Source organism: Myotis yumanensis, unplaced genomic scaffold, assembly GCF_028538775.1.
Source record: "Myotis yumanensis isolate MYYU_CA2020_CCGP unplaced genomic scaffold, mMyoYum1.0.hap1 SCAF_2, whole genome shotgun sequence".
NCBI lineage: Eukaryota > Metazoa > Chordata > Mammalia > Chiroptera > Vespertilionidae > Myotis > Myotis yumanensis.
This window is the reverse complement of record NW_027223753.1, coordinates 85892032-85963505: the sequence shown is the minus strand read 5'-3', so window position 1 is coordinate 85963505 and position 71474 is coordinate 85892032. Positions and strand designations below refer to the sequence as shown.

Below are 71474 nucleotides of genomic sequence, written 5' to 3'. Positions count from 1 at the left end.
GTGATGCAAGGGCAATTCCACAGCAAACAGCCTTGGAAGACAGAGATAGTGTCTCCCTCTGGAGAAAAAGGAGGGCGGACTTACTGACATTATAAAAGGTTCAGGTTCCCATGTTTAGTATAATGCATGCCATTTCTGTGGGACTTGGGGGCACTGGTAACTACTGGCACAAATATACTGATGCATGCCACTTGCTATAGCATAATCATAAAGTCCATTTTTTTTCTGACCCAGGAATCTTGTATCTTCTGCTAGCACCCATGAAACTGTGGCCAGCTAAGTTGTTAGTTTGCAAGACAGGTGAAATCTTAGGCCTTTCATAGGTTCTACATTGACTCTCATGTAAACATACAGTGAGCACATATCAAAGACTGATTTAACTCACTAATGAAGGAACCAATAAGATGGTAAAGGTAATTCTGAAAGCATCTAAAAATGGACATTCATTTACCCCTTCAGGAAAGAAATGCTGCAAAAATTAGTTAAATTAGATACAAAATTGACCTACTGGTCAATAAAACCACAACCTTTGAGATTATCTTTTGTAATAGAAAGAATTCATTTGTATCTCTACTGGACAAAAATAAGTTGTAATGATTTTACTTATATATGGAATCTTATAAATGAAACAAACAAAACAAAACAGAAACGACTCATAGATCCAGAGAACAAACTGATGGGGGAAGGAGCTGGTGAAGGAACTAGGCAAAGGGGATTAAGAGGTACAAATTGCCAGCTGTACAATAAATAAGCCATAGGGTTGTAATATACAACATGGGGAGTATAGTTGATAATACTGTAATACCTTTGTATAGTGACAGATGGTAACTAGACTTAGAATGGGGATTACTTTGTAATGTATGATTCACTATGATGTACATCTGAAACTAATAAGACATTGTAGTCAACTATACATCAACTAAAAAAGGTTGTAATTTAGCAACCTACAAATTAATAAATTGGACTCCGTAACTTCACCGAGTTGGGCCCTAATCCTATAAAATAGTCAATCAAAGTAAATCAAAGATACCTTTCTCTAAGAATTAAATCATCTTTAGGTGGGCTTGTTAGACAATGCTTCCAATGAAACTGAAAACACACAGGGATTCATTCTTTTGCTTATTTCCAAGTTTCAGATTATTTTTTCTTCCCACCTTGAAGAAGTTATCTGAGTACTCTAGAGTGCAGTGTCTTCATCTGTAAAATCCTATATAATAAAGAGGTAATATGCAAATTGACCACCACACCCTCACACAAGATGGCCACTCCCATCTGGTCACAAGATGGCCACCCCCATGTCATCACAAGAAGGCCACCACAAGATGGCTGGCAGGGGATGGCAGTTGTGGGCGATCAGGGCAGCAGGGGAGGGCAGTTGGGGGCAACTGGGCCTGCAGGGGAGGGCGGGCAGTTGGGGGCAACTGGGCCTGCAGGGGAGGGAGGGCAGTTGGGGGTGACCTGGCCAGCAGGGGAGGACAGTTAGGGGTGACCAGGCTGGCAGGGGAGTGGTTAGGGGTGATCAGGCTTGCAGGCAGAAGCAGTTAGGGGCAATCACGCAGGCAGGTAGGCGAGCAGTTGGGAGCCAGCAGTCCAGGATTGTGAGAGGGATGTCCGACTGCCAGTTTATGGCATTCGGACATCCCCTGAGGGGTCCCAGATTGGAGAGGGTGCAGGCTGGGCTGAGGTACACCTCCTCCATACACGAATTTCATGCACCGGGCCTCTAGTGGAAGTAATAATACCCATAAGGGCAGTGATATGAGGAGAAATGGTACATTCGAAGTACCTGGCACAGAGTGGGTATGAAATTAAAAGTAATCATTAGAAATAATAATCATAAACACTAGATTTTTCTAAATCTTTCTTCCCCAGCCTGCCACAAATAATTTATTACTTGTGTTCTGAGTGGAGGTGGGTGGGGAAGGGGAAGCATATGTGTCATAACTTTGAAAAGTTGACTGGCAATAAGGGGTTGGTAAGAAGTAGCAAATTCATTTATATAAAGACTAGAGGCCCATTGCATGAAGAGATTCGTGCAATAGGCCTTCCCTTCCCCTGGCTGCCCGCACTGGTTTTCCTCTGGCTCCCGGGACCCAGGCCTTTGCTCCAGCCGGAGCCTTCAGTCTTCGCTCTGCCACTTCACCCCTACATATGCAAATTAACCGCCATCTTTGTTGGGTTAATTTGCATACTCTCCTGATTGGCTGGTGAGCGTTACAGAGGGATGGTTAATTTACATGTTTGTCTATTATTAGGTAAGATGTCATCTTTGCCCCAACCAGTGTGGCTCAATTGGTTGGAGCAACTTCCTGTACACCAAGAAGTAGCAACTTGATTCCTGGTCAGGGCACAAACCCTCGTTGGGACATGTGCTGGAGGCAAACAATTGATGTTACTCTCTCACATTGAGTTTCTTTCTCTCTCTTTCTCTCCCTACCTCTCTCTAAAAAATTAATTTTAAAATGTTATTTAAAAAAAAATGATGTCATCTTTAACCTCCAGGTTTCCTTTTCCTCATTCCACCACCCAGCAGCCTGCCATGATCCAGGTGGTAGCAAAAGAAGACCTCATAACTCCCAGTTCCCAGCAGAAAGTCCCCACCCACACAGGGAAAGCCAACCCCTAGTAGTAACCTAGTATTATTCCTTGCCTGGTGAGAAATGTTTGTTTTTCCATTACAGTTACATGCATAGTTCCCATGGGTGCTAATGGGACTTCCCCACAGACACATAAAAGAGAATAGCACCTTGAATGTAGACAGATAGAACCTTCTACTGAATCAGACATTATCTCATTAACAGCCTTTACATTGCTTTGAGGTGATTAGAGGCCAACATTATTATGTTTAGTATCCAGATAAAGAAATTGAGAAGCTTGTCATTATGTGTGACATAAAACTCGCCATTTTACAAAGGAAACTGAGTTAAAATCTCCTGCTCTCCAAAAATTTGCAACTGTGCTGTCAACCTGGTGGTCACTGATGAAGTATGGTTATCACGCACTGGACATGTGGTTTGTCCAAGTGAGATGTGCTTTAACTGCAAAATACACATCAGATTTTGAAGACTTAGTATGAAAAAGGAAAGTATCTCATTAATAATTTTATATTGATTACATGTTGAAATGTAATGCTATTTTTTTTATATACTGGTTTAAATAAAATAGATTATTAATTTTACCTTTTTTAACGATTTTATATAGCCACTAAAAATAACACATCTGTAGCTTGTCAGAGCTGACTTAGAATCCAGTGGACCCCTTTTTGACCTTTATAAATAATCCCTATTACATAAGAAAAATGTAATCAAGGGCCCCTCTACCACTAACTAGCAAGCTATGTGGCCTTGGTTAAACCACTCTCCTCATTTCTATGAGTTTTGATCTCCTTTTTGATAAAATTAAACTTTTGGGTGATTGATTTCCAGTAATCCCTTCTAGATCTAAAAACTAATAAATTTAAAATTACTCTGGCTTCTGGATCCTGACCAAATTCCAGGCAAGTCTCAGATTTTTACTTCTAGAACAAGATGAGGAGGTCTGCTCTTGTTTGGGGATCAGTATCTATTCTATTCTGCATAGACGAGAGGACTGCTGGATGTTTTTGGAGTGTGTTAGATTAGCATCCTAACAGGGGTAATGCAAGAAAGTTTGGTTGCATAACATTCTATGATTGTCATAGGTCATTGATCTATCCTTCAATCACTCACTGTGATCAGGCTTCTGTATCAATCAGGAGAGATTGGGTTATGCTGCATAACAAACAACTACAAAATCTCTATAAATGACTAAAACAAATGTAGTCCTTAATCATGGCATATGTCCATTTCTGGTCATCAGGAGGGCTCTTTTTGTTGTGATCATTGGTTAATTCAGGCAAATAGTGCCAGTTGCTATTCCAGAGGAAACGCAAACACTGGAGGACATCACACGGATGATTATATGGTCCAGCTCACAAGTGGCTCAGGTCATTTTCACTCCATCTCATTGGCCAGAATTGGTCACATGGCCTCATCCAACTTAAAGGAGGCCAAGAGCTACAATCCTACTATGTGTCTAGAAGGTGAAGAGCCAAAACTGTTTGACGCGCAGACCTATTATCATCAGTTGTTCCAAGATTGATCCCAACTGTACTAAGTCTCCATAAGTATGACCCAGGGTAATATGTGGCCACCAGGGCCATACAGACTGGAAGGAACCCCTTAAACCACAATCAGATACTTGAGTAGTGTCAGGCCAGCCTCTGGGCTATAAGGAGGTGGGAAACTGGAATATAAAGCAAACATCTAGTTGACTTATTTCCCCTTTTTCCATCAAAAAAGGATTTCCCACTAATTATCATTCCGTTGTTTTTTTTTAATTTACTGGGCATATATGCTTTTTAAGACATTTGGGAAAGAGAGCAAATAATTTGTATCTACACTTCTCATTTTTGCCAAGTTAATTTCTATTATGTAAAACCATCTCCAAAAACTGTTGCCCCATCCATTCCCTTCCCAGGGATCAACAGCCTCACCGATTCTATATTCAGGCAACCTTAAACAAACATCACCACCATCAAAAACTACTACAAACCCTTCCAGGGTTGTGCTAATCACGCAGCACATACTCAGGGGAAGCACTGAGCTGCTTCCTTAGATGTCCCCCCTGAGGAAGGTTCTATTCCAACAAAATCTCTGACTCTGCACACATGCACACCTGGGGCCTGCCCAGAGGGGCACCTCCCCCAGGAATGGCACAGCACTGCATATTATAGGCTGGACACTGGGCTTTTTCATTCAGCTAATTTACACCATACAGACCTTTCTGTGCACTCCAGACATATACACAAACAAATGCAGTAAGATTGCCAACTAAAAATGCTAAATGGCTCAACACAGCACATAATATAGATGGGTACCTCTGTAAAGCAGTTCATTTTTGCCAAGGAACCATTATTGGTGAGTAACCTTAATGTATTCTGAGCCTGGTGCTGTTCAGAGCACCACATCTTGCTTCCTGGGGTAGAATGTTTGTTTTTAATGTTTGGGACATACTTATGCTTCATTATAAGAATGTTTAGTCCCTTTTACCTTTTTAATATTATTGATTTCAGAAAAGAAGGGAGAGGGAGAGAGAGAGAAACATCAATGATGAGAGAATCATTGACTAGCTGCCTCCTGCACATTCCCTACTGGGGGTTAAGCCTGCAACCCAGGCATGTGCCTTGGCTAAGACTCGAACTGTGACCTCCTCATTCATAGGTCGATGCTCAACCACTGAGTTACACCCATGGGGTCCCTTTTTCTTTTTTTAATATATATTTTTATTGATTTGAGAGAGAGAGGAAAGGAAAGGGAGAGAGAAAAAAAATCTATCAACTGCCTCCTGCATGCCCCCTACTGAGGGATCAAGCCCAAAACCCAGGCATGTGCATGACTGGGAATCAAACCGGTGACCTCTTGGTGTACGGGACGACGCTCAACCAACTGAGCCACACTGATTAGGGCATGGGGTACAGTATTTTGATTCAAACAGAACCCCAGTGTGTATCCTGAGTCCTGAGTCACTGCAGTGATCTATCTGGGGTTACTGCTCCCCAGTGAGTGTCATGTCCAGACTCTGCTTCCCAGAATTATTTCCTTAACCTATTTGGGGGTGACCACTTTGCTGTTTAAGTAGCAGCTTCAGAACAATCCTCTGCCTGTTCATATGGAGGATAGAAAGTGCTGGGTCACATGTAGTTCTTTAAAAGCAAGCATGATGCTTTTCCCCCAGAAAATCTCAAACAAATTAACTTGAGGCAAAAAATAAAAAGTTTAAAACTAGAATGGGAAAATAAGAGACTGAGCCTTTAATTTATGCTAGGCACTTTGCTTTAGATCTATTCACTCATTTAATCCTCTCAACAACCCTATGAAGGAATTACTATCATTATCTCTTTGCATGTGTAGAGACTAATATGTTGGCAAGTCAAGTAATTTGTCTAAAGCCATACAGCTACAAAGTATGGGAGTTATAATTCAAACATAGGCTTCAACCCTGGTGTATCAGCCAGGGTTCTCCAGAGAAACGGGACCAATAAGATTAGATAGATGATGATAGGTAGGTAAGGAGCTAGGTAGGTTATGATAGATAGATGATAGATGATAGATGATAGATAGATAGATAGATAGATAGATAAATAGATAGATAGATAGATAGATAGATAGATAGATAGATAGATAGATAGATAGATTTTAAGGAATTGTGGGGGCTGACAAGTCTGAAATCTGGCTGGCAGGCTAGAAAGTCAGGCACCAGTTGATGCTACAGACTAGAGGCAGAATTTCTTCTTCCCTGGGAAACCCCGGTATAAACCCCACCCACATTGCCCAGGGTAATCTCTTTTACTTCAAGTCAACCGATTATAGATGTTAACCACATCAACAAAACACCTTCACAGCAGCACCCAGATTACTGTTTGATTACATAACTGGGTACCATGACCTACCCAAGTTGACACATAAAACTAACCATCACAGTTGGTCATTAGACTAATAAACTGCATCCTTAACTCCTGTCCTATGCTGCCTAGTAATGGTATTGGTCTGCAAGCTGGTGAAATTTACTATCTTTTCTGCATCTGGAAAAAAACTGCAAAAGATTGGTTGCTTCACACAAGTTGTATAATTTAATGTCTTCTATCACTGGCAAGCTACATTTAAACTTTCAAAACCCAATTCACTTCCTCCTTTTCTAGCCCCAGCAATAAGATAGGTTCAAAAAGAGAATCCAGAAATTAAATTAAGATGGATGTCCAATAAGGAAGGATGTTTTATCTTAAGCCATGGCAGTACTTTACTAGTGTTCCTATTGAAGCATTACAATGACACCCCTCTCAAACCATGATCTTGTCTCCCCATGATCCTTGTCTCTCATGTTTCTTGTCTCTCCATGATCCAGCAAAATGCTTAAAGTAGCACGTAATCATAAATGTATGCCAAGTCATTAGAAGGATGAATAAAAGCTCTAATGTAGCAGGATTTCTGGCAAAAAGTAAATGACAGACTTCCCAAGTCAGAAATTTTTAGCCTTTGGTCCCTCTCTCTAATACAACTGGGTCCCTGGATTGGCTTTAGGGGGTCTCCATAAAACCTTAAAACTTACATGCACAATATTGACAATATGTGCATGTACCAGTATGAGTTGCTATTTAGAGAAAGTTCAGAACTTTCAAATTTCATACTTTCTGGGACAGTCCCAGTTTGCTCCTATTGTAGTTCAATACATTTTTAAAAATTGTTTTTACTAGCTCCTTTCACTATCAAAAGCATTCTGGTTTGTACAAGATTAAAAACCATTGTATAAAGCTTTATTCACCTGTGTACTTTCATGGCCAGGTGAATTCAAGACTTGTGAAGCAAGAAGAGAAGCTTTCCTGGCCTGTTCCTGCATTGTCATGTGCAGCCAGCATCTCTGCTTTGCACAGAGGCTGCTGCAAATTAGGTCAAAGTTACAGCTGGGTAGTAAAGACCTCAGTTTCTCACCCAAAGTTTCAGACCCCAGACTTGGGCTGTACCCTTGATAGTCGTGGGCCATTGATCATAAATGAAACCAGATCAGCAAAAGAACCGACAACATTCCTGGGAACAACTGAAAATACATGTCTTGCTGACAGGGCATCAGTAAAAACCAATGTGGTATCACATTCTTTTAAGGGAGGTGACCTCAGGCTTTTCTTGATGGAAACTTACCTTGATAGATGATGATGATAATGCAATCTGCTGACTAGGAGAGGAGGGACCAGCATAACCATTGTGTATGCTTCTCCCATGGGAGAAGGTTATTAGCTATTACGACTGACTTGGAAATTGCTCAGTGATCAACCCCTTGATAAAGATTGATATATTGGAGAAATTACTCTAATGAGGTACCATGCTCATATTTTCTGAATTAAAAACTAGGATTCATGTGCTAAGAAGCACTCATGGAAGAAAGCTGGGACTGATTCAGATCAACAAGAACCTAGAATTTCCAGGGATGCCACATAGAAAAATCAAACATCTATTCTTCCATTCATTCATAATTTGTGAAAGGCACTAAAAGGAAAACAAAACAAGCAAAAATAAATTAAAACATAATCCCTACTACTAGATACTACTGGTGAACTGGCTAGGGAAGATGAGGCATAGAGAGAGACAAACTAGACAAATAGCCAAGGTAGAGAGTATCACAAGAATTAGTTTTAAAGATCAAACCATGGGAAGAGCAATGGATATTAAAATATTCAGAAAAGAAAGGATGCAATCGGGGGTACTTTAGAAATAAGCACAATTTGCACAAAGAGGGGCAAAAGGCACACCAGGCAGAGGCACTGTGGAGTTCCACCTTGGTGTACTTCGTATATAACAGCCATATCACAGCCCCCCATGTTATACAAGCAGCTAAAGATGCTATACGTGCACTTAAGTATCAGTGAAATGAGGAGGAGAGACATTTTCCCCATTGTCAGAACAAGCTGAAACAGCCCAACTGCCCTCCGCCTGAGGCGGGGAAATTGGGCTCATCGTCTATCTATGTTTCCCAAGGCTCTGAGTAGTTCATCCATCAAGATCCTAAACTCCTCCAACAGGTCTTGGGGCATGTGATTCATGTCATTTCTGATTCACCCAGGGATGACGTCTATCGTTTCCATTGCTCCTGTGGTATTGAGCCCCATACAACACATTGAAAAGCTTTCTTCTTTAGAGCCCAGAAGAGAGTGACACATCCCACCAATGAAGATTTAAGTTTAGCATAAACGTCTTTGTTGATTGCTGTGACCTGGCAATAAGCCTTGAGAGTACCTCAAGGCTTATTGTTCAGAAATTCAGTGTTTTATTTTAATCTTCTGCATGTTAAAGACTTGATGTCTTTTACAACATAAGGGCATGATGCCAGAAAATGTCTGCTATTTCAGTAGCTCACATCCACACTAAAGAAAATCTGGTCCATTTTACTGATTCCTCCATCCCATCTTTTTAGAAATTTTTAGGTCAAGGCTGTTGACTCCAAAGATAATGGTTTCTTGGAAGACCTTGAAACCTTCTTATCTGATGGTTTTCCAAAGTAGTTACTGCTGTCATACCCTAGAGAGTGACCTTTGTGATCAAAAGTGTTCTTTATATGGAAAACATTGAGATCTGTTTTGTGTTAAAAACAACAACAACAACAAAGAAATTCAACTTTGAGGATTGAAACAGTAATGCAACAAATTTCCATGAGAGGATCAGTGGTAGCCTTTGAAGAGTGTTGAAATCAGATGAGACTCTGGAAATTCGGATCAAATATAGTTTAGGTTTTTACAAAAAAAAAAAAAAGATATTCTGCAAATTTTAGATCAGTGAATCCAATATGTTTTACTGGTAAACTCCAGAAAAGTAAACACAAGGAGAAGAAACTTGTGAACACAAGAAAAAGAAGGTAAGATCACAGCAAATCAGAAAGAAATCAGTAAGAACATCCAACAGAGTTCATTTCCTTTTCCTATAAGATTAGCAATCTGAAGAATATTTTCAATAGTGATACAACTTTTTTAAAGTTTTAGATAAAATGTCTTTTACCCCTGTGTTGTTGATGGAGAAATGTAAGCTAGATGCTAATATAGTTCTACTCAGTTGAACAACATTAGCCAAGAATACTTGCTTCCTGTGAGTGGATTGTCCTTAGATGCACTTGAGACTGGGGGCTGCTACCCAGCCTTAATTTCTTCTGGGCTCAATATTATTGTCCAAGAGGAAGCTTCTTGGCTCAAGTCTTGTGCAGATTGTCTCTACTATCCCATTTATGAATGCTCTCACCTCATGAGATAAACTTGACATAAAAATTCCTCCATTACTATAAGGCTTAAGACCTAAGGTGTTAACTATGACCCTGTAATGGGACAGAAGCATATTATACTGAGACCATAAAATATTGATTAGCATAAAAGTATACTTATTTTAACAATATATTATATAAATACATTATATTTATCAGAGATGTAAGTAGCTTTCCTCATATAGCTATCATTCTTGAGAGGTCTAGCACTGATTGAATGAACAGACAAATGATGTTGCTCATTCTACTATAGTTCTTTCCTTGAGTTGATTTTCCCAAATATGTGAAGTAAGAGGGCTCTTATCCTAAAAGACATCCAAGGAGAAGCTGTATAAGGATTATTGAGGGTTTGAACTCCAATTACACTTAACTTTAATGGGGATTGTGCATTAAAACGTAAAGTGATGCTTTTGAAAATCTCTAAGGATACACATTGTGAATACAATAGCTGCCAGTCACTTGGCTGGTGTGATGTTAAAAGGCAGCATTTTTTTTTAAGCTTTGTTTCGTTTTTTTGTTAAAAAAGATATATTTCTATTGATATCAGAGAGGAAGGGAGAGGGAGAGAGATAGAAACATCAATGATGAGAGAGAATCATTGATTGGCTGCCTCCTGCAATTCCCCCCACGGGGGATAGAGCCGGCAACCCGGTATGTGCCCTGCAGGCCAACGCCTCATCCACTGAGCCAAACCAGCTAGGGCAACATTTTTATGAACTTATGAAGTGCTACATTACCAGTTCTAGATAATAAGGAAGTTTGCAAAGATGTGAACAAAGAATAAAATAAAGACAATCACTGCAATTGACAAAGCTGTCAGTGGATGGTGGGTACAAAATGGATTGGAGGTGATGAGACATCAAAGATCAAGTGACCCAGCATAATGTAGATGCCATGGTTATAAAAGTGACAACAATCATGACAGAAAATAATTGGTACTTACTTGCATATGATTTCGTACATGTTTTATAAGTTAACTGAGGTCAAAATGAACACAAATTCCCCTTAGCCAATGTATTTTCACCTTATACATCCCCAGTTCCCTCCTGCCTCTGCTGAAGGAAGTGAGGCTAACCCATTCAGATTTGAAAAAATAAAACCCTCTCATTGGTCCAACATAAGCCAGTAGCTCTCTCAGTTTTCATCCTGCAGCATTGTTAATATCTTGCTCCACCAGCTCTGGCCTCACTGTCATCTCCTCATCACCATTTTGACATTAAAGTGTTAGACAGAGTACTAACACTCAAGCCAATGAACACCTTTACTCCTCATAATAATCTTCATTTTACAGATGATGAATCTGAAATAGATTTTAGTAATTAAGCCAAGTCACTCAGCTGGTAACAGAAATTCTAATGTAAGCATCTGATTCCAAAGTAAATGTTTTTAACTAACCCCCATACTTTATTGTCCTCTTCCTCCTCAAACCAAAAATCTGAAACCCACCATAATTGTATGTCAGAGATGTAGATGTCTGACTACCTCTGAATATCCCACCTGACCATGAAGATTCCCAGGAGACAATAGAGACACAGAGGGCCAATTCATGCACCTGGAAGCTTGGGTCTCACGCTACACTGATTTCCCTAAACCTAAAACTTCCAATGTGAGGAGCAGTGCTCTAGGCATTCCAACTTTGACTGACATATTTTTTCTACAACTTAGGAGCCCAGAAGTGCAGACACTAGAAAGTCAGCCCAGTTTGGATGTTGAAATGGAAGGTGACCCTAATGAAGTCCATGCTTTCCCTCTCTCTTTAACCATGAAACAGTAACAATAATACCAGGGAAATTTTAATTGAAAAATGATTGGAAAGTACTTTTCTCATCAGAAAAAAAGACAAAGTGAAGAACAATGGCATAATAGATTCTCATTATGTAAGGGGAAAATAAAAATCTATAATAGGTATGTGTATAAATTAACTAATAACATGAATGTGCATGGTGGATAGACAGGGTAAGGCATGATGGGAAATGAGTAGATGAAGAATGGAATAAGAGAGAGACTTTCTTCACTTTATAACTTTCTGTGTATTTTTTGACCCAAGTGAATGTACTATCTATTCAAAAATCAAACACATCGATTTTTTAAATATCTTTATTGATTTCAGAGAGGAAGGGAGAGGGAAAGAGAGATAGAAACATCAATGATGAGAATCATTGATTGGCTGCCTCCTGCACGTCCCCCACTGGGGATCAAGCCCGCCGTAATCGAACCTGGGACCCTTCAGTCCACAGGCTGATGCTCTATCCACTGAGCCAAACCAGTTAGGGCCAAACACATTGATTTTTAAATTTAAATTAAACATTACCATCAGAAGTGTTAACATTGATCGCCTCTGGACAGAGAAACTAAAAGGCAGGAAAGTGGCATGTTGGTTTCCTGAGACTGCCATAACAAAGTATCACAAACTGAATGGCTTAAAAACAACAAATTTATTCTTTTACAGTTCTGGAGGCCAGAAGTCAAAACCCAAGGTGTCAGCAGGTCCTTGCTCCCTCTAGAACTCAGGGTAGGTCCTTCCTTGCTTCTTCCTAGCTTCTAGTGGTAGCTGCCAATCATTGGTGTTCCTTGGTCTGCAGCTACATCCCTCCAATCTCTGCCTCTGTCGTCACATGGCACTCCCCCTCCCTTTCTGCTTCCAGATTTTCTTTCTTCTGTAAGGACACCAATCAAATTGCATTGAGGTCCCACCCTACTCCAGTATTACCTCAGTTTAATCACATTTGCAATGACATCTCCAAATAAAAACTTTCTGAGGTACTGGGATCAAGACTTCAACATATCTTTTGGGGGACACCATATCACCCATAAAAACATAGGATGAAGAGAAATTTTCATAATGTTTCTTTTCTTTTCTTTTTTAATCCTCGCTGGAGGATATGTTTTTATTTATTGATTCTTAGAGAGTGAGGAAGGGGGAGAGAGAGAGAGAAACATCAATGTGAGAGAGAAACATCTATTGGTTGCCTCCTGCTCTGGCCCCAACCAGGGATGGAACCCACAACCTAGGCATGCACTCCAACCTGTAATTGAACCCTCAATCTTTTTTGGTGTAGGGAATGATGCTCCAAACAACTTAGCCACCCAGCCAGGGCTCATAGTGTCTCTTTTCACATTATTTTATTTTTTCATGTGCAAAAGAGAAATGTACAGCATTAAAAAATTTAAAAGACTGGTGTCCCACTGCTGGAAAAGAGGTGTTCTCCATTTGGGCTGCATTCTGAAACCTCACTGTATGAGAGTTCTCCCTGCACTTGTGCTTGCTTAGGGGTTGGTTTGTTTTGAGGTGTTTTCCCCCAGTATGCTAAAAAATAAAGTTATTTTTTTAAAAAAACTTACTAGGAAAGTGTGTGTGTGTGTGTGTGTGTGTGTGTGTGTGTGTGTGTATTTATACAAAAGCCCTCCAAAGCCCCACTCTCTTCATTACCACTGGCCCAGACTCACTTTAGTGTAGTTGGCCCAAAGCATCCTTCTTTTTTGGTTTATGTTCCTCTCCTGTAAATACAGAAAGAAGCGAATATGTATCACCAGGATCCCCCTCCCCACCATTTATTAATTACCCTGCAAAATTGAGTGGCCTCACCATTAATTCAGATGACTCCCACTCACCCAGAAGGCCATGGGAAATTTCAGTGGATAAAAGGCCATGGGCCACACAGATATTTCAACTGCAATATCCTAGAGAAGTTCGTTTGTCAAAATGAAAAAGCAGTTAAATTGTTGGCTGGAAACAATTCAGAGTTGCAGGAGGTTTCAGGGAGATAGGAAGGCTCACTCTGAGTACTCTGCTCCCAGAAAACCCACATGGAAACTTAGCTGCTGGGAGCCGGTCCATCCTTGCTGCTTGACACAGTCGCTGCAGGAAAGAAACATCTGCACAGCATATGTTTCAAGGGACCTGGCGTATATAGCATACTGTTCCTGATATGTTTGCTCCCCTTCTTGGTGCTACGTGTTTTAACCAAGGTCACCACTCCGAGAAAGGTTGTTTCCCCAGGTAGGGATTTTTCCCTGAAATTAGGGAGGGAATAAAACCTCTTAACTAAATGCCAGGTGGGTAGTTAATCACTTTAACTACAAACAATCACCCTTAAGCTACATAATCTTTACTCCCTGGAATGGAGATAAGAAACGCCCTAACCTTTGCAATAGAAATTGACAGGATTAAAATCAACTGGTATAAATACAGATGTAACAAGACAACAGAAGACAGAACCTAGAAACAGAACATAGTGAGAGAACCTGGCTAAAGAACCTAGAGTCAGAACCTAGACACAGAACCTAGAGACAGGACTTGGCTGGAGATCCTAGACAGAACCTAGAGACAGAACCTAGAGAGAAAACATAGCAAGAAAACATGGCAAAAGATCCTGGACAGAACCTGGCAACAGAACATGGCTGGAGAACCTAGACAGAACATGGCAGGAGAACCTGGCTAGAGAACCTTGCAACAGAACCTGACTACAGAACCTAGAGACAGAACCTAGTGAGAGAACATGGACACAGAACTTGGCTAGAGATTCTGGACAGAACTTGGCTAGAGATCCTGGCTAGGCTGCTGATCAACTGAACGCTGTCTCCATGTCATTCCTTCTTCGCCGACTCCGTCCACACCTTTGGGGACCGAACAGGGACCCTTAGGTAAGCCCCCCATCCCCCTAGGTAAGTCCCACTCTCGGGACAGATAGGACTCCACTGTAGAAAGAGGATGGATAGTCTTCGCCAACTCCGTCCACACCTTTGGGAACCCCTGGAACAGGATTCCCCTAGGTAAGCCCCCCCCCCCCCATTGAGAACACCCATACTCTGGACAGATAGGACTCCATCAGGGTGCTACAGACCCCCCTATAGAGGATAAGTAGGGTAAGAAGGTGGATAGTATACAGAACTTAGATTGAGAAGATGTGCCATACTGAGTCCAAAGAAAGAAGACTCTGTATTGATCTTTTAACACATATGCTTGCTAGCAGAGGAGTTAAGGTTACTCCCAGTCAGACGGAATGTTTAATACAAGAAGTATGTCCATGCTTTTCTGAGGAAGGAAAGGTGCCGGAAAGGTAAATGTAGAGGCATGGGAGAAGGTAGGCCCAAGGAGCCTTATCCTTAACCCCACTGCAGCCTTTCCACCCGGAAAAGTGCAGGATTGGAAAGCTCTCCCTGGGGTGATAGATCAGGACTCAGGTAATAGCGGAAAGTGCCAATCCTACTCTTAAAATGGATACAAGAGAGCATTTGGGGTTTTTCTTCTTAATGCCTGCTTTGGATTAAGTAAATGCATTATGTGCATCACCACAATGGACCCAGAGAAGCTCCTTGTCTCATCGTTCCAAAGACTTAGAGTTGCCCCGATGACAGAAAAACAGAAAAAAGAAGAAAAGGAAGGCAATGCAAGGGACTGAGATGCCAACATGGGGTCAGCTGAAGAAGTTAACAACTGAGGCCCAACAGATGGTAGAAAAGCAAGAAGTGGAAGCTACTCTCTCAGCCAAGTCCGAGGACTCTGAGTAAATCAGCAAAAGAAACTTTCATTTAGCTGAAACTCACTTATTTCTTGTCAGTCTTCTTCCTTGACTAAAAAGGCCAGCAACCTTCTACAGGAACAAGGCTCCTTGTGCGCTTCATCCACTATGTTTATAGCTATGCTTATTGTCATTGCTTGCCAGTCTTCTTTCGAGTCTTAAAGAACCCAATCCGAGAGGTGGCCGCTGATTTACTTGCGCTATCATTTAAAAAAATAAAAAAAGGGGAATTGATTTACTCCTGTTACAAAAAATTACAAGAAAATGAATTTAAATATTCCTCTCCTCATCATGTTCTACAACATACTCTATTTGTAGTTAATATACTAAATATAGATGCTAAGGGAAATTCCCCGATGTACAGACATTGGAACTCTGATCTAACTAAACCTAAAGTCCTCGTCAAATGCAGAGACTTGCTTACAAGAGCTTGGAAGGGACCTGATGTACTTTTAACCTGGGGGAGAGGATTTGCTTGTATATTTCCACAGGACGCACACTCACCTGTGTGGATTCCAGACCGTCTAGTCCGACCTTATGTCTCACCACCCTCCGTCTCCACCTCACCCTAGCACACCTGACCAGTGCCCGTCTGCAGCAGATGTGCAGCCCTGAGCTGGAACAATCTGTCCATTGGGAGGATCACATGTGCCTCCATATGTCCCAGCTTTGCCCCACATCTTCTTTCCTTTTTCCTTTTTTTAAAATCTAACTACTTGTTTGCTGGTTCTTTGGCCTTTCTCCTTCTCTCCTGAACACAGCCTTTTCTAGAATCTCCCTACCCTACTGTTCCAGGAAGGGCACCTCCCTTTTATGCCGTGACTAGGGGTGTTTGGTATATGCCCCATACGTGAAGTTGTCTTGTGCCAAGAGCCTGACATCCTGGGCTGAGAAAGCCCTGTCCCAGGACTCTCCTTTGTCCTGTATTGGCCCCTCTTAACCTCATGTCAAGAGGGACCCTCTTCTTACAATCCAATTGACTATAGCTATTGCCTGAGCTCTCTGTTCATGCTGAGGTTGAAGCCTCATGGTGGCTGGTACCATGGATCTGTCTCTAGCCCAATGGCGTGAGCTGGGCCCTCCCTGGAGAAGAAACCTGGGTTCCCCAAGATATGTGATTAATGCCAGGGCCCCACCAGCAGGCGAGGGGATCCCAAGGCAGTTGCTGGGTGTGGAGGCCACAGGGGCGTAGGCTACCAAGGAGACAGAACTGAACCTCACATCACCCTGCTTGGCCCCGGAGGATGGCTGGTTAGTCAAAGACGGGTAAGATTCCTCAGGGAGGACCGACCTAAGACAGGCACAGTCGAAGAGGGGCTGGCAGGAGAGAACTTGGGGGTCAACAAAGGTGGGGCACAGATCCTCACCCCCCCAACTATGCAGGGGCTTGAACACTCGCTCCTTCTGAGAGAGGTCTCCTGCCCCCATGGCTGCTTCCCGCTTCCCACACCCAGCTCAGATCGGGACCCAGATAACAGAAAGAGACTTGGCCCAGCTCAGATCAGGACCCAGGTAAAGACAGAGACTGGCTGACAGCAGCTGCCCTCTCACTGCAACAGGACTTGTTTCCCATTTCTACCTTGGACCACAGGGAAAGGGGCAGATGAAGGAAAGGGCTGTGTCAGGATGCTGCCTTCTTCCCTTTCTTCTTCTTTTTTCTAAACACTTCTATGCCTTGTAGTTCTTTTGCTTTCTTTTCTTTTTCTCTCTACTACCCTCCATCCTCTATAACAGCTGACCCCGAGGACACAGCTTACTCCTCCTTGGACACCGACACCACCATCAAGCACGGCCCTGATGGACCCTTTGATGCAGCCCTTCAACTCGCTGACACTTCGGGAAGCCCATCGCCAGTGACGCCGCCCGCTAGCCAGACCAACAAAAACAATCAAACCAACAACTTGAGGACAGCTGAAATCTCTTGACTGAAGAGGCTGGCAACCTTCTAAGGAACAGGGCTCCTTGTGCGCTTCATCCACTATGTTTATAGCTATGCTGATTGTCATTGCTTGCCAGTCTTCTTCCGAGTCTTAAACAGCCCAATCTGAGATGTGGCCACTGACTTGCATGCGCTATCATTTAAAAAATAAAAAAGGGGGAATTTGCCGGAAGCCAGTCCATCCTTGCTGCTTTACACAGTCGCTGCAGGAAAGAAACATCTGCACAGCATATGTTTCAAAGGACCTGGCATATATAGCATATTGTTCTTAATATGTTTGCTCTCCTTAGTGCCATGTGTTTTAACCAAGGTCACCTCTCCAGGAAAGGTTGTTTCCCCAGGTGGGGATCTTTCCCTGAGGTTAGGGAGGGGATACAACCCCTTAATTAAGTGCCAGGCGGGTAGTTAAGCTACATAATCTTTACTCCCTGGAATGGAGATAAGAAACGCCCTAACCTTTGTAATAGAAATTGACAGGATTAAAATCGGCTGGTATAAATACGGATGTAACAAGACAATAAACATCAGATCCTCATCAGCTCCTAACCAGAACTCCGACCAGAACTTTGGCTGGAGATCCTGGCTAGAGGTCCTGACTAAGCTGCTGATCAACTGAAGGCTGTCTTCGTGTCATTCCTTCTTCGCCGACTCCGTCCACACCTTTGGGACCCCTGGACCCATTGGGATTGGACTCCAGCACTTAGCACAGGCTTCACTTTCAGAAGAAGAAGTCAACACAGGATTTTTTTTAAAAGATCTCTTAAATTGAAAAATCAGAGCCAGTTTTCATATGCAAAAATAAAATCTGATTTTGTCCTGCCAGTGTTGCTCAGTGGTTGAGTGTTGACCTATGAACAAGGAGGTCATGATTTGATTCCTGGTCAGGGCCCGGGTTTTGGCTCAATCCCCAGTAGAGAACAAGGAGGAGGCAGCCTATGGATGACTCTCTCTCATCATTGATGTTTCTATTTCTCTCTCCCTCTCCCTTCCTCCCTGAAATCAATAAAAGTATATATTTTTTAAAAATCCAATTTAGTATTTTCAAAAACATGTTTTCTCTCAAAGTATACTCACTCATTTCTAAATTAGGTTTGATTATTGCCCTTTGTTTAACATTTTTCACAGCAAAAGATCTAAACCTTCATAAACCTAACATTTTCTGTTACTAATACATGCAAGGCTCTTTGCCAATCCCTATAAAGAACACAGATATCAATAAAGCGTAAGGCCTGCCCTCAATATACTTGTCATCTGGTGAAGAAAATAGACATAAAGAACTAACCAGGCCCTAACTGGTTTGGCTCAGTGGATAGAGCGTTGGTCTGCAGACTGAAGGGTACCAGGTTCAATTCCGTTCAAGGGCATGTACCTTGGTTTCGGGCACATCCCCAGTAGAGGGTGTGCAGGAGGCAGCTGATCAATGTTTCTCTCTCATTGATGTTTCTAACTCTCTATCCCTCTCCCTTCCTCTCTGTAGAAAAATCAATAACATATATTGAGAAAATAAAAGAACTAACCAGCCTGGCCAGCATAGCTCAGTGGTTGAGTGTCAACCTATGAACCGGGAGCTTACGGTTTGATTCCCGGTCGGGGCACATGCCCAGGTTGCAGGCTCAATCCCCAGCCGATCAATGATTCTCTCCCATCATTGATGTTTCTATCTCTCTCTCCCTCTTCCTTCCTCTCTGAAATCAATAAAAATATTTTTAAAAAAGAACTAACCAAACACAAAGTAGAGTAATTGTATTCCCATGCTTTACCAAAAGGGCCTCACTGCACCTGAAGCATGCACAGCATTACATTATAGACTTTACTATAAAGATATAGATGCTCAATAAGTAATGATGATCATAGATTCACAGCAAGGGGGTTTAAACAGAATTAAAACAGGGTCAAGTAAAGTTATAAGAATTATGCTATAAGAAATCAGGAGAAGAGACAATTGTTTCTGACTAGGGAGATTAAAGAAGCTTTATGAGGTGAGTTTGTAATCTGGGATTTAAAGGATAAGATTGCTTCTTTTCTTTTTTTTCCTTTCTTTTTTTTTTAAATATATTTTATTGATTTTTTACAGAGAGGAAGGGAGAGAGATAGAGAGTTAGAAACATCAATGAGAGAGAAACATCGATCAGCTGCCTCCTGCACACCCCCCATTGGGGATGTGCCCGCAACCCAGGTACATGCCCTTGACCGGAATCGAACCTGGGACCTTTCAGTCCGCAGGCCGATGCTCTATCCACTGAGCCAAACCGGTTTCGGCTCCTTTCTTTTTTTTTTTTTTTTCTGAGTGAAAGGAATGGCATTCTAGGCTGAGCAAAGGCCAGGAGGAGTCCTGTTAGTCCCTTGTGTAATCATGGCAAGGCAAAAAGATTGGAGCAGGGTCACTTTAGTATAGTTCATGTTAGCAGGGGTGTTCACTTAGTGAACAAACATCTGGAAAAGTAGTTTGGGGTTGGATCAAGGAAGACCTTACCTTCCAGGCTAAGAGTTTTAGAAGTTAATCTGTATGAAAAGGAAGCTGCTGCATTTTTGTAGAGAGGACATTGATATCATTAGACCTAAATTTAGGAACATAAATCTAGGCTACAATAAAATACTCAACATTAATCCAGTGTGGCAGATGAACCAGGTTGGAGGGGAGCATGGTGGGGGGGAGGAGCGCTGTATATGAGGATCTTGGGGAGGAAGTCTTGGGTTTAGCTCATTCCAAGAATTATAAAGCCACTTCACATTTTCAAAACACTATCGTTTTTATAGTATCCATTATTTCATCTAATTCACCCAATATTCCTATGAGATATATATTATTGTGTCCATTTTGCAGATGAGGAAATGAAAATGCATCCATATTGTTATTTGCTCACAGCTGAAAACTCTCTTTCCACTAAACCAAATTTGTCCATCTTTATTTTACAGTGAAGATTATTTTCTCAAATGTACTTATGTTGTATATAAAAAATGGGCATATTTGGGAATTTAAAAACTGGTTTCCTTCTTCGGTCATCCTTGTGTCTGAACACACACACACACACACACACACACTCCCCAAAACTTTAACACGAAGATTTAAAATGAAACAAATGTTAGCAGTCAACTTTTAAACTTTTGAAAATGGTGTCATTAAAGGAATAACAGCCACAATAACAGAGCTACAATAAAACAGTCAATACTAATATGGTGTGAATGAGAAGAATTGTTTGCTGCGTTCCCTTAGGAATGTGGGTCAACCTTCTCATGCCTCCCCTTCAGCCTCGTCTGAAACATTAACAAGTGGCTTTTGTGTCCCTGTCTGTGTGACTATGGTATGTGACTGGACAAGCAGCTACTTCATACAAGAAGGGTTTATATATAAAGGTTTATATCTACAGTAGCCCCTCTGACCCACATGGATTGAAATGCTGTTTGAGAGGCACTGTGCAGTCCCACCCCCCTCCCTGCTTGGCCTTGTTTAGGGAAGTCTCTAACTCCAGCTGATTACTCCGTCCTCTGTTGACAATGAGTCCTAAGCCAGGTTTTCCACTGCATCCCCTCATGTGTGCATTGACTCTTTAGGACTACCCAGAATGTTTGTAGGTGGTCAGGGCTTTTTATTTTTTAAACTTTGATGGAAGGGGGAAGGGAGTTATTTTATTCTTTTTAAATGAGTTCACTTCAGGTAAAGCTATTTTGGTTACTGGTTTCATCCTCCTTTCCTCCTGCAAGACATCATTTTTCCTCCCCTTTTACTAAAGTTGCTCAATGACTATCATCATTTCTCCTTTCTTGATTGGCCAGCTATTAGTACACTTCCCAACTTGTCTTATGTTCTACAACTTAAATGTCTTTATATAGTGGAAATTTTCTTCCAAAACTGTCTCCCAAAATCTCAGATACTGGGTTCAGCAAATTCTTAGGTTAAACTTTGGACAAGATATAAGAGAGGTAATTACAGTTAGTAAAAACTGCAAACCAAAAGAATAAATTATTTACAACCTTGCAAAGGGATTTTATTGCTTTCTCTATGTATTAAAAGTTGATATCTTAACCTCTGCATGAACAAGAGGAAACATGTCTACAAATTCAACAACCATCTTTATGTAATTAATAATATGGAATATCATCTTTCCAAACCCTCTTTCTTCTAGAGGGGTCAACATATTTTCTAGGCAACTTCATTTTGCAGCAGGAGAATGGAGGCCAAAAGTTGGTTTTCTGTGCTTCTCCATAATTAACTAATTTTTGAGGTAACGAGGTATATTTGAGAGTTCACTTTCTTATTTTCTGAGGCGTGGGGGGGGGGGGGTCCTCTCTATATCAAGCCATAAATCAGGAGTATTTTTATCAGTAAAATGATGACAATTTTTTGGACAAGTTAAGCATATTAATGTTTGTTTTTTAACTAACTGCACAAGGCCGCCGCAAAAGCCAACCTGGTAGTCTTGCTATCAGTGGGGAGCTCTCCCTGTCCCCCACCTGTTGGGTTTCTCCCAATGTCAAGAGAAAAGGAATTTTCTAAGACTAGCATCAGAAAACTAGTGGCATTTATTTGAGTGAAATTAAATCCCAGAGTTTCCAAGGTCCCCTCTTCCTCCGTTCACCACGCAAGAAGCCCAGCTGTGTCTTCAGTCGAGCGAGGATGAAAGCCGTTGCCCAGAGTTTCCACTCCATGTTAGAGCACAGTCCGGCCCAGCATCAGGCCAGCTTAATTTATGTTCCAAGCTGTAGTTCATGGTGTGTGGGGTCAGCATGGCCATGGGCCACGCGACTTCTAGGACCACATAACTATGGAGGCGTACAGGCAAGTGCAAGGAAGCAGAGCAAAGCCAGAGGAACAGAGAGCAACCAGAGAGAGAGAATATTCCTTTGTTTGTGTATTCCCAAATTTTGCAGGCTTGCATTGGCTCCACCTCTCTAGCAAATATTAATCTTTGTTCTCAGATTTGATTGACAGGCAAGTGCCTTCCCGATTTTACTGCACATACATGCTCCATCTTTTCCTTCCCAGAGTGATCTGCAGAGAATGGACTGGTGGTTCCCCGGGGAGTGTAAAGTTGCAGCTTCCTGCCCAGCCTGTGTTGCTCAATGGTTAAACATCTACCTATGAACCAGGAGGTCAAGGTTCAATTCGTGGTCATGGCACATGCCTGGGTTGTGGGCTCAATCCCCAGTAGGGGGTGTGCAGGAGGCAGCTGATCGATTATTCTCTCTCATCATTGATGTTTCTATCTCTTCCTCTCCCTTCCTCTCTGAAATCAATAAAAATATATATTATTAATAACTAGCTAATTAGAACAGTAACAGTCTGAGACCGACAGTCTGACTTACTGAGGCAAATTTATCTATCTAGCCTAGTGGTTATCAGCCTTTTTTTCATTATTACTCCCTCTAAGGAGAAAAATTAATTTAATTTAAAGACTATCTAACCAGAAAAATTAAGTACCAAGGAATAAGATTTTGTCAAATAAGGTTGAGCTTGGAGGGCCACAGACCATTGTCACGTCTAAGATAGGTTTGGCCTCCAAGAACCAATATTTGCCCCTTTCAGGGCAATATCACTCCAGGTAGACTACATGCTCTGACATGCCTGATTTCATATATCCAAATGATTAACTGATCCAACCTCAAAGTATCTATAAATTTATATTAGAACTTACCTCCCTGTTCTGTGATTACATTTTTACTCATCTGCCTCCCCATCAGCTTGGAAGCTTCTCAAGAAAATTTTTGAAGTGCAAAAAAAAAAACTTAAAAGTGTTGACTAAATTAATGAACATCTGAATGAATGAATGAATGAAATATAAAGCTGATTACTAAAACAATTATGAAGCCAGTGTTTCCTTAATAGCTCTGCCTCTTTATTCCTTGACTCACTAACCCGAGTTTCAAACATTAAAGACATCTCTGTTGGGGTCCAACCCCAGCAGGTCCAGGGGTCCCCAAAGGTGTGGACGGAATCGGCGAAGAAGGAATGACACGGAGACAGCCTTCAGTTGATCAGCAGCCTAGTCAGGACCTCTAGCCAGGAACTCCAGCCAAGTTCTGGTCAGGATCTCCAGCGAAGTTCTGGCTAGGATCTCCAGCCAGGTTCTATCCAGGTTCTTTTGCCATGTTCTGTCTAGGTTCTCCAGTGAAGTTCTATAGCCAGGTTCTGTCCAGGATCTTTTGCCATGTTCTCTCACTAGGTTCTCTCTCTAGGTTCTGTCTCTAGGTTCTGTCTTCTGCTGTCTTGTTACATCTGCATTTATCCCAGTTGATTTTAATCTTATCAATTTCTATTCCAAAAGTTAGGGCATTTCTTATCTCCATTCCAGGAAGTAAAGATTATGTAGCTCAAGCATGCTTGTTTGTAGTTAAAGTGATTAACTACCCACCTGGCACTTAGTTAAGGAGTTTTATCCCCTCCCTAACTTCAGGGGAAAATCCCTACCTGGGAAAACCACCTTTCTCGGAGAGGTGACCTTGGTTAAAACACATAGCGCCAAGAAGGTGAGCAAACATATTAAGAACAGTATGCCATATATGCCAGGTCCCTTGAAACAGCAAGGATGGACCGGCTCCCCTCACATCTCCAGATGCTACCCCAGACAAGTGACTAGTGTGAAAAAGTATCCAAGATTTCCTAATACACACAAGGTTTTGCCCACTTTTTTTGGAGGATGACAGGTGCAGTAGGTGGTGACAGAGACTTGATGCTTGTTTGATGTCTTTTTTTTTTTTTTTTAAATATACTTCATTGACCTTCCACAGAGAAGAAGGGAGAGGGACAGAGAGCCAGAAACATTGATGAGAGAGATCGATCAGCTGCCTCCTGCACGCCCCCCACTGGGGACGCGCCCGCAACCAGGGCACATGCCCCCCGACCGGAATCGAACCCGGGACCCCCCCCCCCCCCCCCCCCCCCCCCCCCCCCCCCCCCCGGCCAACGCTCCATCCACTGAGCCAAACCCGTCCGGCTTGTTTGATGTCTTTGTGACCACTTCTCCACCAGACACAATATGGAATGGGAAGTAGTAATTATGTTGTCTCAAAGTGGCATTGCAAATTTACTTACAAAAATTAACACTTTAACCTTTCTCACTGTTGTGCCAGGCAGGACTTGTTGCTAACAGTGATGGCCAACAGCAGGGCTAATGGCCCAGGCAAGGCAGAGCAGAGCTCTGTGCAATTAGAAGGGAGGATATCTAAGGAAGACTGGGGGGAGAGGAGGGGAGGAGAGGGGAGGGGAGGGGAGGGGAGGGGTGGGGAGGTGGGGGGGGGGGCGGGGACTTCAGAAGGCCGCTCCTGGCAGACCCTGAAATCCCACAGGATGCAGGGAGACTCATCAGGAAAAACCCAATCATCTCCAATGATTCAACCATCACAGTCCCTCTACCTCATGCTCACCAGATCTATCACTAACTACCCACATCCCAAAATAATCACTCAGCTAAAGTTCAATCAATTTTAGTGATTACTGCTAGAGAGTTATTTGGTTATAGGAGCTATTAATATGAATAAGAAACAGCATACTACAACAAAAACTGCCATATTCTTGCAGCATTTTAACATTCATATGTTTTCATAAGTGGACCAAATTTTATCTTCACCACACTGTGAACAATATAGACTAGGCAGTTATTAGCTGCATTTTATAGATAAGAAAGCTGAGGGCAATGGCTTGCCCTTGATCACAATGACTGAAAGTCCTAAGGCAGGGCATTCTCCATTCTAGTGTCCCATGTTCCAGATCAGGCATTGCCAGTAACTCACCAGTGACCTAACGTATGTTAATTACCCTCTCTCAGCCTTGGTTCCTTTATTTAATAAATAAAGATACCAACAATGGAACCTATCCCAAAGGATTGTTGTGAGTTTAAAGGGAGTAAAGTCCATAAGGCACTGAACATAGTAAATGACAAAAGATAAGAGCTAAAAAATGATAATTATTAGTATTAGGACCCAAATTTAGATATGAAATATTAAGCATTGTATGCAAAGCCAAAATGACATTACTTTAGCAATTCTCAAGGGAACAGGACAATATTCTCCTTAGAGATAAAGTCATAAGACAAAATAATCCCATTAAAGGAATATAAAACATCTTCCTTTGAAACATTCTAATGGACTATTATTCAGCCTTAAAAAAAAAAAAAAAGGTGGGGGGAATCTTGCCATTTGCAACAACATGGATGAACTGGAGGACATTATGCTAAGTGAAATAAGCTAGAGACAGAAAAACAAATACTGCATGAGCTCACTCATATGTGCAATCTAATATTGATTCACAGAAGCAAAAGGCAGGATGGTAGGTTGCCAGGGGCTGGGAGGAGGAGAAAATGGGGAAGTATTAGTCAAAAGCTACAAAGTTTCAGTTACACAAGATGAATACCTTCTTGAGATCTAACGCACAGCATGGTGACTGCAGTTAACAATACTGTATTGTATATTTGAATTTGCTAAGAGGGTAGATCTTACCTATTTCCACAAAAAAAAAAAAAAAAAAATCAAGGTGCCCGGCCAGCATGGCTCAGTGGTAGAGCATCAACCTATGAATCAGGAGGTCAGAGTTTGAGTCTCTGTCAGGTTACATGCCTGGGTTGCAGACTCAATCCCCAGTGTGGGGTGTGCAGGAGGCAGCCGATTGGTGATTCTCTCTCATCATTTATGTTTCTAGCTCTCTTTCCATCTCCTTTACTCTCTGAAATCAATAAAAATATTTTTTTTAAATTAAGGTAACTATGTGAGGTGATGGATATGTTAATTAGCTTGAGTGTGCTAATTATTGCACTATATACATAACATCAAGTCATACAACTTGAATATATACAATTCCTATTTGTCAATTATCTATATATATAAAGGCCAAGCAACCAGAATGACCAGAACTACAGGTCACTATGAAGCACACTGCAGCCAGCCAACTGGCCCTATGGGGGCGGGACCAGCGGGCCAAACTCCCCCCCCCCCCCTGCCCTAGCCGGCTGTACCCTACCCATGCACGAATTTGTGCTGGAAGAAGAAAAGAGCATATTCTTTATACAATGACTTTCACCAGTAGGCCTCACATCTCTTCTCCTAAACTCCATTAATAATGAAGAATCTGGAAGGTGAAAAATTAAAACATTTTCCAAAATTTGATAGGAAGCCATTTGCCCAGCCATGTAAAACAAGACATTTACACACACACACACACACACACACACACACACACATCAAGATGTAAGCTTCATTTTATCTGTTTTGTTTGTTTGCTTTGTCCCCATTGCCGAGAACAGTTACTGTACATAGCAAGTTCCCAAACAATATTTGTTGGATATTGAAAATATGGAGGACATGGGCTTCTCAGTTCATTTCCAGATGTGTTCAAGTAGTTTGTCCATTGAGTTATTTAACTTTGTGTTATTGGCCATTTAATCATTCACTTATTCAACACACACACCTATTAAGCACCTACTATGTGCCAGGCGTTAGGCTGGGTGCTGAGCATAGAAATGATGCTTGAAATAGAATAAGCTCTCTTGCTTTAAGAGTTCACAGTCTGACGCATGGAGAGGAAGGAAAAAGCAATCACATCTTGCAGGTTGTGAAGGACAATGAACTTGCTGTCTCCCTTGTTCTTCTAGGCACTTTCATTGGGTTCCTTTCTCTGTATGAATTCTGAGGACATTGAAGTCAGTAACAAGCATTCTGTTGTGAAAGAAAAGAAGCAAGGGGGCATTTCGTCTTTATTTTCACTCTGATACACCCGTTTCTACACCTGTACGTTTTTTTTGGTTGGGCTGTTGCTGCTGTGGCTAAACTGTAGTTGTTCTGTCCGGTGAAACAACCAGTAGCCAACCCGGTTCGGACATAATGGTGCCACGCTGGACTGGGCCTCCAACCACATTAGCCATAGGCCGCATTGTTGCTGCCGCTGCTGTTATTTTAATTATGATTGTACCTTAACCACCACCTTCCTTCTTCTGCCTCCCTTCAGCTGCAGTGATGTATGTTACTTTTTGGTAACTGGATTTCATTAACATTTATGAACTCTCATAAAGTAGTAGAAAAAGCAATTTGTGTGGAAGAATTTTCCACCTCATTAAACAGTGTTCTTTTGGGGGTCAAGCTGATATTTTTTTGTTGGATTTTTTATAGGTCCTTTGTCCTTCTCTGAGCCCTGGGGGATGAAAGGAGAGCGGTCCGCACTTGGCGGGACTCGTGAGCCCTGTAGAGGGCGCTAGACCGAGCGCGGGCCTCTCCATAGCTTCCTACAGGCTTTATCCGCCAACTTTTGGACTCTCCAAGTCCCGGGTATCCGCTCTGAGTTGCTCAGGCCTTCTCCCTCCTTGACCAAGTCTGCCTTAGCACCTGCGGACAGTGTCTCCTGGCTAAGGAGAGCGTGCGGCCCGTCCCCGGGTCTGCATGCAGCTCACACCTGGGGCCCTCGCGGGTGCTCCGGGCCCTCTCCTAGGCGAGGGCACCCCCTGCGCCTGGGGAGGGCGGTACCTGGGTCGCCCTTCCACGCCCCCGTGGCGCGAGCGCACTGGCGCCCCCCCACGAGCCTTGGCCTCTGAGGCAGACAGGCTCCAGCCCAGGGCGAAAGGCCTGGGGGAGGTGGGAGGAGAGACCTGAATGGCGAGGCCCGGCTCGGTCTTTTGAAGCTTAGTTGCATCTTCCAGCCACGTCTCCGGGCCCCAGCAGATAGGGATCATTTTCACTTCGGGACCCAGCCACGGCGGCCTCCGTCTCGCTGCGGGAGACGCCTCTCCTCCTCCCCAGCCGCCTCCCAGATCCCGCATCCACCCTCCACCCTCCAGGCTTGGGCCCGGGACGAACCCGAGGACGCGCTGGAGCCCCTGACGAGGCCGAGGGGGAGCGACGCCGCAGAGCAGCCTCCCGGCTGTCCTAGGGCACTGGGGGGTGTGGCCGCGAGGGCGCTGGGCCCCGGTTAGAGACCCGCTCCGTCCCCAGCTGCCCAGCACCCCCTCCGGCTCCTGGGGAAGAAGGGAACGGGCCTGGGGGACTTGACACTTGGGGGAGTAAAGCCGAAACCCGAAGAGGCCACAGAAACCAGGTGGCAGGTGCTGGGGAACTAACATTAAGGACCGCCTTTCTCCATTCTGCATGTAAACCTGCAAAACTAGAGCTCAGCCCCAGGAACCTACCTTGGTTAGAAAACTAAACTTGACTCTCCAAGAAACCGGTCATTCGGTCCCTGTGATACGTTTTTCTGCCAGACAACTCCCACATCAGCCGAGCGTAAGGCAGGGACGCTAAGGCCTGCTAGCAGGTGGCCCGGCGGGAGCAGAGCCGAGCCGCGCCGTCCGGCCGCGGAGAGGCGGTTCACCGCGGGTGCGCACGGTCCCCGGCGCTTCCGATTTGCTGAGTCAGCGCGGGTGCCGCGGGCTCGGCGGTTCCCGACTCCACTGCGCTTCGCTGGCTGGTGTGTCGACTGGGTGGTGTAATTATTGTTTTGTTTTCTAATATGTAATTACTCTTTGTCGTCGCTACTATGAATCCGCCGAGCCTGACTGGAGCAGCAAGATGGATTCAAGTTTGGGGTTAGGATTCCGCGCGTGGGAAACAGTCGCCCCGTGCGCAGGACAGCAGCCCGCGTGTCTGTCTCCCCGCGGCCTCGCCAGGAAGAGGGCCTGCGGCTCCCTCGCTGGCCAGAGGCCCTTGAGCCTGTTCCCTTGCGGCAGACCCACCCTCAGCCATTGCTGGGGCTCGCTCTTCCCTTAGCATATTTGTAAAGAGGGTGGACGAGGGAGGGGGAAGGGATGGAGTGGGGGAGAGATCCCTTCTTGTTTTCAAATGCTTCCTTCTAGTATTTAAAATGAGATACTGGAAGTTCCCTCCATTTCCCACTTTATTTTACCTCTCCCTGCTTTCGCAAATCCCCCCACCCCACCCCAAGGGGCCGCCTAGTTCCCACACGAGCCCCCTGCTCAGAGCCGGGCGCTCACAGTAGAATCTGCCCCCGACGGAGCGACCCGTCGCGCCTCCCCGGCGGTGCCACACTTGGAGGCCCAGGCAGGGCCAGAACAAAGAACTGACGCCGCCAGCGGCCCCGGGGGTGGCGGAGCTCCCTGGGCCCCGCCCGCACAGTCCGACCCCAGGGCTGAGCTACTCCGCGAAATCCCCCCCCCCCACCCCCCACCTTCGCCGGCGGAAGTTCAGGACTGGGATGGGCACCCCGGGACCCTCCCGGCTGCAGCTCGCCCCGGCCGGCCCGGCGCCCCCTGAGGCCTGCGGGCATTGGAGCGGTCTGCGGAGGGACCGGCTGCCCGCGGCGGGGAGGTGGGGTCCCTGGCCGAGGAAAGCGATCCATTTTCTCTAACCATTTGCCCGAGAGCTGTCAGGTTAGCGCTGCCTCCTCGGCCGCCTAGAGAAGGACGCGTTAACATTCTCCGCACGGGCGTCTCCCCAGACCCAAGTACCGCCCCGTGGCGTTCGCGGTGCCCACTGCCCGTCCCTAACCCCGGCCACCTTCTCCCGCTGAAATATGCACATCGCTCTTCAATAATTTAGACACCTGGGAGACTGGACACGTATCATTTTTTTTCCAAACACGGGAGCATCCGGGTTGCCATCAATCATGCTTTTGTTTTATGTGAGATGGGCTTTGTGTGTTTAGCTGCCCGGCTCCCTCCTATTTGCATGCGGCTATTTAATGGGCATTTATTTTGGCTTTGAAGATCTGCTCAAAAATCTAAACCCAGAAAAGGGGGAGGGCGCCCCCCTCGTGGTTCGGACGGGTTTGTGGGGGAGGGTGGGGCTTCCTTTGAGGAGCTGGGCCCCGCGAGTCTCGATTACAGATGAATTTTGATTCCGAGGTGGGACCCGTCATGGAACGGAAAGGATATGTTCTTTCTCCGAAATCTCAGGGTTTCTTTCTAGCAAACAATGCTCCCGTCAGTATTTGTGTATGAGACAAGTAATTGTGCTCCAAATGCTTAAATAAATCATTGATGGGTGAAATTACACATGCTCACTTAAAGTGTAATGTGATTAAGAGATTATGAGATTGAAGCTAATATCTTGTCTCCCAGCTCCTGGCCCCAAATCTTGACACCAGAAATTTATCAACAGCAACTGTCCTGAAATGTACAGATACAAAAGATTTCTATTGAAGACGAATCAAAGACAGGCTCTAAAAGACAAAAATGTGTATGTGTGTGTCTGTACTGTACTGGTCGCAATGTTATTATAAAAGAACATGAGAAGGGAAGAGAAAAAGACTGAGACGATAAGGAGAGGGTATTGGTTTTATCTTTTATTTTTTAAAAAGTCAGCGGCAAGGGGCGGGGGACCGTGGCGGGAGCTACGTCTGCGAGCTGATTACTCCGCGTCTGCAACCCGCTCCATTCCCCGCACCGTGGGTAAATCCTTTATCGGGGGAAGCCCCGGCCTCGCCCGCAGCCATCCTTCGCCTCGAGGCGCGCGCTGGGCCGGGGCGCGGGAGCCGCTCGGCGGCTCCGTAATGACCCGGGTTCGCCGCAGCTGCGCCCTGACCCTTTGTGATGGCGCCGATAGCGCTCGGATGAAATTATGTCCTTCTCCGGGTGTGAAATTACCATGTTTATTAATTGAGCCAGACATTAGCTTTACCTTTTCTTTTTTAGCCGTGAAAATTTGTGATTCAGGGCAAATGATTCTCCGACAGACGCTTCGCTTCGCATCACCCCCCCCCCCTCCCCTCCAGACCGCCCCCCTCCCCTCCCCGCGCTCCCCTTCCCCCACGGCCCAGGCAGCTCTGGAAAGCTTTCTAGGTTTCGGTGCTGGAGAGCCCTCGGAGGGAGCAGAGCGAGCGGGCCTCTGAGGGTGCGAGCGCGCGTGTGTGCCAGTGCGCACGCGGGGTTTTCCTCCTCGGCAACTGTTGTCAAACAATGTAACAACCCCCGGCGCTGAATTACAGCCTTTCCCCCAGAATTCTTGATCAGTAAACCCCAAATCGTTTTCAAGACAAAGAAGCATCCATCAGCCACAAAGACAGATTTAACGTATTAAATCTTTATTGAAGTGAAGTCATTCTTATTGAAATGATGTATTGGGTGTGCAGAAAGATTGGGGGTTTTTTGTTGCTGTGTTTTATGATGCTTAAGATGGAGATGGTGGCGGAGAACCCGCGCTGCGCCTCGCCCTTATTGTTCTGAGCAGGGGGTGGATTACTGGGGCTCTGCCCAGGCTCCCGCGTCAGGGAACACGCCTTGGACTGCGAAGAGAGGCTGAGCCCCTCCCTCCTGATGGCCCCCACTTTGATTTCCCGAAGAACAAGCGTCCCAGGCCTTCTCAGCAACTTCCCGCCTTAGTCTCTGCAGTAGGGAAACTGATGCGCAAGTAAGGCTACCCACCAAGTCGCGAAGTCAGCCACTCCGGGAGCCTAGAGAGAGAAAGGATGCCCAGGGTGTCTCCTGGTTTTCAGGAACAACATGAGTTCTCTTGATAGTTTAAAGAAAATCCTTGTGCCCCAGGTTTGAAGGAGAAGGGGAGCGTGTGTTTGCTCCCCGCTGTCTCCCCAATCCGCCTTCCTCCTGGCAGGACTGGAGGCAGGAGCTGACCGCCTTCAGGCTTGGGATGAGCTTTCAATGAAATTGGCCCTTCGGACCTCGAGTCCTGTCAACTTGGGGGAACCAGGACCAGAGGGGAGGGTTCAGAGACGAGTTCTCAGTCCCAGGGAGAGGCTGCCCAGAGTTTTCAGCATCGCGTTCTTAAAAGGCTCAAATTCTTATCTCCTCTGAAATGGGGGGGGGGGGGGGGGGGGGTCTAAAACCTTTGGCTGCTTCCAAGAATGGCAGCCACACTTTAACAAGATGCATTTGTTTCTCCACCTTCAGACACACAGACATCCACACCGACTGAAAGTGAACTGTTGGAATCAATTTCCTTGGAATACTCAACTTTTTTTTTTCTATCATATTTCAGCAATGGAACGCTCTAGCCAGTTGATTCAATTTAGTATTTGCATAACCAGGAGAAGAAGGTGGCTCTGCAGCCTCCATGAATAGGTCTCTTGTTTGTCGTGGGGTTGGACTTTTAAATTCGCAGTGGTGGAGGAGGGCAATGGGAAGGCACCTCCAGGGCTGGGTTGCTGCCCAGGAGTCAAAAACAGAGAAGTCGCTGCAGGGATGGTGACAGGGTATTGTTCCCTCACTCCTCCAGTTTCTTGCATCCATCCATAGCCTCTACTTTGGAATATTCACTAATTGGATCCTTCTTTCATTTGTTCCAGGCAGTCCTGCTTCTAAAGATAAATTCCTTTGGTAGATGGTTTGAATTCAGTGTCAGGAGAGATGGCAATGTTGTTTTATAGTCTGTACATAGGAAAGGAATGAGCTGATTTTCAGGGCAGTCTTCAGAAATAGAGCCAGTTTTAATAGGATCCCAACTAGTGCACTAATTAAATATTTCACAGCTCCCAAAGTTGACATGCTAACATTGGGATTTTTTTTCCCCACCAAATCATACAAATTGGCCTTCTGTAACCCCATCCCCCACTTCAACCACCCCTTCCCAGACCCACCCACACACATACACACTCCCTGCCACAAACTCCTACCGACCATTTTCTGAATGGCATTACAAAGAATTTTGTTAAAGAAAAGTCAGACTAATTGCTGCCAGAAGACCCCGTCTCTCAGAGAAGTCTGGTTTTCATAAGTCAGATTCAGTAAGGGTTGTGGTTAAATCTAAGCCTAGTGGAAGGTTCTTAAGGTTTTTCTCGGCAAAGGAGGAAAGTACAAAGCAACACTAAGTTCAGCCAAAATACTCGGTGGGGAGGGAAGGGAAGAAGATGGAGTAGAAGGGAAATGCAAGTTCTCTGAACTCTTGTTTCCTTCTTGATTCCTTTCCTTGGATTCCTCGATTCCTTCTCCAAACTTACACTCACTGAGAGACTTTTCCTAAGCAGCTCTGGCTTCACAGAGTCCCAGACCAGTAACTTGATTCTCTTGACCTGGCACTAACTTCCAAGGGCTGGGACTTATACTAGAGGGTATAGCAAGAGATTTTTTTAGCCCCAAGGTTCTCTGAGGCAACTCCCTGCTCCAGCCTTCCCCTCAGACCTCCTGGTTGAGTTAGTGGCAAAAGTCCCCTTCACAAACGCACAGGTGGATTCGCCCCTTTCTAAGCCATGTCACTGCAGAACACAAGGCTTTCTGAGAGCTCGAAGGAGCAGTGCCAATGCAAGCTTCGCAGCCTTGTAACAGAGTTAGATATCAGTGGTCTGCGTTGAGTTTGGAGATATCAATATCTGTTTGAGTATTAATTTTTAAAAACCATCTAAGAATGGTCTCATTATTAATGGGCTAGTTTAATTTTAGGCTTTCCTCTTCAATGCTTTCCTCTATTCTGTTGTTCCTGGAATGACAAGGATGGTTAGAAGCCTCCTGGAATTCATCAACTCCTCACAATGGGTCTCCCCACCCCCACCTTGTGTCAGGCAGCTCAAGAAGCTGAGCCACCTGCTTATGTCTCCTGATGCCAGAGGAGAAACCCACTCAGTTCCCAGCCTTCCAACTTCATGGGTATCTTCAAGACCATTTTGGCTTGGTGCTATATCCTCAAGGTCAGGATTCATCACTCCCATGCTCCTTGTTATTCCAGAAAACATTTTCCCTACTTGGAACCCATTATCTTGAATCCTTCCATTCAACTGGCTATGGAGAGTGTGGGTGAGAAATAAGAGAATATTCCAGACTATGTTTATTGAGTGTGGTCTTTCCCACTAGAGGGTTCTCACAGTCCTTGCCATCCTGGTGTGTAGTATTTAACTTCTTCCCAAGATGACTGAATTCTCACCCCCGTCTTACTGCAAGGATGAAAAAAGGATCGGAGATTTTACTGTGTCTTTCTTTTGCTCTATAATTGCAAGAAAAGATCATAATATAAGCAAATGAATACAATTTCAAAATCACTCTCTCCTTCTCTTGACAATCCCCTGATGAGGTTTAGGTTTTGGAGGATTTCATCCATTCTTTACTGTTTCATGATCATAACAAAGTGACTTCTTGTTCTCAAGCGATAAAGCTCATATGTGTCTCATTTTCCAGTTTCCAGGATGAGTCAAGGCAGCCTTCTTCCAAAATTCCTATCACTTCAGATCCCACCTCCCAAGATTCCTACCACTTCTGATCCCACAACCTGAACATTTTAGAAGACTAAGGCAGCCCTTATCCAATCACCTGTTAAAACTGTGGTTGAAGAAAATCTGGCTTAAATACCTGGACCCCAACATTAACAGCAAACTTGGCTCATCTACTTGCTTAATCCAGGAGACCTCAACAATTTCATCTGACTCTGGTAGTGGACCAAGGATGGTGGGATTGGCATTGAAGGGCCCATGTGAGTGGGAGGAATTTATCAAGCACTTCTAATCTGCCTTAGCATAGACATCTAAAGGATAAGGGGAAATGCCAAAATGCCCCATGGAGCTTCGTGCCATAAAGGCCTACTGTATTCTAAGGCTGTAGAACAAGTGCCATTTATGTTGACTTTCTCCTCCTTGATCATCATGAAATAAATGATTGCAGAAGGAAAACTACCTAAGTCCCTAAGATCAGTCTTAATCTGAGGTGATTTGAGATTTGAAGAAAATTCTGACGTTCTCATTTTATAAACAAGCAGAAAAGCTATGTTCCTATAATAGAACTATAATCTCTTCTGTTTGTATTTACATAATAATTGCTCCATCTTTTGCATTTGGCTTCATTACTTTTTTCTACCACATCAAAAATATTTTTTATATCAGCTCCTAAGGGATTTTCCAGAGTTTGTCTTTCACTCTGACAGTCCTCCTTTTCTTCTCCTAATCAATAAAAGCCTTTTCTCCTGAAGCTAGGAATCCAGTCAAAATATTACATAGGGAGTGCGCAAGACTTCCATGTTTACCAAGGGATTGTTATCATAAGGCAGAGATCTTCAGATTCAACTTTTATTTATGCCAGTCACAGGCATATGGGAATCAATGATGGGGATTTTTCCGCCAGAGCTTTTTGCTAGACTACCAACGCTCCCCTTTCCACAGGATCCTTCCCTGTTCTCTGCCCATTTCGCTGAGCTTGTTTCTGCCTGCTTTTTTATCCCACCGGACTGCCCAAACACTCACAGAGGCAGTCGATTCTGTAATTTCAAAGGGGGAAAAAAATAACTGAGATGAAACATGTTTTCTCTTTAAGGGTGACCTTTGACCTTTCCTTTCCATACACCTGACCACCTGACACCAAAGGCTTTAGAGAAAGACTTGCTGGAGATGGGATGCGAATGTTGTTTCTCTCTCTTTCCTCTCTCTCTCTTTCCCCCCCCCCCTCCGCCCCCCACCCCCCACCCCTTCTCAGAGGCTGAACTGAATGAAAAGTTGTTGCAATAATCGCAGCTCCCTGCTCCGCCAGGGCTGAGGGAGGCGGGCGGCGGAACATGGAGGGTGTTTTGTTAAATGCTCCCGTCGTTTGCAAGGGCTGGGACTTGATAAAAGGAGGCCGTTTTCTGAATAGATTTGATTGAAATGGCGTGTGCCTGGGCTGATGGGAGCCAGCAAGGGACAAAGCGCCGCGAATCCATGGACACTCGAGCAATTATGCCTCCACGCTGAAGGTGGATTAGCGCGCTGGAAAGAAGCATATGTTTGGCCCGGGGCGACACTTCCCCCCGGCTGAGCTTAGAGAAAGGGAGCGCAGGGAGCGGCTGGACCCGGAATATCAACTATCTGCGAAGCCCCCCTCCCCGCCCGGCCCAGCCCCAGCCTCCCCGCCCCCGCCGCAAAGTCGGAGCGCAGTTTTACAAAAGGAGGGGCAGGGGGGAGGGGAAGCCCCGAGGTGCAAATGGGCCTGGGATTGGTCAGGGCAGCTACCCAAGGCTTGCAGCTCCTGTCATCCTAATGGGGATCCCTGCCTGGGTCACATAAATGCTCCCCCCACCCCCACCCCAGACTTGCCCACTGCTAAGGTAGTTCAGTCCTGGGTGCTTGCTCACACGGGAAAGGTCAACCAAATTGTTGCAGTAAAACAAGGTGTTAATGACTTTTCAAAGACTGGAGTGGCTGATGGTCAATGTTGCGGTGAGCAGGCGGAGCTGGGCAGCTGCGCGGGTTCCCGCCGCGCCTGGGGTCTAGCTGGGGGGCAGGCTCGGCCTGGGGAGAGGTGCCCCGCGGTCAGACGCTGGGTGAAATGGGCGAGGGGTGGACGCTCAGGGAGGCCTGGTGGGATTGAATGGGTGCGCGTCCGGATTGAAGCCCGGTGCGGCTCTATCTACTTAGACCCCCGGGCCAGGGATGCTGAAACTTCGTGCAGCATCGGGAGCCTTGGAGCCAGGGAGTTTCACGGGTCCTGCCTCCAGTCGTTAATTAAAGCGCCATTTCCGTGAAAAGGGCCCTTAAAACTCTGACCTGGAGCCTGCCGGCTCCCGCTCACGGCACCGGCAAGCGCGCAGGGAGGCTGCAGGGCAGGCAAGTCCCAAACCTCTTTCTCAGGGATTTACTGCAGTTTAATTGGGTCAAACCCGGACACGAGCGTCGATGGCCACCGCCCAGGCCTCCCACACCTTCCCCGGCTGCCCTCTGGGCTCCTGCACCCACCCCCCCACGCCCGCCTCCATCCAACCCCAAGCTCAAACCTCCTGTCCCCTTTCCCCTTCACCGCGCCCGCCTCCCACCTCCCACGCCAGGCAGTCAGAATCCAGTTGCGAATTGCTTCCAATCCAAAGGGGTGCGCGGGAGATATTTTCGGAGAATTTAGCTGGGGCCGTGCCTGTCTGCCCGCGGGGTGGGGGTGGGCCGAACCCCACGCAGTGAGGGGTGTGGACCGCGCCGCCTCCTCCCAGGCGGGGGTCCTGGTTCCCCGAGCTGAGATCAGGCCCTGGGACCGAGTCCATGCTGTGGACAAAGGCTCAGAGCAGAATTGGGGACTCCAGGAAAGACAGGGGGGACCCTGAAATAGGATTTGGTAGCTGACAAAGCAGAATTCGATCCTAGCATGAACTCATTGCCTCAGGAAAAGAAATAATCTTTTAAGCTATATTAGCTAAATTTAGTTTAACCAAACATTTCAAATATAAATATACACGCATATATGTGTATATTTCCCCGGGGTAGGCTGGACTTTAAAAGGGTGATGAGTGGTAACAACTCAGGAGAGCTCAGAGAGACGTGTGCCCAGGCCTAACAGGGACTCTCCTTTTTCACTTATAAAAGCCAAGCGCTGTGATGGAGGACAATCATCGAACAGGGGTTAGATTAGACCATGAGACTAGACCATGAGACTCTACCTTCAGTTTAAGGGCTTTTGTTTGGGGTTGTTATTGGAAGTTAGTGGCTATAATATTTATTTCCTCAGTAAAATCACATGTGGTGAAAACTAGAATGAAACTGGGCCAGTTTTTTAAGAATCCATGCCTTGCTGTTGAAAATATTCCTACCCCTAAATGGACCTTAGTACAGAAAGTCAAAATAGTCGTAGGAAGTTTGCTCTAAGATGTCAGACCTATTCTTGTGTTAAAAAGGAGACTGAGAGGAAAGGAAGGTCTGGTAGAGAGAGAGCAGGGAAGGAGGAGGGCGGGAGGACGGAAGGAAAGAAAGAAGAGAAATTCCTCCTGTAGGTCTTCTCAGTTATCCGCTAAGAGGTCACCTCCCTGAGCTTCCTTTGGCTCTAACAGATTTCTCCAGCCATATGCTCTGTTGCTCTTTCGTTAAGAAAGAAATCTCTCTGTGAAATCAAAGTTAGTGCTGCACTTTTTGGGGCATCGAAAACGAAAAAGAAAGACAGTTTACACATGAACAATACTTAACAGTTATAAGGCCCCAGGTTCAGCCTCAAATCTCTTGTATTCCCTCTTTTCCTTTTTTCAATCATTATCCTAAGGAACAGAATCTTATTTTTCAAAATACAAAAACTCCCATAAACATGCATTCCACAGTCTCCCATCTCAACATCCTCTTCCCACTCTGATGGCAACCATGCTGCCCTCCGTGGGAAACACCAGCTACTTCTTTGGATGGAGACTTCACTTGTGTTCATGTTTTGATTGAGAATGTTTTTTGTTGTTGTTTTGTTTTGTTTTTGTTTTTATCTATGTCCACATGGGCAAACATGAGTTTGGGCTACTCCTTTCATAGATGGAAATCGATGTCTTGTCCAATCACATAACTGCTCTCTGTTTATAACTACTCCACCTTGGACTAATTCATCCCTGCCTTCAGGAAAACAGTTGAGTAACTCTGACCATTAATGGGGTCTTTAGTTCTAAGTCCTGGTTAACTTGCAAATAATGTTTTTAAAGACAAGCTGCTGAGAGGAACCCGTAATAAGTCAAAGTTTTTCAGTTTCTCTCCCACGGTGTATCACAAGGACAGTATCATTAAGAGTAGTAAGAACAACAGGAAGCTGAGAATGGCATACCTGTGCAGCAACCAACATAAAAAAAAGAATTGTTCATTGAAATCACAAGGAAAAATATCCCTAAGCATCCTACGAGGTGATGCAGAGGTGTGAGAACTGCAGTTACCTGCTGTGTTCTGTGGTTTTATTCTTCTGAGATGGGTGGTTGGGTGATATTTGGAGTTGAATTGGGTTTGTCTGTGGTGTGTGAGGTTTTTTGCCTTCTTCTGCTTCTCTTCTTGCATTTTAGGTTTTTTGTGTTTTTTTTTTTTTTTTTTTTTTTTTTTACCACATAGCACAAAGCAATAGGGAAAGACGGATGTGTTTCTTCAAATGCCCAACTTGGATCATCAAGCCAATTAAAGGACAAATGTTAGTACTCTTGCCTCAGGATTGGTGCCATCTCTGCACCTGTAACTCATAGAATGAAAATACTGTTATTTATGTTGTACTTTCTGCCTCTTGAATCTCTAGTGAGTTGACCTGATTTTTATAGCCCTTTTACCCAAGCAATGACGACTCTTCCCCTCACTTCTTCCCCCCCAACCCCCTCCACCCCATAACTGAGTGGCTTAGGAGGAGATCTGTAACTGGGATGAAGCAGCTGTTGGCTTCATGCCGTCCTCTAACTTGATTATTCTTTGGACACGTTAGGCAAGCATTAGTGATTGATAATGACGCTAATTAACCCCTTTCCTTTCCAAACAGTAAACTGCTGCCAGCAGGATGCTACAAACAATAAATATAAAACACTGCATACATCAATATCTGTTTAAAGCACAACTTCATTTGGGCACATTTAACCATACTGCTTTCAGTTAACAATTCACTATTTATTCAAGCACTTCTCCAAAAGCCAGAGGGGCGGGGGAGACAGAGGAAGAGAGGGGGTTAAGGAAAGGGGCCTGCGGCTTTAAAATGTTGTCATACCTGTCAGCTGCAGCCAAGTTAAGCTCTAATGGAAACCATGCGTAATTTTTTTTAAATTTCAGGTCAATACTTTTTAAAAACTTAATTAATCCAGCTCTGTTCTTAACCTATTTAAAGTTAACGCAAGGATGATGACCACATGATTTTTTTCTTTGTGGGGGAAAACAGCTCTCCTGCGTGGTGTGGAATTATTATGAATTTACTTTTGATTGAGAAAGGAATGGCAAACATCGTTTCATAAAGAGTGGTGAAATTTAGATTTTAAGCAGGAGTTGGGGGAAACCAGGGCAAATTTGATCTGATTGTGCAGTCTAACATAATCTGAGTTGTAAAGAAATGTACATTAAATTTGGAATTTTGATAAATGAATATTCCTAGCAAGTGAATAAAATGTATTCAATTAACTAAAACCCTGTGCACTTCTGAACTGAAGTGGAATCGACTGTAATTGATTTATTTGAAACCAGAGGTTAAGGACTGAATTAGCTAAGTACAACTGGGTATTTCAAGCCACTGACTTCTCAAATGTCAAATCCCTTCTATTTTAAATATTATTTCAGCTGCGGGGCATTGCAGTCCTGATGGTAGTTCCATCAAGAACTCAAATTATATTAATATTCGATTTTGGGGAGGAATGGGTTGGATAGTGATTTTCAAAGGCTGTTGGAGAATAGAAGAGGTAATGAAGGAGCATTGTGTTTCCATAAAAACTGGGTGTGGTAATTAGCATAGCCTAGCAAGCATTTTTATAATTCAACTAGGCATCCTCATTTGACTTAATTCAAAGATAATCACTGCTGTTAGTATATAAATATGTGACCTGTCCAATAATCACCATGTGTTTTAGAAAATACACATTGGTTACAACAGAGAAAGCCAAAATCCATATAGCCTTTGGTTAGTCCCATAAAAATTATTTTTAATAACAACCCTCTAATCTTCCCACCCCTTAAAAATATATATAACTTCTTTTTAATGTTTGTTAAAGAAAAAGAAGTGACAATATCATGATCCTCAAAATGTCCAATTACAGAATAAAAGTAACTAATTCTGTGCCTTTAGAAACCATTGTTTATTATGACCTTGTAATGTTCTAACCCACTATTTCCTTTCTGTCTTTCTCAGGATGCAAGGATTATATTGGGTTCAGGTTTTTCCAACATAACAAGCATCTGTAAATCCAGATATGAATGAATGGTATTTAATAAGATTGTTTTCGTTTTAAAATGAGTATTTATGTGTCGTTGGAGAAAGAGCAGCAATGTATGGCTGTTTATGAATGCTATTGTGCCTGAGGTTAGGATCCCCCCACACAATCTGAGATGCAGCCAAGAAAAACAGCCCTGATAGACAATGCTTCACTTCACCTGCTATGATGCTGTGTGCATTTCATTTCTGTCAAGAGTATGTACAGTTAGGGTTCATTCGCCTCATTATTTTGTTACATCTACGTTACAGTTAACCAGTCTCTCTAGGAAATAATAAATAACCGCTTTAAAAAACAATTGCTGCCTTGTGTTCTGAGGATACACTCTCCATTTGAATTAAAAAAAAAAAAACTCCACCATTATTATGAATTCTCTGGCTTTGGGAAATAGAATTTAGACTCCACCACCTCTCATTCGTCTGTCAGGATTGATTTTACACTGCCTTCCATAAGGAGATTAGAAAGCAAAAGGCTGCAAAATGGACCCTGCCTAATGCTTTGCTTCCCTAGTCCTTCGGAATGCCAAACCAGATGAACAAATGCTAAATCTCCTCCAGTGTGTAGGAGATTAAACCTACACCTAGATACTTTTTCTATGACTTTTCCTAGAAACCTTCCCGTTATCTACCTCCATTTTCTTCTGAAAAATCATTAAAAACCCTCCTCACTTCCAAAGCAGACTTTCCAAATCAGTTTTAAAAGCTCTGGATTCACCATTTTTATGCACAGGAAGTCCTTCCTCTGTAAGAGCTGAGCACAGAGAGTCCTGTTATTGTAGAAGACAGACAGGAGAAGGCTGCAGAGGCCCTCCCCCATCCTCCCTCATCCTTCCCCCCTCCCGCCCCCCCCCCTCCACCTCTGAGAACATTTTCTATTTCGAAAAGGTTCTAAGAGGAGCCCTGTGGTGATGGAAAGGGGTGGGTCGGCTTTTAGGGGCAGGCAGAAATGATTCTGGATTTCTGGATATCAACATAATTTCCCACTCCCTTCTGCTCCCACAAGAGCTACTAAGAACAGCATAGGAGGAAATTCATCTCTAAATAAAATATTAAAATAAATGGGAGACAGTTTGCCATCTCTTTCTCTGCCCCGCATTCATTTCTGCCACTATTCCTTTCTCCTCCCAGAAAACTAGAGCTAGTTTTAGCTTATTTACATGTCTTAGCCTCTGAGAAGCCTGAGCTAGCAAGTGAAGGTTGAAGTGGTAGTTCCTTTGTGCTAATGAACTAACAATTTAAACTTCAGTAATTTTTGAGACAGACTCCAAAGTAGTTAGGGGGTGGGGGGTGGGAGGGCAGGTGTCTTCTATTCTCCATCTTCCTTGCCATCCTTAATGTTTGGTTCTGAAGATTTTATATTTTGGTTTCCAAAACACAAATAAAAACCTAAAGGATCAACATAAATAAAACTTTATTTTTAATAATAAAATTAATGTTTCTAGTAAGGAAAAGATAGTGTGTCATTCCTTTAGCAGTACAAACAATCTTTTATCCAAAAGAATACATTGGGTTTTATTGTGTCATTTGTCTGGATACAGACTCAGTGGAATATCTAAATGATACCCTGCTCTGAACTCCAAGTTGAAAGTAAGTTTTTATTATACTTGAGGGAAACAATGGGTTCAGCTGCTTATTGCAAGGAGCAATTGCCAAGGGAGAGTTAAACTCAATTACTGTAACCATACTGAATAAAAAATACTGCCAAGAACAAAAATACGCCTGGGTAAAGACAGCCACTGAATAAAAAAAAATCGACATAAAGCGTATCAAATATTTATTTATCTGGGCAACAAAGGACTATGATACATTGACAGGCATGGAAACTACTGCCGGCACAACTCAATACAATACAACTAGAACTGTTTCCAAAATGGCCAGTGAAAATACAGAATGCCAGGTGGTCCCACATGTTTGAAGTTCTCTGAACAAAAAGAGAGAAAGAGAGGAAAAAATATCCCTAACCCTTGGTTTAAAGACAATACTCGTTTATTGCTCAAATGATGCTTTTAAGGGAGGATGGTGGAATGAAATTAACTTTTTCCCCTCCCCCTAATACATAGAAGGGTTATGAAACCACTCAAGTTTAAAAATCTTTCCCAGGTCCAATATCAATTTTTCTTTCCGTTCAATGAAAAGCTAAATGTAATTCTAATTGTATATAAAATTTTACTTTACTTGCTTTTTATTTGTTCAGCTGTTTCATTGTCATCTTTAACATGCTAAATTCATGAATCCCAGAGGAAAAAGGAATCCCCCCAAACCTTGAATTTCTAAATAAGTACCATGAACCACATGAAGAACTAATAGGGAAGATTCAAAACCCACTAAACAAGAGGTAAACGAGATCACCAGATAAATAAAAAAAAGGCTTAAAACAGACTCACCATATTTACACTTCCCATTAAATTACACATAAATAAATATATACAGAGACATGAACACTGATTCCCTTATATAACTGAATCGTGTTGCCAGAGAAAGTTCAAGTTGGTCGCTTTACCTTGAAGAGGAAAAACGTCTACAACTGAGACATGACATGGAACTTCGTGTATTTGTGTTCAAGTTTATTCACAATACTGATAAAAATGTCATTATCCTTTTTGCCTTTTTAAAGTATGGCTACAATCTGAACCGATGTATGTAAGAGAAGGTGGTGATTCAGTCCCATGAAGCTCATATAATTTTTTTTTTAATTTTTGCGTTCTTTTTTTTAGAAAAAAAAAGTTTTAAGTTTTTGTTGTTGTTGCCATTGTTGCTGTGTGGGGGTTTTTACTTATTTAAAAAAAAAAAGTTCACAAACTCCGACAGAACTTTTCTTTGCTGGCTTCACGGCCTGTTCTGTTCTTAGGCTCCACATGAGGGCAGTGGGTCGATGCTGATGGGGAAGTTGAGGCAGGGCCTGAGTCAGCAGGGGCTGCCCCGCTGACAGTGCAGAGCAGTCCCCAGACTCCCAGATGGGAGGACTGGAGGCGGCAGCGGCGGCGGCGGCGGCGGCGGCGGCGGCGGCGGCAGCAGCAGCAGTAGCAGCAGTGGGGGGTTGCTGATCCCGGAGCTGTCCCCTGCCGGGGGAGGTTGGTGCGGGGAAGACAGAGTGGGTGGGCGCTTGGGGGAGGGGCTGGCGAGGCATGGGAGGGGCTGGGCGGGAGGAGAGCCTCACTTTCTGTGTTTCTCCTCTTTGTCACTGCTTTTGGCGCTGTTGTCCGTGTGGCTGTTGGGGTTGTTGCTGAGGTACATTTTGTCCATGGCCTTGAGGGCCTCGGTGAGATAGTTCTGCAGGGCCGTGACCGCGGCGCACACCGCCGGGCTGCCGAAGCCGTGGGAGATGAGGTTGAAGTGGGTCAAGCAGCTCTGGATGCCGGGCTCCAGGATGGGGTTGGGCCGCGAGTTCCCCAGAGGAGATCGGTCCTGAGCCAGCAGGTCGGTGAACTCTTTGCAGATCTGTCTGCAGCACAAGTGAAGCAGAGAGAGAGAGGGAGACATGAAACTCCTCTGGGGCAGCACCAGCAGCAAAGATAACCTTTCTCCCTACACTTAGCTCCGCCGGGATCCAGCAGACACTGACCTGACCCAAGACCCCAGCCCTAGAGACAGACCTACAGGGGCCACGTGCTGGAAGACCCAGCGGTGTCCACTAACACAGCGCTGCTCCTTCTTTAAATATTTCACTAATGTGTTCAGTCTCTGCCTCTGTCTCTCTCCCCCTCCTCCCCCAGCCGCCTCTCAGCTATACCAAACTTCTAACCCCTCCTCTCTTGCTCACACCAAACATCCTAGTCACTGGAAAACATTTCACACATGAGAAGAGAACAAAGGACAGTAAGAGGAACAAGGAGTCAAACACAAGTCTCTCTTCAATAGCCAACAGCATGCGGCCATCAGCTGTCCTGTTGAAAATATTATAGAGACCCTCTTCTCTGATCTTCTAGAGAGACCTCAGCAGCAGTCTGTGGGATGAAGTCTCCACTCATTCACCTTCTAATCAGTTGCATGTGAACAGAAAGGCAAAACTTTTCTTGGGATTATTCTGCCTTAAAAAAAAAAAGGCATGAAAACCCCATTACTTGGGGATATTCAGAGTGGTTTGGAGAAGAAAGGGTCATTTCAGTTTCCCATTCCATGTCTTTCCCCATACATCAAAATAAAATAAAACTCTCTAGGGAAATTGTGAACATGGGCATGCTTCGAACCTAAGGAAAGAGAAAAAGTTGAAATATAGGAAGATGAGGCCTGCACACTGGAGGCCCTGTCTCTGAATGTGGGAAACAAGGATGAGCTGGGCCTTGGGGATGGACGTAGGGTGGGGGTAGGGAGAAGGGAGAAGGGGGAGCACTAGCAGGCTGCCTTCCCCAAGACTGATGATGTCCCCAGGCCAAACACTGTGCTGCCTGAGGCCGCAGCCTCTGCCCTCTGGTTCCACGCCTTCCTGTGACATGGACTTTGATAATTAAAGGCTTCCAAACAAGCCTTTTAATGTCCAGAAAACATATCAAGACAGTCATTTTCTTTTCACATACCACCTGGAGAAGCCTATTCAACCCAAGCACCCATGGGAATATAACTTGGGGCCATTTTGAAACCTACTTGATATCTTGCCTGTGGGCTAAAACTTGTGGTGTGTGTGTGTCACTTTCCAGGAGAAAGGAAGCAAGAAATGGGATAGGGATTAGGGTTGAAACTAGGACAACTTCTGGTTTGCACATTTTGCAGGCCACTACTTAATCCTTGCCTTTGGATTAACAACTAAGGGTTTACATTGATAGAAGACAAAAACTGACTTGGGCAAGAAAAAGAAACCGATATAGACAAGCCTATTTACTCCTTTGATGACTTGATTCTGGCCGTTCTCAAACAACATAGTCAAAAACCCACGCTCAACTTCTATCGAATCCCTACAATCCCCCACCCCACCCCCACACACATTAATTGTTTGTGATGGGAAGGTGAGGCAGAAAAGATGGAAATACACAGAACAATTCTACTTGTATCTCCCCTTTAAAATAGATTATGATTTATCAGATTGTGTTTATCAATATTTACAACAACAAAGCTGACTAACACAAAAGGAAAAGAGAAAAGTGAGAGCAAATTTGATTTTTGTTTCTCTCCACAATGAAACCCTGAAGAGGTAAGCGCCTTACTTTGTAGCCAGGAGCATGTTTTTTCTTGTCACTTGCTCATTGGGATCGGAATGTTGTCGGTTGAGAAATTCAGCTACTGCTTTGGCAGGAAATTCGGTTTCACACACGTACCCAAAGTCCCTGGCTAGGTGGACGGCTTCTCCTGGCAAGAGGTGAGAGGAGGGAGGCGAGTGCAAGAGAATGTAGAGTTGGGATCAAAACTTCCTCCCAACTCCCTTATTTTCTTAAACCAGATGTTGAAGGAAACACAAAATACTCGTTTTCTCATTTCAGGCATTTTATTTCCTTCTCGGTAGATTCTGGTGGATGTAGTTATCAGGAAAAATGGCCACTTACCCTAGAAGGCCAAGATGATTTGAAAATGTAAATCTCATCCACTACCCCCATTCTCATCCCCACCCTGATAACATTTTCCCAACTTCTCTTTTAAAATGTTTCTTGTATTCCAACCTCACACCTATCAACGCATTCATAAATGGTATGCATAATTACTCCTTGAGCTTTTCTGCAAGGTAACAACTAAGGGTTTACATTTTAACTTGATCGCATATAATTATCTGTTCATCCAAACCGATTAACCAAGAGGATTTGAGGGTCACTCCACTGAGTCTGTCTGTGTTGTTGATTTTCGAATCTTTGGTTTTAATTTCCTGAACCAGTTGGTTTTTACTGCAGGGCTTCCTGCCATTAGCTCCAGCTCCGGAAGAACGCATGCGCCAATTAGAGCATCAAAGCCCTCTCCGCAGAGCTTGTTTCCATAAAATGGAGCGGATCACAAACAATAACAGTTCTCCAGAAACTGCCTCCCTGCTACAGGACTCAACCCCAAACCCACACATACTCTCACGCTACACCCGAACTCATAACTACTTTTTTTTTTTTCTTTTGCATATAGGTCTTTTGGAGTATGGATAGAGCATTTTCTATGTATTGGTATTATTTTTAATATAATGAATATAATGCTACTGTAGATAGTTTCTGGCACTGAACAAATGCTTATTATTTAACAGTTATATTATTGTCATCTTTGACACCATTATCAGATGGTTGATAAGGTTCCTCCTCAAATTTGCCGTTTTAAACATTTTTAGTTATTTACGAAGCTAGAAGTTGAATTCAACTGTATTACACCTCCTCAAATAGAAAATGTAAATAAGATAAAATGCCTTCTGTAAATATAAATGGCAGTTTTGAAATCTGCCTGATAATTTAAGTGCCTTTTCCCCTATAGCCATAAGGCATTTCCAGCAGAACACAAAGGAAAATGCAAGAGAGCTATATATTTATTCCAACACACTCAACTTAAGCCAATTTAGTATCAGAAAAACTTAACAGGAATCTAGAGGAAGCAGGAATCTGAGAAGATCCTCGTGAGGGTGCATCTAGAGCGGGGAGTGAGGACAGGGTTGGCTTTTGTTTTTGAGGGGTTTGGAAGCGTGCATGTGTGTGTTGTGTTGTGTGTGCATGCATGCGCGCATGTGTGCTTAAAACTGCCAGGAGAAACTTTTTGCAATGCTCATCTTTCTTTTTTCTTTTTATATCCAAACAATTCAAAGTCTAAAATCACTCACTTTTCTTCCCCTCCAAGTAAAGAAGCACAATTAAAGGAGAGATAAGGGAGCATATGTTTGGAAAACAAAAACTGAAAGGGTATATAACCCTGAGCTTTCAGGATGGTCTTAAATCAGGATGCAGGTCAAAGATTCCCAAATTAATTCAGGAAGTAATGGTCACGCATTTCTCAAATGCAGATGTCAGAATACCTTAAGTGATTTACTGCTGAGCTCTATAAGGGAGACAGGAACTTGGAGAATATGCAGTTCTTAAATTTTCACATTGTTTAGGTCAGAATTGGGCTAGGGAGGTGTAATTTTGTGGCAGAGGGGAAGAGGAAAGGAGGATAGGAATAAATGCAAATAGTTTTTTGACATGCAAGAATTTCATTCACTTCCTGCTTCGTTCTCTGGAAAAAAAATGAAACTGCCCAATTGACACAAAATACAACCAAACATCTGGCCACTAAGTACTACCCATTTCCCCAGAAGAAACTTCCCTCTTGTTAGCAAGTAGCTTGCTTACCCTCCACTAGTGATGTGAGCAGGGTGACATTGGCAGCTTTGCGTCTCCCTGCTGGCAGATTTAATCCTATTTTGTCCAGCTTTTCTCTTAAAGATCTTCCTCCATTTTTAGACTTCGCCCTGTTTCGAAAATATAGGAAAAGGATTTAGAAAACATTGGGTTGCTCTGCATCATATTATAGTAATTTTGACAGCTTCCTAAAATTAAGAATCACAGCCCCGAGATATTTAAGGGAGGGAAATCTAGGGAGAAATGGTACAGAAACATCATAGGAGACAAATGCTTGTTAAACTGTAAAGCATCGTCTGTCTTCAGTTATTATTGCAATTACTGTGGCAGGTTGGAAGGTTTTGAGTTCCCAACTCTCTAAAGAACCACAAACAAAAACAGCTCTCACCTCTAGGGTGTAAGGTACTTTTTAGTTCAACTGGTCACTGTATATTTTCCCTGTTGCTACAATCACATACATCCCAGTGGGGTCTTTAAATTGTCTTTGTAAGATCTGCTGTTAGGTTGTTCAGAGTAACCAAAGTTATCATCACTCTCACGTTTCTTGCTCTGGCTTTAGCCCCAACGGGGAATTCATTTCACCAACTGTTTACATGCCATGTCACCAGCCTAACTGGAAATGTCAAAAGCTGCTATCGGCCTTTAAAAATTTCACTGATTTTGAGACAATGGAGGCGGTTCTAAATAGATGTCTAAATAGACTTCCATAATCAGAAAGTGGTTAAGATAAATTGTTTAAATAAAACAGCAAATTAATTAATTTCAGATTTTATTCCCTACTCAAGTGCTCTTTAATTGTGTGGATTAGATTATACTCCCCTAGGTAAACAGTCTCCAATATTGGGGGTGGGGGGAGGGGAGGAAAAGGCAGAGGGCGGACTCAGATCTGTGACAGTGAGAGATTACAAAGGGACAGCCAAGTGACTGTGAAGGAGGAAGAAAAGATTAAAATAGCTGATGTTAAAACCTTCCAGGAATGGTTTTATAGGCTTTGTACGGGATATACCTATCAGAGCAGAACCAAAAGTCTCATAGGTAGGTAAATGAATATCAAAAGGATAAAGTTTTGGTCTACTTTCTTATTTTAAAAAAGGGCGGGGGGAGAAAGTATTTGTCTGGGAAAGCTCAACACAAGACCCTCGGTTGGGTGGAACCCTAGGAGGAAGAAGCCCACAGGAGGGAGAAACCTGCCCTGAGGGAAGATGCTCCACCTCGCTGCCGCTTATGAAATCTTATCTACGAAATGAATCATTCCGACCTCGCGGGGGTGAGGCCACGAATGTAACATGCATTCGTCGGTAGTGACGGCACCTAATGCACTTAAACGTGCCTTGCATGCTGCCTGGCACACATCGGGGCCGCCATACATCGCGACCATGAATGCAAGTGCCTTGGGCACGGGGAGTCACCTTCTGTCCGACGTGGTAATGACCGGCGGGCATGGCGAGCTGACTCAAGATAAAGCAACTGTCTTCCACTTAAAACTCTATTCTAGGAACGACGGGTTACCCGTCGGAGGCCCTACACGGAGGTAAAGAAAAGCGAGGAGCCCGAGAGGAAGTTTTCCAGGGCCAACAAGGTGTGAGCAAGGAGGTAAAAGGCAGCGGCACGGCGCCCCGCGGCTGCCGCAGCCGGGACTGAGCTCACGGCGGAGCGAGCTGCGCGTGCGCGCCGGGCGGGGCGGGAGGAGCCGGAGGGCCCAGCGAGCGCGCGGCCGCCACCACCCGGGCGCGCGCCAGGCCCCACCCCCACGCGGGGAGGGGCGGAGAAGGCGGGCGCGCGGCGCCTCGCCCCGCCCCTAGCTCCACCCACTCCGTCCCACGCCTTCTCCCCGCCCCTTTCCTGTCCCGCGAAGGGAGGGCCGCGGCGCGAGGTCCGTCGGCGTCGCGGCCCGGCGCAGGCGCAGTGCCGCCCGGGCCGCGGGCGGGGAGGTCGGGCCGCGCAGGCCTCACCTCCGCAGCACTCCGCCCAGCAGCGAAGCGTTGAGACACTCGGGCGGTGAGAGGCGCCGCTGTACTTCCGCCACCGTGACCTTGTACTTCGAGGTGGAGCTGAGGAGCGAGAGGCGACCCGGAACTGAACAGAAGACTTCGTTGGGGTTCACGACGCCACCGAAGAGGTTGTCCTTGTTAATGGGGATGGCGGAGACGGCGTTGCTGTTGGACTTGGACAGGGACACGGGGCCTGCGGAGACAGACCGGAGGCCGTGTGTGGGAGCCGAGGATCCCGCCCAAGAGCTGCCGGGCACGCCTCTCCTCCCGGCCAGGGCAGGCGCCCCGGCTTGCGCGGCAGCCCCCCTTTTCTTCCAGCCCTGAAAACTGCATGGCTCTTTCCCACCTCCTGCCCTCCTCCGTCCTGGGATCAAGACTTCTCCTCGGCGCGCCTCCCCCCCGGCCTGGAGGTGCCCCCACCGCCCGCCGGCCAGGCCTGTCCTGTTAGTCAGGGTGCTGTCTGGAGACGGTGGTGCAGCTGTGAGCCGCTGAGCGCCAGCGTCCGAGGGCGGGGGGCCCTAGACAAGGTGCTCCCGCACGGGCTTGGGGTGCAGGGGCGGGGATGACGTTTGCAAACCAAGAGCAAGCCAACTACGCGTCCTTTGGAGTTTGGTGGAATGAGGGGTTGAGTGTTGGGGGGAAATGACTTCATAAACCTGTCATTAAAATCAGCCCAGCGTTTAGATGGCAAATCAGCCTGTAAAGGAGCATTTTCAGTTTTAAGGCAGCACCAAGCTGGGAAGTGGCCTGTTGACACACACAACACGTGCCCCATCCTTTGGAGAAATAGGCCCTTTCCTGTTTAGTTTTGAGAACGACTCGAGTTTTGAAGAGCCATCCCAAGCCCCGTTTTGTACTAGAAGGAAGGCCACACGGGCCCACCACGGAATACTTTGGTTGAGCAAATAGTTAATGGTCCTCTGCTCACGCGTCCTCATTGGGAAGGCAGGGAGGATACCTCACTAGCTAAATTCATTAGCTCTTCATTGTCGGACCCATCATAGTTAGGAAAAAATTTCAAGACCAGCAGAAAGTGTACTAACGTTACATTTCTCGACACCAATATGATTCAGATGCATTCGTAACCATTTAAGTACCGTATGCGTTTGTATTTTTAAAATCCCACATGGAGACATATATAATAATGTGTAAACATTCTCATTGCCTTACTCCTCCCTCTTTAATGGGATATTCTAGATGTATGGGGAGGTGGGGGGGCTCTAGTTTTGGATAGATCACTTGTGACATTAATAGCTCTGGGGAGGCTAATAGAGACAATAGGAGTTAAACGAACTCTTGAGAGATTACTAATAAAAGAGCCAATTATCATGTCGACTTGGAAAGAGCATCTCTTAAGATTTATCCCTTGCACATCTAATTTGATGTGACAAAGACTTCACAGATGCAAAAATGAAACTCTAAACTCGCTAACAAACTGATTGGGGTTAGAAATGAAATGAGAACAGTTTTATATAGCATCGTCCTCTGGTGGTGCCTAGAATCCTGAAATGTAACATTGCCACCATAACAACAACAACAACAACAAAAAAGCTGCTGTGAATAGCATTTAATCCAGTAAACTTTATTTCTACTCACTAAATACAATACAAATTACAGATCCATCCAAATCACTGGACACTTAAAACAACTTTTGCTTTGAACAATTATGCTAACAATCCTGACATCTTCAAGATGCTAATTTTAACCAAAAGCCAAATTTTTGTTAACCTAATTCACAAAGTTTAAAAACCCTTAAAGAGCTAATGAGAAATTAAGTGGAAAATCATGGAAGGTTTTTTTTTTTTTCACTCTGCTAAGGAATGCTATGTCTCTTTATCATCTGCCCTTATATCAATAGTAAATTATTTGCACTGTTTTAGCATATCACTTCTTAATACTCCTGGCCACTCACACAAACTATTAAAACATTTCAAAATTGAAATGCCACTTCCAAATCGGTTAAACTATTACACATTTTATGTGTTTGTCCAGATATCATTAAACTAAATTAAATAATCAAATCATGAATCAGAACAAAGCTAGCCTGTTGCCATTGCTAACCTACTGAAAGCCGATCATTCAAGCATTGCTGTTCTATGCCTGTTTGCTAATTCTGAGCCTTTAGGAAAATCGTATTTGAAAAAAATAAATACAGCTCTTGCCAGTTCTTTTAAATAGCACTATGCCTGTAAGGACATGCTTGGAATGCAAAAGGAAATGGCTTACCTTTCTTAATTACAGTTTGATCTGGGATGTTAATACCCGGGTCTTCTACATGCTGCAACAAAAGGATACACATGGATGTAAGTGTATAATCAAAACAAAAGGAAATGAATATTCCGTGCAAGATGGGGGGAGGGGAAGGTGTAGAATCAAAATTCCCCCCTTAGAGTGACATTTATATATAAACATCTCATCTTGGCTTATTGGAATCTGGGGCTTTGCAACTCAAGAGGTTTCACTGCACACCCACGGCCAATTTCTCCTCCTCCAGAAAATAATTTGAGTTTGAAAGAAGTGGGGGTTGGGAATAAAACTTTCTTTAGAAATTAAAATTGAGTTCTGGAGCACCTAATCTTTTCCACAATCAGCTCAACCTTTTAAAATGCACCTAGCATTACTTTGGCGCCTCAGTGGCTTCGGACTTTTAGTGATTCAAGGGCTCAGCAGCAAAAGCCAGGGAAACACAATAGAAATGACAGGCAGGACAGGGGTGTGCTGGAAATGCTTTAGGTAGTGTGATAAACAGCAAATGCAGATACACATCTTCACTTATGGGAAAATAATAATTTGTGTGATCTTTTTGAAAAAAGGACTACTGCCTAAATTGGATATCAGAGAGGAACATAAATGATTTTTAAAAACAAACACAAAAACGTTTGAGGTTGTTTCTGTTGTCCAACAGCAGATTTGTTGGGGTGGGGGTTTCTTTTTTTGCGGATGGATGGGTGTATGTGTGTGCCAGAGTCAAAACGTGATTAGAAAGTAAAATGAAATCATGTTTTCTAATGCAGAAACTGACAGGCAATATAATGTCTGGCTGTGTTTACAAATTAGCACCAGGGCTGCTGAGATAGAAGATTTCGCAATCGTTACCAAACACAGGCATTACCATTTAAAAAACTATTACTTCCTTCTCTAGTCTTTGTCCAACAATAATACTGATTCAAACATTTTCCATTCTGTCTTGGATTTATGCTCCTGTTAATTGTGCCTGATCGCAATGATTCCGGGTGGATGGTACTACATTGCTTTATTACAGGTTTTATTATACTCAATGCTCTCATTTGTAACTTGCCTAAAGTGCTTCTGGATTTAAGTATAATTAAATTGAGAAATGTTCAGAAATGAGTACTGCTGCAGTTCTTGTGTTTTAACTATATGGGGAAATATGATCCCTTTATGCATGCACCCTAAACTCATAAAGTAAATGTAGTGTGGCATAATACTTTTATTTGTTATTTCTAGACCTTGTCCATACAGGGAAGACTGTTAAGTTTAAAACCCCACTGAGATATTAATGATTAAATAATTTTCACCATCGATTTGATTTTCTTAAATATTTAGCAGTCATTCTTATTAAAGGTTAACTGTTGCAGCAATGGGAAAATTGAAAACAACCCTTTTCCTGACCCAAATTCCTTTGAAAGAATTTTTTTCTTAAAAGGTGGGGAAGGGAGGGGGAGAGCAGCAACTGGGTTTCCTTGTTTTCATTTGATCTTTAGGTTAATTTCTCCTACTGACCAATTTCACCACAAAGAGGGACTATACAGGTGTTAAGAATTCACACCAACCACTTTCGAATTTTTGCAAAGTAGAGCAATTCTAATCCACAGTCCTCTCAAAAGCTTGCAACATTATTTTGCAATTCAAATATTTCCAAAGACCAGGCTAGGAAAAGGATTCAGAGAATCTTTGGGAAGAAGTAAAATGATCACAACTTCCAGGCTTGTTTTTTAATTGCGCTTTTCTCAACTATTGCTCCTCTCATTTTCCTTCCCAAGAACTGCACAGTTTAGTATCAGCCTCTAAATACATGTTCGAACACACATACACATACAACACACTCACACAGACACACACACACACACACACAATGCTTACTAAACCCCACATTGGATCAAGTTCCTACTTTTCTGCTTTCCATGCAAGGCTGCTAAACATAACCAACAAATTTCAGTGATTAACTGAGCTAAATGAGAGATGTAATAAATTTTCTATTTTCCTATGTAACTTCCAGTTTTAAATTCACCAAGCAAGCAGGTAAGTTCATCTGACCATTTTCTTTGCAATCTAATGCAGTAATCATTAAACTGTCAACGGACATATTGCTGCAATATTTGATGCAGTAATTTGAAATAGCATTTCAGCAAAAATCACATCCAGATACATTTCCTCTCCAAAGAAAAGCAGCATTAATAGAGCCTTTACAGCTTTAATAAAATTATTGGCTTGTTCTAATTCCATTTCAGGAAGGTTGTGAGGAAACCATAAATATGTAGAATTGAAGCAGAGATGCTGGTTTAAATTTAATTTCAGAAAGTATTTTCAAATTATCAATAGCTGGTTTACATTGTAAAGAGTAAATGTGCTAATATCATGCTTATTAAGAGATCATTTTAAACTACATTTATTGATAACTGAATTAAAACAAGTAATGTTGCTCAATAGTTTCAGAACATTTAATTTAACATGGGGTGTAGCAGGTTCTGATAGGCGTTTGGAACCCAGCTAATGATTTATGAGGTCAGCACTTAGCACCCCTAGGAAGAGAAGAAGGCTGCATTTTAATGTCCCTCTGCTCAGATTTGCTACTTAACTCTTCCTTAATCAGGGTAGGGGATACACATAACTTTCAGATATCACTAATGCTTGTGAAATCCGGTAAAATTAATTTTTCAGTTTGTCTTTTACACTTTCTTTTGAGTTGCCAGAGCATTTAATGAGCTCTTTCGGTTGAATTTTAACATCTTTTTCAGGACAGGGGGAAATCCCAGCGCCAGACTCAGAGGTGGAATTAGATCCTCTCCCAATCGAAACAGTTTACTGTCTTGGCGAGGGGGAGATATTGTGACATTCATCTGATTTATTTGCGTCGGTGGAAATGGTAATGCTGGCATTGTCTGGAGGATTTCCAGGAACCATTGTTCTAGGGGCAGAACTCAACTTATTTTTAATTTTTTAAATTCGGTTGTCTATGTGAGTCCTGAAAGCGCCCGCCCAAAAAAATAAAATGAGATTTTGAAAAAGTGAACACACTGAAGAAAACCCGGGCCCACCGGCTGTGCGTCCCCGGCATCTTCTCTGGGAGGGGGGACGGGCTGCACTCCCTCTCGCGCCGTCCGCGCGGCCTCTTACCGGGACGTCCTCGATGGCGTGAGGTAAGGAGTGGATCGGGAGGTCTCCGAGTCCGGAGCCCAGCCCGTGCGGGCCGTGCAGGAGGTCCTCGTGCCGTCGGTAGTCCCTGCGAGGATCCAGGCCAGACAGCTGGTGGGGCAGCCCCCGGTGCGTGTGCAGGAGCCCAGCCTCCTGGCTCTGCCTCTGGCCGGGCCAGCCCGGGTGCTGCGGCTGCGGCTGGGCGTGCAGGGGGTTCAGGCTGTAGGGGTCGTTGACGTGGGAGTAAGGATCTTGCGACTGGGAGTAGATAGGCTGGTAGGGCGGGGGGAAGTAGGGGGGCTGGAAGTCGGCATTGGGGGTGTGGGACAGCGGCGGGGCGCTCGTGTAGGGAGATTGACCTACAGTGCCCAGCTGGGGCAACCGCGCCGTCCCGTTGCTGGTGCCGTCGTGACGGTCCTGGAAGAGAGCGAGAGGAAAGCGAAGAACAAGCAGTCAGGCGTCGGGCTCCGGCTGTCCAGGCTGAACCCACTCCGCAGGGCCGCGTGGGAAAGCGCCCCTGCCCGGCGACAGGCCGCAGAAGCGAGCTCCCAGGTGCTCCTTTTGGAAAATACCCCAGAGGTGAAACGGGCCCTTCCAAAAACGCGGGGAATGAGACTGGGCAAGTATGGGGCGTAAGAGACTCTCCTCAGCTATTTCTTTCCACGTTCGGGCGGAACAGAAAAGGGCCTCCCAGAATGGAGCACCATAAGCTGCGGCGAGAAACCTCCCTTCAGCAAAATTAAAATTCCTGCTAAATATTAAACAGCAGAAGCGCCACACACACACACACACACACACACACACACACACACACACACCATTTGAACTGCGTTGTTCACCTCGTTCCATTTATTTGGAGGGAAAAATCATACCCATTCAGACTATTAGCATTTCATGACTATTGAAATAGAAACATTTCGTAGTGGGGCTATAACGAAGCACGTTTGAATGACCGGCTTAAAGAAGGTTTTAACTGCAGGTTGGGGTTGGGGGGAGACTCTGCTTTTTCCGTTCCCTCCGTTAAAAGCCCCTTTCTCCCCGGCGTCGATTTACCATATGGATGGGGACGTCTAGTCCAGGTTTAAAATAGACGCAGCCCTCTTGGGTTTAATGAGAGGGGCACCCCGGGGCGGGGGCCCCCACCCCTTCCCCCCCAGCCGCAAAAGGCAGAAGAAACGCCTGACTTTCTGTTCCTCTATTGAAATTCGCTTGCAAAACAAGTGAACAGAGTTGATTCCGGGGAATGCGAACCCTCGGAGGTGCAGCCCCGGGCCCCTAGGGTAAGGGGCACATGGGGCTACGTTTTTTTGGGTGCAAACGGATTTAGCATCAAACGTTGAGCACATCTCAGGAACAAGTGAAGACGCAAGGAAATAAAGATGAACATGGCGAGAAACACGCCTCGGGGAGTAGCGGCGAGGTAGGTCTGCGCGCCGGGAGATGTGGAGCAGGGACAGGGGAGTTGAGGATGGAAAAGAGCAAAGAGGGAAATGCAGATGAAAGGGGCGCCCCGCTGGAAACCTGGTGGCGAAACCCGAGGTCTCGCGCAGCTCCACCGCACAAGGTTTCCAGCCTAGAATTCCGAAGGAAACGGGGGTGGGGGTGGGGGGTGGGACTCACCATAGCTGAAAAACTGTGAACTAACATCTGCGAAGAGTCTGGGGTACCGAGTCAGGGTGGAAAAAAACAAGCAAGCCTGGAGAGCCCGGCTGCCCCGCAGCCCGCGGACGCCCCACACAAAAGGCGCCGGGAGTCCGGCGCCACCCTCGACTCCGGTCACCGCGCCGCCGCTCCCGCTAGCGCCGGAGCCCCGCTCTGGTCCATCCGAACTTGAACCACCGATTCGAGCGGCGCCTTCGGCAGGTCGAACCCCTCGGTCTCTATCTTGCCGGGATCGGTTGTGATTCAAAGTTCCTTAGAAAACGAAAAGCCCCCCCAAAAGAAAAAGTGTGTGTCTGTGTGTGTATGCGTGCGCGCGTGTTCCTTAATCCGTGTCTCCCCTCTTTTCTTAGTGGCGGCTCCGCTTGAGCTTCTAATAACCGCGCTGGGCAGCGTTCCTGGAGCCTCCTAATAGCAGATATTCATGACTATTAATGTTACACGAATACTTAATAAGGGAAGAATGCCTGGAAATCGAGCGTGAAGCGGAGAGGCAACTCGCGCTGGAGCCGGCGCTCAATGCAGTCCATTGACGGGAGCCTCAGTGTAGCAAATCGGAGGCGGGGAGCGGGAGCGCGAGAGACAAAAAGCGGGCGAGAGAGGGAGCGGGCGAGCGCGCGGGGGGCAGCGGCGCAGCGTCTGGCGAATCACAGGGAAGGGGCCACATTTTAAAAGGTTGCAGGGCATGCAAAAGTGAAAGAGAAAGAGGGAGAGAGGGAGACAGAGGGAGAGAGTGCAGAGAGGGAGGATGTGTCTGCGTGCGTGTGTGAGAAAGAAAGTGTGGGCGAGGGAGAGGAGCCCGGAGTGGGAAGAGGGGAGGGAGGAAAGGAGGGAGAGCCCGGCTGGAGGAAGGGAGGAAAAGCGGGAGGGAGGGGGGGAGGAGGGGGAGGGGGCTGAGTCGGAGCGCGGGGAGGGGGAGGCCGCGGGGAAGGGGGAGGGGGGGAAAGGAAGCGAGTGAGGACAATCGGACCTAAAAGGCTGGAGCAGACCTCGGGAGAGCGTGGGGGCCGCGTGTCGCCGGCTGGAGCTACCGGGGACCGTGTCCGGGTGTTCCACCGGCTCTCGGCACCGGAGGCGCCTCCCTGCCCTCTCCGGCCGCGAGCTCCTCCGCTCAGCAGCCGGGCCTGGGACTCGGGATTCGGCCGCGCGCCGCCTCGCCGCTCCTCCATGTCCCGGGCCCCACCCGGGACTGACCCTCGCCTCGGCTGCCGCTGGAGCCTCCCTCGAACACCCGGGGCTGTGCGCTCTGCCGCCCCGCCCTCGGCTCTCCAGGGCAGGGGTTCGGGGAGGGGAGCCGGGACGCGGCCCCGGGCGCGCAGAGACGCGAGGCTGCCCAGCCTGGACGCCGCTGGCGCGGACTCCCGGCTCAAACCCGTCCAACTGGCTGGGCCACTCCCGCCCGACGCCCCCCCTCCCTGCCCCCCCGGGATGACACGGCTCGTTCTCTCCCTGAGCGGCTAGGCGGCCGCCGCTGCCAGCCTGCCCGCCGGGTTGTCAGAACAAGCGGCACCTCGCCTCCTGCGTGTCCCTGCAGAGCCCCGACATAATTAGACAGCCCCGAGCCGGCTCGGAAACCCGAAATCCCTGCTCCGGCACTCGCCCGCCGCGGCCAAAGTTGTTGAAACAGCCTTCACTCTGTTTTCTTCCCCGTCTCGTTTCTCATCATTTCCCCCCTCTTTTTCGCCTCACCCACACATGCACACGCGCCCCCACAGGGTCTCTCTCTGGGGGTGCCAGTTCCTCGCCCCCCTCCCAGGTCCCACAGGCGCCCAGCGCCGCGCGGAGGCCCGGACGCCGCCGACCCAGCTTGCAGCGCCGGGAGCTGGGCTTGGGCCTCGGAGAAAGTGAGCGCCCGAGCCTCCGGCCACAGCCCGGCCGGGACAATCCCCCTAAGACTTAAGGACTGAGTTTCACCCCGATTCGCTCGCCGAGGGCACCCCCGCTCTGAAAACAAAGCGGCTGGTCTGAGACGTGGGGTGTCTGCACCCCGCGCCGCGCACAACAGGAGCCCCGGAGCAGCACCCGTCTCCGAGGGATGTCACCCCGTGCCCCATGGGGGTGGGGAGAGCGAAGAGAAAGGGCCCGGGAAAGGAGCGAGATTTAAAATCGTCTACGAATAGGAGGGGAAGGGAGACGGGCGGCACCACGTTCACAGAAACCCAGGTTCCGATTTCGGGGCAGACAGGCCCCCTGCCGCTGCGCCCTCGCAGACCTCCCTGCCTGGCGCTGCCAGCTCCAGATGCCAACGAGAAAGAAAGGAAAGGGGGGAAAGAGCAAGAGCCGGGACCGCCACCTCTTTATTTAGGTAATCTCCGGCCTCGGCCCCCTCCCCCTCTCGTGACTCATCGACTCCTCCCGGCCCGGGCGGTACGGGCGGCAGGAGCGGCGGCCGCCTGGCCGGGTCTCAGCGCCTCCCGCGGGCAGACCGGTAGTGCCGGGGCTTCCCCGGCTCCAAGAACCCGAGCTCCCGGGACCCTGGGTTTTTTAACGGCTCCATCGGCCCCGCTGGCTCCTCGCACCGGAGGTCGAGTGTAGCCCCGCCAGGATTCCCACGGTGACGCCGCCGACTGCCGAGCGGCCGCCGGGGCAGAGGCGTGGTGACCCGGGAGCCGGGAAACTCCGAGCCGCGCCGCCCCCCACCCCCACCCCGTGGAGGCGCCAACCAAGTGTTCAGAGAGAGAAGCGGCGCGGAACTTCCTGAGCAGCGAGAGCACCTGGAGCGGGCCCGCGGCGGTGGGGAGAGGAGCGATCTCACCCTGAACCCGCTGAAAGGGGATGCAGCCCAGCTTACAGCGAAGTGCGCGGCCCCCTCTCCACAGAGAAATGAGCCTTTTTTAAAAAAAGGATGGGGGAGGAATAAATAAGCCAGTAAATAAACAAGCAAACAAACATTAAGGACCAGAGAGGAAGTTAAAGAAGGTAAAGGATTTTCTCTTTCCTGTCTCTTCCTGGTGACTTGGGCTCCCAGAACCTCGCTAGAGAGGCACGCGGAGTGCACGGGCGCGTGCCCTGTGGCCAGCAATCGCTTCCAAAACCCATGCTGGTCTCTCCTCTCCCTCGTCTCGGGCACAGGCAATGTTGCTCAGAAAAGGGGGGAAAGTGGGGCACAGGTTTAGGAGGGGCGACATGAAAAGGGGAGCGCCCGCTGGCTCGCTGTCCGACCTCTCCCCGGCATCCTTCGGGCGAATCGGAGAGGCGGGCGCGGCGCTGCGCGGCGCTGGGCGAAGTTTGTCCACCCGCACTTCTCCGCGGGCTGCGAGGAGAGGAGGTGCGGAGGGGAAAGCTGGGATCCTGAGGCCGAGAGGATAACTGAGCCGGCGCCGCGCTTACCTCGCAGTCCTCGTACTTGATATTATCCGTCAGTTTCCAAAGCATTTTCATGGATCGGCGTGAACTGATTGGCCCCCTCTCTGCCTCGCACCCAAGTGCAGCTACTCGCGGGGTAAGCGCAAAGTGCCGGCTGTGACGGTGAGCGGAGGAGGAGGAGGAGGGAGAAGAGGAGGAGGAGGGCAGAAAGGGGGAGGAGGAGGTCGAGGAGGAGGAGGGTGAGGAGGAGGAGGCGAGAAGGGAAAGAGCTCCCGTGTGCGCTCGGAGATCTCCCTCTAATGGTAGAAACTTTTCCCTTTTCCAGCTCTTTACCCACAGCCTAATCGCCTCATTAGCATATCAACAATAATCCAATTGCTCGCCAGCTCGACTATCTGCCTCCGAACCAGGTATAAAGGCCTCTTGGAGCCGCCAACTTGCTCCCGGAGCGCACGCCCCGCCAGTGAGCCCTGGAGATCTCCAGAGCCCCGCCTCGCGCCCCTGCCCGTCCCCCCACCCCCAGTCCTCCCCAATCCCCCACTCCGTCCCCTCCTAGAGGGAGCAGCCCGGCGCAGAGGCCAGGCTCTCAGCGCCGCTCCCCCACCTCTGCTGCTAATAACGGCGCTGTCCTTCCGGCCCCCTCCCATTTTATTAGAAATTATCCTTTTCGCAATTAAACATAGCCACCACACCAAGATCAGCGAAGTCACGCCAGGATTTTTGCCCAAGAAAAGATCGCCTCCGCCGGGGCAGCCACCACCTCGGGCCGCAGAGCGCTGGGAGTTTTATTGGCTTTGTGCTTCACCCCCAGGTTGGAGGTTTTGCCAAACGGCCTCCGTCGCTCGGCTGGGGTTTGCGATTCTTTAATTGCCGCGTGTAAAATAAAAATTGTACCCTGAAGAGGTTACTTGACAGCTCCAGGAGTTAAATGATTTTCCTCCCGTTTGTATGAAGCCAGGGCCGGGTGATAACTCAACGTGGTGTTTGGACTGAGGGTTTCCTGGGCGGGCTGTGGACAAGGACACGGAACTCCTAGGGAGGCTCCAGTCGCTTCTGGAGTTGAGCCGGAATACTGACATGTGTGCACTTGCATGCATCAAAATAAGTCGCTGGGAACCAATTCTTCGCTGTGCTCATCTGCTCCAGTTTTCCCAAGATTCCGCTTTTTAATTAAAGCAGGGAGAGTTCCTTCATGATTTGGTGATGTTGCCCACGCGGCCGGGCTTGCTGGGGCGCAGTGCCCGGCTGCCCCGGAACCGAAGACCGGCCAGCCATTCCCTCGGCCAGGTTGGCCGGTCTAGGCTCTCCCCCTCTACACAGGGGCCTGCTCACCGCAGGGCTGTATTTTTTCTTCAGTTTTAGCAAAATTTTTAAAGAGGAAAGAAAAAACAAAGACTGATACTCAAAAGACAGAGTAGTCCGTTTCTCTGGCTGAGCTTGTTAATAGGCCTCCACAAAAAAGTTTCTGTCTTTCTCCCACTTGAATATCGAAAACTTCCCAACAACAGTACGTCTCACTTCAGAGCTGCTCGACTAGCGACCTCAGATTCCCTCTGGCCCTGTTTCTTGACAACCCCTAAGCCTCCCGGATTTCCACAGTGTCCTCAAAGCAGGGTAGAGGCTGTTGAAAATCGGAGCTTTCTCTAACAGGTGGAAGAGGGCGGAGGAGAGGGGACCCCTCCCCACAAGCCTTGCGGAAGGGCAATTCTCCCTCCGGGAGACGCAGCAAATTTCCCAAGCCAGGCAGAGTAGGCCAGAGGCCCCCAAAAAGTTAGAAAGAAGACTAGAGCTAGAGGGGAGATTTAGACCCGGAGAGACTCCCTCCCCACCTCTGGGCGCTCCCCTGCCCCCCCCCCCCCCCCCCAGAAGACCAGCATAGTCTCTGGGCTGAGCCCAGCTTGGGGCTCCCCAGGCACCTTACTCAGGAAAGGGTCAGCTCTCTGCGGGCACACTCGCCCTCTGGGGCTGCCCCGGGGTTCACTTTAAGTGGGGAGATGGGCCGCTGGCAGGACTGACACCTTCCCAGCCGGGGCAGCAGACGCAGAGCGTGATCTGTAGGCCAAACCCCAGGCCTGGGAGCATGGATTTTCCACCCCTACACTGCACTACCGCGTGTTTAGAGGAACTCTTGTTTCGCTTTCTTTCTTTCAGTTTGCGGCCTGGGGAAGGCAGAGGCCCTTCATCTTTTCAACCAGCCCCTCTCGCTGCTCCGCACCCCGCCGACCTCCGGCTCCGCACCAGCTAGAGCTGCTAAACTGTTGTTGTATTCCCGCCGAGGGCGCCTTTGAGGTGCAGATTGGAGCCCGCGGGCTCAGAGCCTCCGCCAGAGTTCTGGGCACCAAAGAAAGGCCGGGGCAAGCACCCCGTCACCCCTGGAGCCGGCGGAGGGGCCTGAGAGTGGGCGCCATTACCACCACAAGTCGCTTGTTTGCATGTCAATGGTCCCGCCTAGCCGGCACCCCAGGGCGGCAGCGCCAGGCCTAGGGTTAGGGGGTCCAGGCCAGATTTGGGGCCGTGGAGAAACTAAGAGCAAGTATCTGTGTGAGAGACAGAGATACGGAGAGAAACAAAGAGACAGCGAGAGGCCAGAATGACTCTATTTTCTCCCTTTGTCACTACCCGGTAGGACCCAGCAGCCCAACAGGACAACCTCCGAGCATCCCACTCCTCCCGACCCCAAATCCTCAGCGCGGCACTCAAGATCCAGGCTTCCCACCGCTTGCCAAACAGCGAGCCCGCTGGAGCCAGGCCCTGGGCTCGCTCCTATCCCCTTCAGGCTGTAAGCTTACTGCTTCCGGACCTCGGCTGGGCCTACTGGAGGCCTAGACCCAGGCCCAGCCTTCACTCCCAGCGCCTTCTCGCCACCAGGAATTCAGAATTCTGCAACAAAGTTTTTCCGACTTGAGGAGGAAACCTAAACACCTCTGCCAAAGAACTTCCCTAATCTTCACCCCCCAGAGAAGAGAGTGAAGAAGAGCCCTGAGGCCCACAGGCACAAGGGAAAGAAAGGTGTGCTACCCCAGGATTTGTATTTGGTGTGAGATTTGCATCTCTAAACCACAAAGTTAGTCTAACTTTGGGGATGACATTTTATTTAGTGAGATTTACCTGGTGGGGAGAGGTATACGAGCTCACGGTTGGTTTTTTTTTTTTTTAAAGTGTACGGAAATAAATTAGTATTGAGAGATGACTTCCTTTCCCCAAACTCCAATGAATGTAGTGAAGACAAGACTTCTCTGAACTTTTATTGGCCCAAATGTGAAACAAGTGAAAGAACTCGACCCGCAAGGAGTAGGCCTCGCCTTTTCTTTGGGACGATCAGGGCGTTTGGTTCCAATGGACCCGCAAACTTTTAGGCACATGGAGCCTCGCCCTAACCAGGCCTTGCTTTGCAGGGGCAGAAAAAAAGGGCCCTGGGGTTCCCATTATGAAATCGGAGACAGCAGAGAGGCTGCTGCCCTCACCAATCTGGCCAGAGCCGCCCTGGTTCCCACAGGGAACACGCCTGGAAGTCAGGACAACTCTGGACGAATGCTCCGGACGCCGGGTCAGGTCGTGGCTCAGGTCGTGGCTCGGGGCGGGCAGGACCCGGAGCCTAGCTGGCCTTGCGGCGCCGGAGGCGTTGATTTCGGAAAATTTTAGATCTTCTGCCTCATCGCCCACCATTCACACATACCCGCATCCAGTCTCCCCATCAGGAGCCCAAGAAGCGAAAACTGGCTTCAGGAAGCGGACTGAGTGAGAAGCTAAACTTAGCGCAAACTCTTTGAAGTATTTCCCCAAAGAACACGCTCGCCCCGCGACCCTTCTTCCACCTGGATCCCTTTCCCTTCGCTACATCCCCTAGGTCCCCACAACATGGAGACACACGGAGAGACAGGTGCACCAGGACCCCTCTTCACGCGCAGCCCTGGGGTCTGGGACAAGATCGAAGGCGTAGCGAGCAGGGAAGCCTCCTCATGGCGCACCACAACCCCCGCCCTGCACCCTCCCTCCTCCTGAATTAGTCATCCAGCCCCGTTTCTACTGAGGGGGGTGGGGAGGTGGCTGCATTACTAACTACAAGTGACCCCTCCCCCGGGGGCCACCGTGGGAGCGTGCCGGACCTTCCCCAGCGCCCAGCCCGCGGGCAGCGCGTAGCCCCCGGCGCCTCGGCCGCCGCCGGCGCGTCCTCCTGTCCTCTCTCTCTCCTAGGAGCTCTTCGGAGCGCAACCGGGCGCGCCTCACCTACGACTCTCCTGCCCTGGGCCAAGGCTCTTCCTCTCCTCCTCCCCCTCCCGGCACCCTCCCCTGTCCCACCCCCCTCCCACCTCGGCCCCAGCCCCGGCAAACCCCCGTACCTGCCAGTCCCCCATTTTGGCAAGTATGGACATCGCGTCTCGGCGCTCCTGGCGACGGGTCCCCGCCGGGCATGGGCTGTAGGGCTCGACTGGGCCCGCTCCCTGGAATCGCTTAGGCAAATCCTCCTTTTTTTACCTGCTCACCAACATCTCACCTGGTCATAAAGAGCTGGGTTGCTACCTGCCGACGCATGCGCGCTAGCCCAGGAATTCACTCCGCCAGCCCCAGTCCCTGCGCCTGGCGGAGCTGAACTGGGAAGTGATGGATTTATAGCCACGGCAATCTCGTCATCAACTCCAGCTTTTCCCAACAGCCCCAACCCGCTTTCCCGGTCAGTCTCTGATCTGGGAACCGAGGCAGACGGCCTGCCAGGGTGCACTAGGCGCGCAGCAAGTGTGAGAGGCTGTTTTCACACTCAAGCACTGGGGGCATCTACACAGTCTTCCCATGGCTCTCCTCCCCCTCGAAACTTTGTTGCCGGGAGTCTCCACCCGGAGATGGGTGGGAGGAGGAGTTCAAGACCCGAAAATAGGGCCAGTCTGGATAGGTCCCGCGCACCTGGATGCCCGCGGTGGGGACAGATCCCCCTCCTGCCCTTCCCGCCGGCCCCCGAGATTCAAGGCAGTCCCGGGCCTCGCGGATCCGAGTCTGCAACCCTCAGGGCTGCTTCAGCGTCGGATCCCAGATGAAAGAGTTTTCAGTAGGTGAAGAGGTTCACTTCTGGCTTCTCGGCTTGGTCTCCCTCCACCGCAGAGAGCCCAACGCACGCACACAACTGCACACTCTTACACGCATACTTCTATTTAAGGTTCACCCTCTTTTCCTACTGTCACGATTCCCGCCCCTCCCCCATTCCTCTGTTGCTTCCCAGCTCTTTATCTTTTCCACTAAAAACTTTTTAGCCGAAGAAGAACGGGGGCGTTGATGGTTCTGGGATGGGCAACTGAGGTTTGGGCTGGGGTTTGCTTTCCCATGACAGATAAAATCGCTCAAGTGATTTCACCGCTGCTTCTAATTAGAAGGGAGCTTTAAAAGAAGCCACAGGATTTGGGGCTCCCGGGAGCTCACCTCCCCGGCAGGAACCACACCTGGCTGGGAGGGAGGCGAGGGCGAGGAGCTTAGCCTCAGGCTGCGCTCGCTGCCCAACAGTGGCAGCTACCTCCCGACAGCCAAGAGATCCAGTTGTCCAGGGATGGGGCCTGGGCGGCCCAGTTACCCTCCCGGCTGCCATCGCAGGGACTGAGAGGTGGACAAAGAACCGGGGTCGAATCATCTTCTCGGACACGTCAGACAAATGTGTGTAAAAGGTCAGCTCCGCTCTGAGAAGTGGAGGTTTGTCCCCACCCCAAGACCTTCTCTTTCCAACACTGCGTTCCTGCCTACCCAGGTGGTCTTGCACCCTCTTGGCGATGTCAGGGGTGGTTTGGTGGTGTTTCTCCGAGGAGTCACCGAGTCGCCGAGGCATTTTAATCGTCTCTGGGCTGAGAGACTTTCTTGCTGCTGCCGATTCTCTCCTTGATTTGAAACTATCTTGAACCTCCCGTAGGACATTGCTCAACAAGTTTGGCCTTTGTTTGTTTATATGTGTGTGTGTGTTTGCGAGATTTTTAAGTAATTAAAGTCACAGCGTTTTTAACTCGTAAGCGTCTATACTTCACTTCCCCGGCTTTTCCCAGATGGTGGAAATAGGTTGGTAAAATCCAAATGCTTCCAAGTCCAAGACTGTTTCCGGGATGCGCCTGTTGTTCTTCCAGATTCCAGCGGGAGGCGCTGTGCTTTCTTAAAAATGAGCACGGTTTCCAAGCTTTCCCCACCCACTGGTGGAACAAAAGCTGAAGGGACCTGGGACCTAGCTGGCTGGGCCAGGCTGAGCCTGGGAAAGACCGGAGGGTTGTGCCAGGGCTGGGTGGAGCGTTTAGAGTGCCATCTCCAGCTCTGGTACTTTTCGGAGGGAGAGGGGAGGACGTGGAGTGCGGGAAAGAAGAGGCAAAGCTGCTGGTGCAGTTTAGTGCGAAGCCAAGCCGCCGCTCAGGTTGGATGGCAGTGGACAGGGAGAGTTGGAAGGAAGCAGCCCAGGCCTTGGGCTTCAGGGCCCTTGACGTCTGCTCAGGTGCTAGTGCAGGACCCGGTTGGGTGGGGGCGCGGGAGAGAAGGGAGGAGGGACTCCAGGACTCTGAGACCGGCAGGGAGCTAGAACTGAGTTTTGGAATAGGACCACTGAGGTTCAAACTCAGCTCTGTCACGCTATAGTCTGAGTGATCTAGGGCAAAGTATTGAACTTGTCTAAACCTTCACTTACTCATTTGTAAAATGGGTAATTTGTGGTGAGAATTCACTAGGAGAATGTGCACGAAGTGCTCAGCACAGCACCTGGCCCACCTTGTGCTCTCAAGAACGGCTGCTGTGTGGTCAAGGACAGGCTACTCCACCCATCCCCACCCTCACCCAGACCCACTCAGGTCCAGACAAGGTCAGTGCCACTGCTACTTCCTTGGGCACACGCAACCAGACCTTGGGTCAACTGCACCTCTCACTATTGCCCCCTCAGGACCCTCATCTTCCCAGGTGTGTGCCCTCCCCCTTGCTCTCCAAACCCCACTTCACGCCTAAGGGCTTTTCCCCACCTTCCTTCCTTCCTACAGTCTGACTCTATCACCTGGGGGGGGGGGGGAGTGCCATGGAAGGGGGAGCAGCGGGGAAGGAGACACTTCCCAACTTAATCCCACACCCAGGCACCTGTGGCCACTTTAGCTAGCCGGCGCACCCGGCTTCCCAGGCAGGCCCAAGACTACTTGATGACTTGCCTCAGCACCCAAGCAGTCTCCAGAACTTCAACATCTGGCCTCTTTTGAATCAGAGAAAACTTCAGCTTTTTTTTTTTTAAGCTGGGTTAGAAGAGGAAGAGCAGAAGGAGGTCCCCGCCCCCCCCCCCTCGCGCGCGCGCGTGCACGCACACACACACAAAGCAGGTTGCACAGCTAACAAGTCCTGAGACTCTTACTGTAAACTTTTCTGTGCACCCTCAGTGCAGGTGACCTGAACTTCCTTAGGAGCTGGATGACTTGGTGTCAGATTGCGCAGAGTTTCCAGCTTCTGGTAATGCTGAGCTCAGACTCTCTGAGCCTCTGGTGTCCAGGGATATCGGGATCCATCTGCTCCTATCACAGTAACACACACACACACACACACACACACACACACACACTCCTGGCTCCATCAGCCCCCAAATTGCACTGGGAACAATCTTTCCTTTAGGGTAAAGCTGTACTTGAACCGCATCCCCTGCACTCCAGAACCTCCAGGACTCTTCCCCACCTTTTCATTCATCATCAAGTGCCAACTGCCTAGCGACCCCTTCAAGGCTCCTTAAGGCACTTGGAAGTCTAGACCAGAGTCTGAGCAGTGGGTTAATTTGGAAGTTCATTATCATGGTGACCTGGACTTCACTTTCCCTTTAAAGGAGTCAGGGGTGACTGGACAGATAGAGTGACCACTCACTGAGCCCCAGCCTCTTCCCCTGCTCAAGCACATCTTCCCACCCTTGGGCCTGAAAGAGCCTCAGTCAACTTTGGGTCTTCCTTGGGCCTCTCGGAGCAGTGAACTGGCCCCCACACTGGGAGCAGGGAAGGGAGAAGGTTGGGCCACTTAGGAGAAAAGGTGAGGGAAGTTGAGCGATGTCTTGCCACACCAGGAGCTGAAACTCTCACTCAGAGCGATTCCTCCAGAGCACAAAAGCCTGATGACGCTCCAATTGGATTAGGGCAAAGGAATAGGGTTACAGTTAGCACAGAAGAAAGAAGCCAAACCTTGAACCAAGGGGGCCCAAGGAGAGTGCAGAAGGGAGGCCCCAAGACCCTGATGTGTGTTCACTAGTGCCTCCCAGGCATGTTCTTTCAAACTGGGAGTTCTGGATCACAGTGGACAGAAGGCCCGAGGAGGCCGGGAGGACCAAGGGTCGAAAACCTGGAGATGCCCTGGAAGCCGGAGAACCATGATCCCGCTCGCTCCGTGCGACCCCTCCACGGGCAGCCCGGGTCCTTCCCAGCCCCAGGCGACAGGTGCAGCCACAGCCTCAGCCTCCCGCTGTGCCAGGGCGGGCGGCCGGCCGTGCACTGGTGCGGAACCACTATCGGAACGAGTTTGCGCTTCTGTTTACAAAGCAATCCTGCCATCAAAAGAGGAACAAAATCACCACTTATCACACCCTGTCATAAAGTAATCTGCCCGGAGGGAAACCCTAGCGAAGAACCGTGCGGAGTTGGGGGAGGAGTGGCAGGAGAGGAAAGGGGAACTCTCCCAACTACTTTCCAGAGTAAATGGCTTGAACACGCCACGCGTCCCTCCAGGCCCAGGAAGGGCAGGGGACAGCCCCAGCGCTGCTGGCGCGGGGGTGTGACCTGGGAGCCCAGCCTGGAACTGCGCCGGACAGAACTCGGAATTGCTCTCTTGGCTCTATGAGATCCACCCATCTTCAGCTCCCACTGCAATGTTTCATTTCTAGTGTGTTCAAAGACGCTCCTCCCTCCTCCCCCCCAGTAAATGCGCAGAAGGGGGCCAGGAATGAGGTCTTGGAAACAGAGTTTCCTTTTGAACCTGCCAGAGCACTGCAGGGCCCAAAGGACAGTCTCAGGAGTTCCTAACCAGTAGGGGAGGGTTTTGCTCCCCTTAATCCCCATGTATTCCCCACGCAATTGTTCTTGGGGAAGAGGGGAGTAAACAGGTGGGCCAGGAAATGAGGGAAAGGCAGAAGTCCTTGGAAATTATAAGCAGTCTCCGTGGGGACCCAGTCCCTTTGGGTTATCTCCATCCCAGTCCTGGCTTGTCTAGAGTGAGGTTCTAAACCTTTAAGGCAGCCAAAGCCACACAAGCGGGGGCGGGGTGGGGTGGGGGGGGGCTCTGGGAGTTCCTTTGGGTGCAGATGGCTCTGTCCCTCGTTGTCCTGGGGAAGAAGGAAGAGATCTTTCCCATCCTCATCCCTTTTTCCTCCCACCATTTCCCCTCAGACATCTGCTGTAAAGACCTTTCTAGTCTTGGTATCAGCAATTCACCACCTCATATAACCAGAGTTTGGGTTTATGCAAGAGCCATCCTGGACATCCAATACTGTTTCCCCTGCCCCACTCTTCTAGCCAAGGGCAAGATTTCCCCTGAAGTCCACATCAATGTGCTTGGCACGTTTGGATGCAAGTGCCTGCCATCCAGCCTGGACTTAGGACTCACGGTCTCCATAACTCCAACACGAATAAGCTGCAATCACTAACCCTGAGCGATTACTTTGGTTCCTAATTGATAGACTGAGCTGGGATGTTTGAAGAGGCATCCATACATGGGAAGCAGAATTATTAATATTACATGATCATTTGTGTTTTTTAAGGCCTTGGGGGAATTGTTTCATCCTTTATAATTCCTGTATAGTTGATGAAAGCAGAGAGTCCCACTCCTGTCTGTGCCACTGTGCAAAACATATGTAAAGTGAGTGTCTTTCTTTTACAAAAACTGGGGAGCTAGATCCAAAGCTGTCAGAATAGCCAAGAGCAGGATGGGAAAGATCCTGGTCCCCCCTCCTCTTACAAAAGTTGTCTTGGGGCAATGCATGACTTGGGGCAGTGACATTCAAACATTGCTGTATATCAGAATCACCTAAAGAGTTTTAAAATGCTAATGCCCAAGTGGACCCAAACATAACTTTTTTTTTTTTTTAAGTATCCCAAGTAAGTGCACTGTGCAGCCAGATTTGAGAACCAATGGCTTAGGGCAGTGGTTCTCAAAGTGTTGTCCACGGACCAGCAAGATCAACATCACCCGGACATTTATTAGAAATGCAAATTCTCACGGCCCACACCAGCACTCCAGAAAACTCCGAGGGTGGGGCCCAGAGATCATTATTTTAATCAGCCCTCCCAGGGAGGTGAGTGCAAGCTCAAATGTGAGCACCACAGACCTGGGGAAATGCGAGCCTCTATCTGAGGTAGAGTTTGGGGGTTGGCTTTCTAATCTGCAGCTGTTCTTCACCTTTAGCCGCGTGAAAAGCGTGAGACCTCAGCTTTACCTGCGCATCCTTTGGGAAAACAGAGCGTGTCTCGGTCCTGGGTATGGAGAGGTGTAAATCTCTCCAGCAAGTGCCCTGCATTAGAATCAACCAACTTAAGAACAAGTTCAACGTCACTGCTAAGCCAGAGCCCACACACTCAGCGTTTGCCCTCCTCTCTGTGGCGGTGGAGTTTTCACGGGATACAGGTTTAGAACCACTTGCGGCCAGATAGAACTTGTACTCAGCCTCTGAGCTACGGCTCCCCCCCACCACCCCCCCCCCCCACCCCGGCCCTCCCGCCCTCTCCCTCCGCTCCCAACTCCTCGAACCCTACGGGGCGTCTCAGCTCACTCGTTCAGGCCACGTCCTTGGAACTTGTCCTCTGAATCTGAAGTCCGAAAAACAGAACCATCCAGCTGTGGACTCTCCCCGCCCGGGAAGAGGGCCATCCCCGCCCTCCGCTGCATCCTACCCCCAACAACTGGTCGAGTTAAGTGTGCGGACCAGGTGCGCACCCAGCCGCAGCGCCCTCTCCATCGCCGTCGCCCCCCACCCGCCGCCCCAGGCCCACTCTGCCGCCCCGGGTAGACGGGGCGCGGGGTTGGCGGTGGGGCAGCTCCGGGGCAGCGGGGGTGCCTTTTCCCGGAGCGGCCGGGCGGTGCCGTCCCGGCTGCAGACTCGCGGCCCGGCGGCTGCACACGCAGTGGCCCCTCGGGCCGGGTAATCCCCAGGGTGTGGGCCCCGGGTGGGGCCGGGTCGCCTTTCGGGCCGCACGTGTAGTTCCCTGGAAACGGCGTCGCCCGGCTAACAGGTGGGCGTCGCT

At 47.2% G+C, this 71474-nt stretch overlaps 1 protein-coding gene across 6 annotated transcripts; it reads right to left on the bottom strand.

Annotated features, from left to right (window-relative positions):
* Positions 1–42478: 42478 nt before the first annotated feature.
* TFAP2A (transcription factor AP-2 alpha) lies at positions 42479–64841 on the bottom strand. Of its 6 annotated transcripts, none has more exons than XM_070405758.1 (8): positions 64775–64841; positions 55678–55731; positions 55297–55534; positions 52165–52216; positions 49900–50131; positions 47939–48057; positions 45860–46001; positions 42479–44163 (listed from the first exon to the last, which is right to left on the bottom strand). In XM_070405758.1, the coding sequence occupies exons 1-8, from the start codon at positions 64810–64812 to the stop codon at positions 43875–43877; spliced, it is 1164 nt and encodes a 387-aa protein (XP_070261859.1). In that variant the 5' UTR covers positions 64813–64841; the 3' UTR covers positions 42479–43874. The 6 variants fall into 6 exon arrangements, with proteins under 6 accessions (XP_070261859.1, XP_070261858.1, XP_070261854.1 ...); XM_070405757.1 differs by lacking the exon at positions 64775–64841 and adding an exon at positions 64620–64768 and having other exon boundaries at positions 55674–55731; XM_070405753.1 differs by lacking the exon at positions 64775–64841 and adding an exon at positions 57944–58192 and having other exon boundaries at positions 55674–55731.
* Between the last annotated feature and the right edge of the window lie 6633 nt (positions 64842–71474).

Coding starts and splice junctions, on each gene's coding strand:
- TFAP2A (XM_070405753.1), bottom strand. CDS start 58,142: ATGGAGGAGCGGCGAGGCGGCGCGCGGCCGAATCCCGAGTCCCAGGCC. Junction 48,058..49,899: donor CTGGGCGGAGTGCTGCGGAG/GTGAGGCCTGCG, acceptor TTTTCGAAACAG/GGCGAAGTCTAAAAATGGAG. Junction 44,164..45,859: donor AACATGCTCCTGGCTACAAA/GTAAGGCGCTTA, acceptor CTTGTGCTGCAG/ACAGATCTGCAAAGAGTTCA.